Source organism: Varroa destructor, unplaced genomic scaffold (assembly GCF_002443255.2).
Source record: "Varroa destructor unplaced genomic scaffold, Vdes_3.0 BEIS01000004.1, whole genome shotgun sequence".
NCBI classification, from domain to species: Eukaryota; Metazoa; Arthropoda; class Arachnida; order Mesostigmata; family Varroidae; genus Varroa; species Varroa destructor.
In genome coordinates, this window is record NW_019211457.1 from 47,749,672 (window position 1) to 47,821,760 (window position 72,089).

A 72,089-nucleotide genomic window follows, 5' to 3' on the forward strand; every position below is an offset into this window, starting at 1 on the left:
GCTTACACAACACACATGCATTCACATAACGCGTTGCACAGTTGCTTGGAGCCAACGCATGAGCGTGGGCCAGGGGAGCAATTGGCAATACAGACATTAAAAGGAAAAAGAGCTCCGTTGAACATGATGACAATAGCTGAATAAAAGCGAAGTGCTGCTTCATCCTGCTGTTGTTCTCCGGAGCAAACCCTATCTTGATTCTTCATCCCCAAATTTTTCTCTATGGAATCCTCAATTTGTGGACTGTCTTACACTTTTGTTCCTTGTCTGACTTGTGCCACTGACTTGTTTGCTTTATTTCTCCGGCGCGAATCTCTTCAGGCACCTTGTTGTCGAAGTACTTGTTGTCCTTGATCTAACCGAATCGTTTCTCAGTCAGATCGCCATCACTCCATAATCATAACACTCCTGACTTACAGATCATAGCACGCTCGACAGTTACTAATAACTCCTATTGTAACTCGTGGCTCTACATTCGCTTCCCGTACTGCTGCTGCGGGCCGTCCGTTTCCACGCTCCTGGATCGGTTACACTAGCACTATGGTTGGGATACAACCTATATGAGGATCGATAACCTTTGTCTTGCATGATTACCAATAAAACTCTATTCAATAAAATCACCACATGATAATTTTAAAAACATTAGAGCTCCTTACGTTTTTTGTGCCTATTCCATTGCCCTATTATTACTATTTTTTGAAATGTGTGCCCAGTATTTTCTTCAAAGAAGTCCTACTCTGGTTTAAATAAAATAACATCATATAAAGGCCCGCAAAGCATTTTTATTTTTTTTACGGAGGAAAATGTATATTGAGATGCGGCGGAGCAGTATTTTATAAAATAAATGACTTCATCGGTATTTTTTTGTCCAGCGAAACGCGGATACTAGATTTCGTGGATTCGTATTAGGCTATACTTGGTTGTAAAGTGGAAAGAGTAAAATGAGAATTAAGTATAGCTGTACGTTGGCAAAAAAAAAATATAAAATCACGCTTTTAAGACAAAATAAGTCAATGAAGATAGTTTTCATGTCGTATGGCTTCTAGCAAAAATAACAGACAAACAAAGTAGAATTGATCTAAACAATTTAACTACATCACAAGGTCGAATGGGTAGCTGACAGTGAGGCATGTGCCCTATAGGTGAAGAGAGCTAAATCAAGCACAAGGGTGAAGGTTTAGACGGTAAAAGAGGCTGTACACGATGTCTATTGTGGGCCATCGAGGGCCTTCTCTAGGGACTTCACCAACGGTACAAACCCAGTTTCATTGAGTAAATTGTTAGAGAGCAGAAGATCGAGGAAAGGATGACCAGTAGAGCAAGAAAGAAAATCTCGTTATTCCGCTAAATAAACTCTCTTCACTTGATAATTTTTTTTCTGTTTCTTCCTTTGCTTTGATTGAAAGGTAGGTAGTAGGGAAACAAACAGAGGTAGTGACTAGGGATGGCAAGGAAAAGCTGAGCGCTGTGAGCGCAAGAACATCACCTTTCAAATAGACAAAAGAAAAAGCGTCGAAAATAAACACGAAAGAAGTAAAGAAGTCATCGTACTTAGTATTACTGGCAGCTATTCACTGGCCTGTACCGCGTCAAGCAAAAGGCGTGTTCATAAGTAAAGCAATAAAACTGTGCTGCGAACATCCGTATACCCTTTAGAATTCGCGGTTCGTTGCCCGCCAGTAGTGTGAGTACGAAAAAAGTCGTTTAGGTTTTCGGGCTACTTCGCATAACATTGTAAAAACATTGATGAACTACATAGATATTATACATAGATAAGAAAGCTATGTATGAAAAACTATAAGTAGCGCGTGATACAGAGTTGTCATAAACTCTTTAGAAAGGCGAAATAAGTTTTAAAGAGACAAACTAGAGAGCCAAGACAGCATATGTTAGGATGAATTGATGCAACAATTGCTCTTAAAAAGTGCCGCCGGTTATTCCAAAGAGGTTTACTTAAAAAAGCAGAATCTGGTTTTATCAGGTCGGCTTGAGAGCAGGAAGTAAGGAAGGCTGATTGTTCCGTTACAGCCTCAGGGGTTCCGACGGGCTGCTGCACCAGTCAAGCAAAGAATTCATCAAAAAATCCTTGCCGTCAGGAGGTGTGGGTGGTAGAAAGATTTTTGCGAATGTAGGATGCTATACGCTAAAACAGCTAATGTCAACCTCCGCATTAATTTGGGTATTTGGCTGTTTATTTGTCTCTTGCCTTCTTATTATGTAGTTTCGAGTCGAATTATCAATGATTTCTGCTTTTTGTTTAGATAAAACGTTTCCCCACTGGAGTTCCTTATGTCCCTATTGGTATTCCTTTTATCGTTGAGATCACTCTTGGGCTTTATATTTATGACAACACCTATACACCGCTCACCGCTCAGTAGAAAAATGGGTAATTATAGTAATGCATCACATGCTGTTGAAAATAGACAGTTTCCAGAAGCGCGCATTTAAGCATAGATTTTTTTCCGTGAAGCGTTTTGTACGACTTTCTCTATTTTTGTTTTCAATGCCCTGTGTTTCGTTGTGGTCATGGTGACTAGGCCAGCAACTATTGAAAGAGTAATTTAAAGGATAATTAATATAATCGGTAAGTTTGCACTGAGTAAGAAGATTCATTATCTCACATAGATAGATAAGATGCTTTGCTGACTTAACCTATTTTCTATTTTACATTTTTTCTACTAAGCCTGCTTATGACATATGGAAGTTACCGATCGGAGATACTAAGCCGATTATTTATATACCATAACCCTTGTAGGCGATGTAACTCGCTAGTAACACAATAAAAACGTACACCCTTACAGTAATACAATAGCGTTGCGCTATAAATAGGGTCTGCCGTTAAGAGAAGTGGATGTTTGAATGGAAACGGCTTATATACCGATTTACACGTGTACTTGTACGAGCGGTTTAAAGATGGGTCGGAAAGAACTCTGCCGTGTCGGACAAGGAGCTCAAGGAATAATCGTGGGTAATTATTTAGTGCACGTCAGCGAAGCAGGTACAACACACTTGGAGGCATTTTTGGCGGATGCAAACTTACTTATAATTACTAGAGATGATGGTTACGCGTTCGATAAGTGTTTCTTCATAAGAACAAATCAACCGGAGAGCATAGAATTGAGTTAGGAAAAAAAAGTGTAACTCCTCTGCTCCAAGAGCAACTACAAGAGGACAAAACCGCTTGTTAAGTTGAATCACCGACTCATTTAAAGAAGAACTCAGCTTCAATTAAACTAATTTGGTATTATCGCTGTTGAAACAAAAATAGCTGACAGATCTGTGTCTATTACATATCTTCACCACTTAATTAATCTATTTGTTTAAAACAACTTATTTTTTTTTATATTTGTGTTACCAGCAAGGAAAGCGGATCAGCGCGGACACAAAGACGATATCACTTATTACCCCAACGTGCGCTCGTCGATTTCACAAGAATATTGCTTTTGCGCAATATGGTTACATAGGCACTCAAAAGAACTGTTGTTGTATCATTCTCAGACTTCTTATAACTTTCACGTCTGTTTTAATATATTTGCAGTAGTTACTTATGAAAAGAGATAGGCTAGGCTACCAAAGTAAAATAAGATTAAGTAAGCACGTTACATACACTTCTGTAGATAGAACTCACCTTTAATGACAGTTTTAGAGCGCGTTTACAGAAATCTGTCGATTCTGATACAGTTTCGTTATATTCTTCTATTATTCAGCTTTCTGTAGTAGGTCTGCGTTGGGATAACAATGGTGATATTCCGAGCGACACCATCACTTTTGTGACTATGCAATTCTCTTTAGATATTCGAAACTGCACCAATCACAAAAGTGAGATATTCCTTCTCGGTGAGCGCAGAACTGCGCTGCACCGCTTTTCTTCCTTTTTGATGCCTCTTTGTTTCCAATGTTGGGGGCAGAACGTCGAACTGAGCTATAAGGGGCTGGTGGGGCTATGCTGTGCTAGACGTTTGTATTTTAAGGAGACTGAAATTGCGCAAACAGGTATGCAGGGAGGGGGAACCGACCATACGGACAAGTAGGGTAGAACGGAGTCTTGTGGACTCTTGCGAATTCTTGTGGAATAAAGAGAAAGAGCAGGCGAGAAAAAGGAAGAGGAACAATTGAACAGGATGACGAAGGCAGGCGAGAGACAAAACGGACAGACAACGAGGCAATCATGCGGAGAATCTCACGCGAAAAAGGGCGCACGGGACAAGGCAGAAACTCCAGGTATGAGGTAATCGTTGTTCCTTCGTCCTTCCTTTTGCTTACCTGCCCCTCGACTCTTTTTACCTTCGTGCCACGGAACCTCTAACCACGGATCTGTCTTTTTTCCCTCTCGCTTCCATTCGAACTTTTTTCTGTCCCTTGAGAATTGTTCTCCGCGTCCAAGTGCAAGGTGGCACCGTGGCACCACTCCCTTTCCGATTCGGCGTCTGCCTTTTTGTCTCTCTATTTTATCCTCCTCCCTAGTTTCTTAACTTTCAATCAGACCCCAGTTACTTTCTGGCATTTTGTGTTTTGTCGTTCGTCACTGTCAGCTCATATAGCCGTCTTTCGGTGTTGTCTACGATTTCGGCTGTTACTGCTATTGCTACTACTTCATATTCTGCCATCAACCACACGAACCTATCATACACGACCGACCACATCCTCACGTTCTGTTCGAATTTAAAAAAAAGATTTCAAAGACCTAATATTATTACAGGTGTCTCCATTGATGAACGATCCGAATGATTCCCTTCTCCAACCAGTGGCAGCGTTTCATCCGTTGGGTCTAGTACATTCTGTCGCTTAAGAATGCTTATTTTGTCATGTATAGTGCATAAATGCGAAGCTCAGCATTCAGCGTTTGTATCGGTGGCATCAACAACATTGGTTTCAATGATGGGCGTATGTGCAGAAATTTAATAGGCCCATGAGTTTCTTAAGTAAGAGCAATCTTTTAAAACCACGCATATTGCATAGATATTCTTTTAAGAGTATCTCAATGCTGTATTTTATTTTACAATGAATTGGACTGTCTTTGCGCTATCTTGGCTTTCCTTCATTTTATTCGGGTCGACAACCATAAAACTAACTCAACAGATGTATTTCTTTGACATAAACAGTGCATGAGTGCTCTTGTATTTACGGGCTTAAGTAAAAGCAGAAGGGTGCTCAAAATGCTTGGTATTTAATAAGATCTGAACAGAAAAGTATAGTAAAGTTTTATTAAGTTAAAACCCATCATAATGTTGACGATACTACTGGTTATTGTTCAGTAGGTTATATGGCGCCAAAAACTGCTGATCGTTCTTCATTTATACAAATTTGATAACCGCGTGACATTCTGCGACTCAAATGGTAGTAACTACCAGCATGGATTGGCAAAGGTACTATTATTAGAATTTCTTGCCTATTTCTCTGTTTTATGAACAAGCGCAGTAAACTCGCGGTGAAGTAAGGCATTTTGGTATAATAAAAGTGTAACGGAACACCGGATGCCACTGATTGCGCATGCCGACTGTCACAGATTAAAGATAAACATGAACATTAGGGAGTGATGAGTATTTGCTAAAGACAGTAGACGGTAACTAACAGAGAGGAAGGCTGTAAGTAGATAACTATAAAATTTGAGGTCTTTCTGAAGTATAGATCATCCAAAGCTGCTTGCTGTTCTATTTTCTGCACTTGATTTAATACAAACCTAAGGTTAAATAGGAGAACAGCCGCTGTCAATCATCGGGTAATACGGAAGCCCGCTAAGTTAGATAGACATTATTCCCATTTAGACAAACAATAGCAGCAATGCGTTCAAGATAGTATATATCAGATATATAATATGTGGGCAAGCCTGCGTTAAATCAATCAGACAAGAAGTCAATCTTTTCAGAGCGTTTAAATCCTTGGTTTTTTGTGGTAGTATATTGAAAAAAAAGCATCCTCTAATAATAATATGCATTTGTGGAAAGCCCTGCCAGGCTAGCAGTAGAGACTTAAGACACGAAACATTCCTCTAGGCATGAGTCAGCCTGTGCGCAGTCATAGTTGATGAACTTGGTACTTTATCGTTCCAAACATCTCTCAGTAACAATTGTGAAAATATGTATTTAAGCTAACAACATTTGGCATTATTGTTGGCAGCTTAAATATGGTCTCGACGGTAAGTACAAAAAAGAGCCAAAGCATTTGTGCACACATGCTAAAAAGTATTTCTTGTAAACTCGTCGATTTTAAACCCATAAAAAATAAAGAAGAGTTCTGGTTGGTCAATTTTACGCTAACTTGCGGTAAATTTGTGCGGAGCCGTGACCCTTTACTCTTGGTCAATGTTACTTTTAAAGGTGTATGACTGTATGAGGGTTTATGCTATGATTGGAAAAAAGAAAGAAAAAACATGCGCTTATAGAAAACATTCGAGCCTTCTGCTAGCGAAATAATTGTAGTTTTAAGAAAATTGTTGTTGATTTTCCATTGTTGTGACGCGGATGAGTGCATCATTAATATTTGAGAGCAAAGCGATTATTTAATTTGACTATCGGATTATGTTACAATAGATGTTTCGAAGTGTGGGTGTATCCGAATAATATTTAAGTAAAATTATTGTAATTCTAATTTTATCGTTTCCCTTCGCATGATCTATCTTTGCTACGAAGTTGATTTTGCTCTGTTTTCTTTGAAAGTAGTGAATAAACTGCGAAGCGAAGGTAATTTAATAAAATTAATAATATGAATAACTCTGGCTGTATTCTTGACGGAGATATGTGCTAGGGGTAACCCATACCATGCAAAGGATACAATAAGCTAAAGAGGCTGCAAGCTGAAGCGTCAGCCAATCCTAACTACTGGGACGTCCGCTCGTCCTCATTTCGGGAGCCACTGTAAGCTTTCAGCCGACTCCAAAGATTTGCCCATTTGAGAAGTTGGATGCAATATACGCGACCCTCTCAGCCACTTGAAAAACCAGCTAAGTCATGTTAGTAGGCGAGAAGAAAAAAACAAAAAGACGCAAGATGAAGGACCTTGAAACAGGGAAAGGAGGGAAATATATATATAAGTAAGGTATACAATTAGTAAGAGTACAAGCTACAGTGAGAGGTCGCTAAATACGTTATTGATTGATTATACATGTACTCTCGAGTTAGTGCTGTTCGTATTAATTTGCCGATGTTAAGGGTGGCTGTCCTTATTCTGTACGCTTTCTAGGTTGATTTTTGTTATGTGTTTAAAATGTCAGAATAAGTGTAGTATTTATTGTGTTTTGCAATGCATCTTTGAAAGATGATGTCGTATTTTTAATTAATGTGTTATACAAAAAACTGTATTAAATAGACTATTATTGACCAGAGACTCTTGGAAATTTTTGTATAATAAATTCCGCATCCAGAGTAGACTTCGTTCTTGCAATCCATATAAGAGTATTACATCAAGTATAACCTACCGACTTGCATGTCAGACATCGATGATTTTTTGCTTAGGACAGATTAATGTATTTAATTTTTACAGTAAGGAAGATGGCGCTAAATATGATTAAAACAGAGGAGAAATATTGCTGTAGTTGCGTTGTAACTCAAAGTCTCATCACAGGACGTTCTTTCCGTGGTTTGAGCTGCTAGCGTCTTACAAATATAAGGGGCGCCATGCCTTGTAGTGCACTTCCTGGATTTGGTACTGCCTGCAGGCGTTAACACTTAGGTCTGGACGACGAAGCGTATGATAAAGGGCATTTTCACTCAAAAATTTTGTGTGTTGGTACGTTCCAAAGCTAACCAGTTTTAGGCTGATACGTGGGTTGTTCACAGCCAATATCATATGCAACCGTCAGTGGCGAAATGCAGAGAGATTGGAAAGTTGCGTAGTGCGTTCCCTGCATGACATTGATGTTAATATCGTCATATCGTAGACATCATCATATATCTTATAGCCCCATTGTACCACTCACAAACAGCCGTCTTATCTCGTAGCCCTTTCCAACCTTCAGAATCCACTTTCCTAGTTGATCAACGCCTACTCAAAGAGCCACGCATCCGGGAAGCAGGCAGTCATTCTCGCACCAGCAGCAAGCCGTTCGTCTTCTGTTCTTAACATTACCACCGACATCCTTCGCTGTCGCGAACCGAGGAAGCTTGGTTTAATCTACTTGCAAATTTGCCAAATAAGGCTCGACGACCCATTTTTTCCACATTTTGTCCACAAGACACTGCGACAACAAAAAGCAGGAGGAAAGGCTCTTATTGTCCCGAGGAGAGCAGCGCTTCGACTGAGGGATGCTTCCGTTATCTAAAGGATTCATTGCACTACAGACATCACAAAGCTTTTTTCTGAGCGTTCTGTTATTTAAAAAAGAAGCCGAACACTACAAGAGAGCACTCGCCGTGATGTTTGCGAGGCGACAGAGGAAAAGTCTACCACTCGCCGAAGATTTTAGCTGTTTGGTGCATATAGTGGCGCGGAAACTAAGGGGTTGACGCGTCCCATTGCCCTATTTGCAGCTTTTGGAAAAAAAGAGTGACCTATTTCCGGATACCTTCTATTATAATTATCGATAACGCGAGTAATTTAGTTGGACCTACAGGCCTGACAATAAACTGCTCATTTCAGCGCTTGGGCCCCCTTTTTGTGAGGTAATGCATGCGTTACGGTATAATAAACTTATACTCTCAGTAAAATACAAAGTGCGTTTAATCCTTTAGAAAAGAGTCATAAAATTAACTTTTATGATAGAGTACATCTTAAGTAATTTTAAAAAGCTATTTTGTTATTAGTGTTTTCGTGGGCAAGCTTGTCACAGAATCCTAAAGGCATGAATATTTACGCTAGGGGATTATTCTTCTGGTAAGGAACGCTGATTGCTTGAAAAATAGAACCGCTTGCTATTATAAACGTGCCTTCATGTTTGACTCACGAATAATTATGACTGCGAGGCGGTCCAAAACCGCTATCACCTAGAAGCTGAGATCCCCCTATGATTTGCCGCACAAGTTTAAGACACAGCTTCAATCCATCAACCTTTTATTATTAAATAATTTTTTTTTATATATACTGAACTTAGCCCGCAAGGTCTTACTTGTCTTTGGTGTCTTTGCGGTCTTTGGGGAGCAAACACCCTAAACTATATTACAAAGAACCTTCCATTATATTGTCAAGTCTCCCTTGAGGCAAAGCACGTGAGAACCCTTTACGAAAAATTCAAGACATTCTGTACTAGAGGGGCATCACAAATGTGATGCGTGACAGCTCCTCCGGGTATGTATCAGTATAGACGACCATTGCAGTGCAGTTAACAAAGACGGAGAATGACCGGCTGTTGCCGAGATTGACAGAGGTTGTGGTCCGCCCTCGTGTCTTATCTTTGATTCTAACGCCAAAATGGATTTACTGTTTATAAAGCTTTAGTGAACAGGTGGCTCAAATATTTTGAACGCGCACAGGAACCTATCAAAGACGATCTTCATCGTAAAAGGCCTATGGCAACAATCATAGGCAAGAACATGGAGCTCCTTACGGTTTTCTTCCAACGTCAGGGAATCGTTCATCATAAGTTCATACAAGTACCAAGGAAAGCTATAAAGAAGTTTTAAAAAGCTTGCGTGACTCTGGCCGACGCAGAAGACTAGAACTGTGGCTCGACAAGGGTTGGGTCCTTCATCACGACAATACAAAGGCCCTCGCTTTACCACTCTTACAGAAGTTTTTGCGGAAAACTCGATGTGTATGTTGGTCCAACCCCGTATTCACCGAACCTAGTTCCCTTCGACTGAAGAAAAAACGTTTCGGAAAATAATAGAGAAATCTTTAAACAACCTGAAGGCTATACCGAAGCTAAATTTTGAAAAGTGTTTTAAAGATTGAAGATACAATTGGCATTCGATCCCTTCGAAGGAGCAACTTGAATTGGGATTAAATATATACTTATCAATCTGGATTAAACGACGCATTAATCTTTGAACAGGGGTTACATATATACACACACACACACATATTTATATATATACTTTCAGTTTTGTCTTTAACGTTTCCTTTTCTTTTTATATGTAAACGGTGTGCTACTATATACCATTCAAAAGTACTTTCTTTTCTCAGTCAGTATACTGCAGTTGTAGTGAAGGGAATTTTATGTCGGGTTTAGGCTCCAAAGGCGGAGGTTTTAGGTGAAAAAAATCCATATTCGACACGTACTCTGTTCTGTGTTTTCTCGATGTCAGATGGCTATTGAAGCAGCATTTATGCCATGCGCAGAGGCAACTCTATAACGGAAGGGACTGCTTAAAGCTGATTTGCAAAGTTCAAGACTCGCGCCCTGGAAGCAGAGGATGTACACCAATCGGTCATTTGAGATCAATGAAGACATACTGAAGGCATCTTTGAAGGAGGAGGAAAGATTCGTAAATTGGCAAAGAAATGAACTGCAGTCTTATGACTATAAATAAGCACCTCAAATCTAGGAGATTTACTTAAATATTAGAAGCTTAGGTGCTCTATGAGCTGAGTGTACGTTACAAAGAAATATGCCTTTTCACTGCTTTTTACGTCTAGCCTAGCATCGACCAACACGCAGTTACAGTGATAGGTTTCTATATGGAATTATAACCAGCGACAAGAAATGGTGTCTCCGCGCCGGAAGGAGCCGGTAACCACGGAAGGTACATCTAAGCCTATAGTTAACCCATCTAAAGGACACGATTATTTACATTAGTAAAGCCGAAAGTGTCTTATACACATAGAAATGTTCGAGGAGAAAGCGAACGAGGATTTGTATATTGCCCAGCTGCATTGCAATCCTATAGAAAATACTTGATAGATGGTTAAAAGTTATCCTTTTCCACGGCAGTGCCTGACCATGCATAACACAGATTGTGAAGGATGCCATGCAAGAGCCTATATGGGAGAATCTTTGTGTCCACTGTGCTACGGAAACCCCGCTTCGACGGATTAAGACCTTCTCCAGTCACTCGCAAACGAAACTAGTACCCGTACATTCGAGAATGAAGAAAGCCTCAAAACCTTGCTGTACGAGATCTTTAACACCTAACTTAAGAATTTCTGTCGAGAAAGGACGAATAAATTGATTAGCATATGAGAAGGGGTCATAAAGAGTAATGGTGCATACATAATAAATGAATTTATTGCTAGAATTTGAGTGCAACGCTGCATACTTGTAAGGTGAATGAAACGAAATTGTCTAATAAAAACTTTTATTCGTTTCAAAGGATGGGATAAAATATTGATCTGTAGAATATATTCTTCTACGCAAGTGTATCAACTTCCTTTGTTAAACGAACGGTGGCATCAGTCAGACACGTTTTGGGATGCTGAGTAAGACGGTCCAGATATTACCTCTTATGCAATTTTCTAAATATTCGATACTCTACATTTTCGCTCTTTTTTCTGCTCCTGAGAATGTTTTCGACATCACCTAGTACATTTCACTGTATTCCGAATCTACTTTCATGTTTGGAGATTAAATGACATGATTATATTTCTACAAAAATTTAGATAACGAAACAAGTAGGCAAGGTTTGTGCGTTGGCTTAATGACAAAATATTTATTCATGTATGTACAGTGATAAAAATGGCATCCTATGACCCTAAATTAGATGAAAATAATTGTTCGTCCTGTAACTACTTTTAAGGGGAAACTGAAATCTTCGTAACAGACATTTATTGCTTCGTGGCATTTGTTATTACCTATTAACCATTAGAATAACATGCAAGATGGCTCGCCAATGTATTTCCAGATCTTTAATTCTGAGCCATTCACCGTTCGACAAGTCATTGCGGAAAGCCCTTAGTAGGAGGCCCGAATTCGACTAAACAGGGGGGTCGTTCGGCTGTCAAATTTATTTTGGCTTAAGTGATATTTTGTAATGAGGCGTTTGTGCCCCTACGCGGTCTGGCATGACAGGCACTACCATAGATAGGTAAGATTTCTGCCGGCTGTCCTGAGGCTTTTTTGACGTGACCTGACAGAAGCAGATGAGGAGCAAACGGCAACGGGAAGATATAGCTGATCGACTGAAAAAGCTTGAAAAAAGGAGGGGATTAAGGGGCAAACTAATAGATAAAAATATACGCTTTTTTTAAAATAATGATTTTATGCTACAACAAACATTCGTAAAACGCAGGGCTTTAGATTCACCAATGTTTTTAGGTAAGATTAGCTGCAGGTGGGCAAACCCATAGGTTCGGGGGGCTAAGAGGCAAAATAGGCCACGAAATCACGTAGAAGATCGTTTGTCTTAGTCTTCAAACCACCGACGGGAGCAGGAGGCTGTTCGAGAGTGCTTTTTATAATTGACTCAGGTACAAGTAAACTCGGCCAAACCGTTTCCATCACCGATCCCTCTATGCATCGAGAAGAAAAAAAAATAGAAGCGATATGAGAAAAGCCGGATACGGCGTCGGAGACAGCGAACCAGCTACAAGAACCCGCTTAAGCTTCTCTGCAGTTGGAGCCGCAAACGGAAGCATGAGAAAAGATTCCACGTTAACGGCTAGAAAGAAGTAAGCCCTAGTAAAGTAAAAGCCTGTCGCACGGCTTGGCGAGCGTTCTTCTCATCTACGGTTCTCGTAAATCAGTTTTGGCGACCCCTACGTCGCCTTCGGTAACGCAACAAAGCAGAAGCATCTACAACTGCGTAAGGAGAACTTACAGAGGTTTGAAGCAATAAGAACGAATAGGCCAAGTTATGTATACATGGCCGGTCAGAAAGTAATGGCCATTTTAAACCTAACACGAAACACAGCGTGTTACTTAAATACCAGTAACAAGCTAATTTATTATGTATTTACCGTTACTATGTGACAATTTCTAATTCAGTTTTCAATCAGTTAATTCCGTTTCGCTAGAAATATTTGAACCTGGTATTAAGAAACCTGTCCGGTAGATTTTGAAACACTGTTCTTTGACAAATATCCTACTACGAATATAAGCTAGTGACTGAAAAAGATAGCAGTTTATCAGCATAAAATCTAAAGAATGGTAGGTACAAGAGAACCTCCTACTCAAATTCTTATTACCTCAAATGTGTGCGGTTTAGCATTGTTTTGAAGAAGGATCACCGTGCCTTATCCATAGATCCTTTTCTTTTTTTATCATTATTTCTCTAGTTTCATTTATTTGATACAACTAGTCCAAATACAAACCATTGTTTACTATTTTATTTTTCCCAGTGTAAAGCACTTGTAGTGCCACAAAACATAGACGATGTTCTTTTTGGATGTATACCTGATCTTCTGAGCTTAGGCCTCTAATCCAAAGTTATCCGTCTTTTTCTACGCTTCGAATCGATATAAAGTCACCACTTTTCGTCACTTACAATAATTCTATGTAGGACTTTGTCATTCTAGCTGTGTAGTGTTTGGTTTCGGATGAGAAACAATGAAATGTTGTCTTTCCTTGTGTATTTCACTAAGTACATCGAGCATTCAGATTTTTAATGTTTGACTACAGCCTATCAAATGAAGCTAGCTGGCGACAGTTGTATTAACGTAGCATACATTCTTTCGGCCAATTCGCGACTTATAGTGAAATACACTTCCCAAGTTTAATATACTACCTTTGAACTCACCAAACTATCTTTAGCAGTCCTCTTAGTTGCAGAGTTTTCGCTTTCCGCGTCACGGACATTCTGGGCTGCTCGGTAACCTTTTAACTACGGCAAACGATGAAACAAAGTAGTTGTTGAAGATGCATTTTTTTTCACCAAGGACATCTATTCTTGGAAACCGAATTCAAGGTAAAGTTTCTTTCACCAGATAACAGATAGGTTTATAACGGACTACAAAAAAGGAAAGAGCCCTTTTGAGTGGTATATATAAATAACAAATAGAAAAGAGGAAGTAACAAAAACTGACATTACCGTTCTAGCATCTAATATAACAAACTTGTTAACTCGTTCATATTTTTTTGGTTAATTTTAAACTTCAATTTATTTTCTATAATAGCTTTTTTAGTATTCTGTGTATATATTACTATATTTACACCTTTAGAACTATAAGGAAGTGTTAAACGCAATCTTTATGTTTTATATCTTCACTTCACAGTAGACCATGGATGACTAGAGTTTTTGTCCGGAACCTAATTATTCGCGCTGTGTAAATGTCTTGTAAACACATTTGTACATGAGATTGGTTAACTTTATTCTGCTAATGATTATTTCTAACAAGTTGATGCTGGTACCAACTTGGGTCAACAAAGCCTAATTTATATGAGCTAAATTTCAAGATGTCACGGTATTAAACTTCAGAGCTTATAACATATGTCAATACTACACAACCTGTGAAAACAAAAAAGTTATTTTTTTATACATAAAATACGTCAGCGAATATAACAGTAGAGGTAAACAGCTTCCCGTTTTATTACAGTTTTCCCAAGCACCCCGTGCACCATTTGCTGAACCTTGAGCTGCAATCTGTTATTTTGCGTACAATTCTTAATCGGAGGAGATTGATTTTATGACTTTCCTTGTGATCACGCACTAGCCGATTTTCCTCTACCCGATTTGCACGTACCAAAACGCCAAGTTCTTTTTGTTGATTAAGGTTGAGCATCATTCCACCTCATTGGAGTAATCGGTTAACAACAACTCAAAATGCGGAAATGCTTCGACCAACATGGTTCTCCATTAAATTGATTTGAAGATCCAACCGATTTTAATTTTGCTTAAGGCGCGCGGATCCTATGGGAAATTCAATTCTTAATCTCATAACTGTGTCACCCTTATTTATACACGTCCTATATAGCCCTGTTCCTTCAGAATAACTCTGCTGTAAGCAGCTCCAGCCAGAAATACTAGAGAACAGGCCACGAGTACAGCGTCGCCTTTTCCCTCTGATAACTAAGTCTTCAAATCTGTGGTCATACAGTGTATTTACGGATTAGATAATTTATCAAATTATCTGTTAAACTGTGATGATCCTAACATTATAAATTTATTACTTTATAATAACAAAACCACACCATTAAATTGGCATTACCGCTTCATCGACATATTACACTTCATGAAATTATAATTTAAATACGTTAAAGCCTGCACACAAAGAAGATTTTATACTCTACCTGTCAGCACAGCCCTCCACGGTTAGCTTTTACCTGTTAGTAATTTGCTGGCTTAGTTCTCACTGCTTTTTGAAGCTCAATCTAGAAAAACTCTTGTAGCAGCCCTATCAGGCTGTCCCATTGCAACATCAGATTTTGCAAGAACTGCGATATATATAAATTATGTTCCAGGGAATATAGACAAGGCACACATCGTTATATCGCAAACAGAATGACAGTAGATGTTGAATGCGGATTTTACGTGGGAAAGACATAAAAAATACCTGATGCTTTGTCTTTTGAATGTCTGAAGTTGTTACCCGATTATTATCTTAACAGTAATTTGCGTTGGTTTTAAGCCAAAAGATTCTGTATCACCCAAACAAGCTTTAATTTTTTAACTCAACTTAAGTGAACTGTATTCAAATATACAGGCTTTAAGGCCATATCGATTTGAATATGTATCGTCATTAGGATAACTGTATTTTGAGGTATCGTTATTTGTTAAGGTAAGTTGTTAAGGTAATTAAGGTGGCTATATTTGTCCGTGTGGCTGATTATTGTTAAAATGGTTTGATAAGGTCCAACAGAGGTCCAAAATAGCCAATATTTGAAGATTTACCCATTTTGGCATATGATTAAGCTATGTTTTTTGATAAGACCAGACTTTCGAGTGAATGCCCATAAATAATTAAACAACGCTCAAAGCACTCATTACCAAATGTAGTGAGGCCGTTTAGTAAACAAAAAATAGATAAACGTTTTATTTGCGGAAAAGCCCGTTATGTATTTGAGGCAACATTTCAACAAATTTAAGACAAACAATCGGTTGATTTGATGCCGATTAGGTGTATAAAATGGATTGTAGTGGCTATAGGATTCAGTTTAGAGAATAGTTTAAACGAAAATTAGTTGATACAGTATATGTGCATGAAGCAACAGTTAAACATTACAAAACAATACAATATTATTATTATTGCTAAGGCGATAATATGGCATACGCTGGATTTGCCTTGTTCATAGGTAATAAAAAATGAAGGTATCACCAATTTGTCCGTAAGAACGTAATAGCCATATAAAAGCAAAATATTTCTTCCGGTTTAAACTGAAAGCACCAAAAACATCAATTTACACGCCCGGATCCTAGACTGTATGAGCAATGTAGCGAAGATATCTTATTTGTCAATTAAATTCCCAGATTTTCCCCGGAAGCCCTTCGGTAACAGCTTGTTGTCCCAGGTGCCCTCAGGTGAGGTTTTTGAGAACACTGTATTTCTAAAGAAATACTTCCGTTCGACTAATCAAACGCTGAGTAGAAGCGTCATTTACTAAGTCTTAATGGTAAGTATATATTTTAACGAAAATTTTATACAGGATGCCGTTTACAGATGTGTGAGACATTCTCGTATCATCTAGAATAAACTCACTGACCTTAACTACGAAACTACTACAGATGTAATAAGTTTGATGATCACTTCACTATTAGGTTTGTTGTTATACTCTAAAAATGTTATAGTGTAATAATCAAAATAATCGAATCGAGCTTGGCAAGTCAAATTGTAGCGACAAACTTCTAAAGGTTACGCACCTATGTAGAACTTAGTAGTTCATCAGGCTGATACCATTACCTTTTCTTTATGACTTCGTATAGGCAGTTCTAGCTCACAGGGTAACAGTTTTCTGGTGACGAATGCTTCCTTTACTTATTAATAACCATCGCCCTCCATTTTTGAGGTCGTGAAGGCCCTATGGAGTAAGCAGAGCAAGGCTAAGTTTGTGATAACATTTTCAAGCGATGCCCTTGGGAATAATCCCAATGTCGTTTAGGTATGCGTCCCTTGGCGCATTACGTTCTGCGTTGCTTTGTTGAGTGGGATATGTATACAGGTTTCTTAAGATTGTAGTGATATATAGGCTTTATTAATCTTTTGACTGCCACGTGACCGTGATTTTTTGCCAGCTAATGCACTACTGCTTTGTTCCGATGGTACTCTATGATGGAAGATCGATGCGTTACTTGACGCATGACAAATTGACAGATTGACGTGTCTAGTATAATTAATAAAGTTAAAGTGGTAAGCAGTACAGTATTCTCTAGCAATGTATGATCTCGACGAAGTTTAATTGGGAGAGGAATAAGTGTTTGAGCTTAAGACTGTGAGTGAGGAAAATACAATTCTTAAATCTATACATCTGTACTTTATTTACGTTCCTTAGATTTCTAATATCATTGTTGGCGTTTGCAAGAATGTATGATCATTTTGACATTTCTTTTGATGTCATCACATAATAACAATTTCATCTGCCGGCTTCCGCAGATATTTAATTTCCTCCAAACTTACTTTCTTTCAAATAACAAGAAAACCAGCTTTAGTTTATTATAGTAGACCTCAAGTACATGCCTATGCGTGTAATAAGAACAATACAAACATTGAAGGGCACAGACTTAACGATTTTTTATTAATCTAAAAATATAATTACTATATTCATATTTCTTTAAGGATGCTGACAGGTGCCGCATTAACTTATATCATGGCATAGACGCCTAATCTACTGAGAAAAGAGTGAGTCTTTATTTACGTTTTGTCAAAAAACTACTACATTGTCTCGAACCGCTGTTAATACAGAATATAGGATCGTTAAGACTAACATAGGTAAACATTTGGGTGTTCAATAAGCGTTTAGAACGGTATCTAGCCTCACCGCTGAAAGAGGCAACTCTTGAGGATACAAGTAAACAGCTAAGTATATTTCGTGTTTGTTCGAGTTTAGACTGTAGACATGTTATGACAAATTGTAACAGTGGACCACTGAGATCCGTTCTTCAACAAAAATTTTGATTAGAAACGCTGCACTACGCGAAAATACAAGCTGAGCAGCTCGAAATTTAAAGGGTGCTTTTTTATAGTTAGCAGTTTTACATGACTGTACCAAAGTCTAAGGTGAACCAGGTCCAGAACGACCAAAACGGCTATAAGATGATATAATATAATCATATAAGGTGGACTCAAGATCTATGACATATTTTTGCCCAGGATAACAAATCAAGGCTAGCCGTAAAAGTCCCGGGCTAAATTCATGAGCATTATCTTCGCAAAACCTAAGGACGGCGTATTTTACTGCAACTAATTATTCTGAAAATAACCTGACTTGTGTTTTGAGTTCCGACCGAAACTTTAACCGGTTTGAGGAGAAATCGTTTTGTGTAGCTTTGTATCACCTCATCAAAGCTGAACTTGCTTCTACCAGACCTACACAACATTGAGGACTTGAGCACAATTGTAAGCGACGAAAGAACGCCCACTAAGATTAATATTGGTAATATTTGTTCACTACCTCCTACAGGTGCGCCATAAACTTTAGATCAACTATTTTGCTACAAATGTATCGGACGTAAAAGCTCAAAAAATTTATTTAGATGTAGGGACAACGAGCGATTACTATGCTGCTTTACGCTTCGTTTGATCTTTTCTTTGTATGAAAAAAGGTTCGACTATATAAAAGCTAATCTTAAGACGACAACGAATCCGCGCAGTTACCCCCATTCTCACGAAGAATAAATTAAGAAATTCGAACAACAGAGATATTAGCATAAGCTCAGTGACTAAAGTGAAAATTAAGAATTTTATATTGTACCTTATTTTCTGGAAACAACTCAAAAATACCATCGAAGTGATATAAGCTACAATACGGATTATAAGTCTAAAGATGCAACTTTTTATTTTAGCAATATCAACAAGTATATATTCCGTTCAGGTGCTAAGAGGCTATAATGTAAAATTGTATACCAAGAGTTTTTGTAGGCAATAATAGCATTTTCTGTTCATCTCTAAAGAAGCAGTGAATGATCTAATACATAGGTTTGCAATATTTTATTTCTGCGGTGACGGTTATTCTCACCGATCGTATGAAGTGGCACTTATCAAGTGTAGTCCTATACAGTTCTAATTTGTCTTTTTGGATTAAGGTATCTAACATAAATAGTAAGTATTATTAATAAAACACCATCCTCGAAAGCAGTTTACTGTCTGTTCAAGCACATTCAGATTTAAGCAAAATGGAATAGCTGATTTTCATAAGCAGGATTCATTGATTTCTCAGAAATTATATCTATGTCGTACGCATGTGTTTGCTGTACCAACGTGATCAGGAACAAGAATTTACGGGCGGACATTATCCAAGCAGATACTCACAGCCGAGGGCGTGTTTATTTTTGAGTTTTCAATTGGGCTTTCACTTTCTAAAGCTGCGTGTCCGAAGTTCCGGGACGCAAACCAACGACTACTCAACGGTCTTGTGTGAGGAATTCACTTTTATATAGAACCAGGAGTATTCGGCAAGATAGTCTAGGCCGGTAAGAATACCCAGTGGGGCTGGGCTAAATGGGCAGAGGTTGCCAGTGGTAAAACCTGGGGGAACAAGTAACGTCTCTCGTTAGTGTTCGTTCTCTTTCAGTCGTCAGTGTGTCCTCAATCGGACGCTATTTACTCGGCTAGCTGACGGTACGCAGTAATTGCTGCAGAGGAGATGAAGAGCGAAGACGCTATCATTATTTCGAGGGACGAAAAGGCAGTTGGGTGAGGGTTTCATGCCGTAGGGATGACGACGAAGACGAGGAGTTCACGCTGGCGATGGAAATAAACCGAAGAGCCCAGCGGGAACAAAATAGGGATCGGGAGAAGAGAATAACAAAATCCAGTTGGTTAAACAAGAGTATTTAGCTGTACTAGCGAGACAGCTTTCGTAGCCCAGACAGGGGGCGAATAAGTGCTCTAAGCTTCTCTAAAGCATCTCCTATACTGCATGCCTTCTTGTCTTGTCCTGGCACTCTTCCGGGGGGTTCGGGTTCCTGCTCCGATGTTGTCTCTACCCCTCTGATCGCTGAATGGATAAAACATCTTTGGTGTCCTCATCGTCACTATTTACAGCCTTGCACTTATTGCTAATGTTCCCGTAATTGGACCCGTGTTTCTTAGGTATGAAATTAGCCAGATAATCAAAAAGATCGCATAACGTACGTCGTATAGTAGTATATTAGCGTCATCAATTGCGACCAGAAAGAGTGCAGCAAATGAGACGCAAATAGTACGGTAGGTAACATAACGATTTGCTAACTCTCTATAAAGCTCTAATAAACATGAAGGTCAGGTGTAAACAGTAACAAAGGAGATGACCAAATCCTAAATGATCGATTTTTTAATGTGCTCTTAATTAGTTGAGCATAAATTAAATATCCTATTTCTTCCTAAGCGGGTGTGCCTAAAGATGTAAAGAAAGCCTGTACAGCGTGCTTAATGTATATGATTCGAGTGGAGAACATATGTAGAGATAGATTACATTGAGAGAAGGTCACGTGAAGTAAGGGATTCCTGATTGCTTTTTAGGTTAACTTAAGTTGGTTTTTAGCCCGGGAGGAATGAATTGTAATTTTATTAAGCTAAACGTCGTTATGGGTTTAGGAATAACACAGTAGAGAAAAAAATCACACGCTTGGCTAAATATATGAAACAAATTACTGTAGAATCGTAAACATATTAGGTATACTTCTGTTAGCTATGTTTCATTAATGAACGGTGAGCTATAAGAGAAAAGGTCTTTAATATTAATAACTAGTCATTTATTCCAACCGACTTACGTAAACTTAATGCAGCCTCGGTACTAGAGAAACTTTTAAGCGCTCTACTCAATGACTCAGGTACTTCGACGCCTGTCGCTGCCTCTGAGACATTGTCCCCAAAGCTACCTCGCGGCCATAGATATGGGTAAGTTTTCATCAGGCTGTGCCCGGCCCACTCTGGCCTTGCTTGTACCTTCCGAAGCTATATTAGCAGAGGTGCCGGGGGCAAGGATTAGTCTCAGGTTGCTGCTTGTCTAAATTATCTACAAACACCAACCTACTCAAAGCAGCATCACCAGAATCTCAATTCTTTGCAGCCTTTCGGGTTGGCTGACGCATCGCATCCATTTAAAGGCTAGCGAAGTGGACAAGACACATAATGAAGGTGATTATAAAAATGCATCACGAATCGCAAAACGGCAACACCAAACAGCCTTTTATTGGAAAATTGCTTTTCTTTTTATTTACTTGGCGTAATACATTATATCTACCGCTTGAATGTCATATCTTATTCGCCAGGCTTACACAAGAACAATTTGCATTTGATAATCGAGCCATAGGAAGCAAGTCTCCGACAATTAGTTTGAACTGTAGCTTTCTAAAAAACCGTTCATTAATAAGACATTCTTTATTTTGAAAATACTTTATGTTATAACATTTTGAAAAATATATACACATCAAGTATATAAGGTAGTTTAACGTGAGATGTAGCAAACGTTCATCTCATATTTCAAAATGGCGGTATTTTGTTATAGTGTGACATTTCGCTACACATTGGGTTCAAAGTACACTTGTATTCTTTAGAATCTGAGGCCGTTCACTCCGATGTAGTTATTTACCTTCCAAATTGCTTGTACTAAGTTGCCTACCCTGATATTCCCTTGAATCAATGACAAAACAACAATACAAACGCCTGCCGTTTAGGGAATAGCTAAAAGTCAGCTATGGGAAACGCTTTTTTTAAAACCTTTTAAAAAACTAGAGTAAAAGTAACTCAATAAAAATTTTACCTTAACCTGTACTCTTTGCAGTTGGCTTTTCAGCTTAATTGCTTTACTTCAATTAGTTAAGTCACTGAAGGCTTACATACAAGTATAATTATCCTAATGTTACACTTCCTAAACGAATCCCCAAGGCGCAGTTCTGAAAAATAATAAATCAACAACCGCATGGATATGCAGTCTGGTATTTCTGAACTCATATATGGTTTACAGTACGAAAAAAAGGTATCTTAAAACAATGACTAGAACCCACCTAGACATTTTATTTTTTAATATAAATAAATGAGTCTTCTTATATAAATTCGTTTTAATTGTGACTTACATTCCAGATTGTGGATATAAGAATTCTAAAAAAAACCGTCATTAAAGCTAAAGATTGTTGAAGGCTACTTATGGTCGATTCAGAGTAGACTGATTCATGTATTGCAACGCTCCGTAATTAACGTAATCGAAGTTTAAACAATTTCACTTCTCGAGTTTAGGGACTTGGGAATTCGTGAAAACGTAAAGCTTCGCTTCTCTCTTTATCAATCCCGGTCTTCAAGAATTGCTGTTTAGAAAAACCTTACTTCTTGATACTTTCTAGGTATTCTTTGGATCTTCATTTTACGAAGCAAGCCTTAATTTGAGCCAGAGTGAGAACTATATATTATAAGGGCAACAAAGAGTAAGGATTGTTACTAAATACTATAAAAGGGCAACAATTATTTCAACATGTTTTTTGACGAACACATTAATAAAGCTCATTGCTTGGCCGTACTTTTTGCATGACGAATACAATCATTATCTAACAGTTCGAACAACGGCATATAACACTCGTGTGAATCATTTATAGTCAGTAGTGTATGATAGATGCAGCCAGGGACCAAAAAGAAGCAGTATGCTTTGCATCATGGCGAGAATGTGGAATTTTGGCAGTGCGCCGAAATCAGTCGACGTTTTGGTATTCGCAATCCTTAGCATAAACAAAACGTATGCCGACCGGCGACGTGCTATTTTTCGGAGCGCGCGAGTTGTATTGTTCGCTATGTTCCAGTGGCTACCAAAGGTGGATACTGGAGCATATCAGAAGCTTTGAGCGCAGTCAAAGCGGTAGGTCTTAGTCGTAAATCAGGGAGGAGTATGGCCTAGGCGGAATGTGTGGTTTAGTCAGAGAATACGGTGTCGAAGCAGATGGACGGCAGCAGTATAAATACGTTTAATTGACGGAGCTTCCCTGACACGTATGGAACAAAAATATATTGGATTACAACGAAGTTGTCGTATTATACAGGAAAGATATTTAATTCTTAATGAGTGCGTGCATCACTGAGCTGTTTTAGTTCCTGAACGATTAGAAAAGGCTGTTCTTATGAATAGTAATGAGTGATTAGGGGTGGCCTGTTCGAGGGATTTCACAGTAATGCATTGTAAAGAAAGAGACCGCTGGGGTAAAGGCTATAAAACTTAGATGTGAAAATGGTTGTAGGGAGTCAAGGCTCGGGTGAAAATAACAAGTGGCAGCCGCAATGAGAATAAGTAGTCACGCGGAAAGACCCTGTGATTCACTAACGGGCAACGGGATGATATAATCGTTGGTTAAAGCATTTTACCGAAAAATATGGGCCTGCCGCAAGAAAGCCGTCGACAGTCTAAGTGTTTGCTGATTAAAAATAAAGAGGCATATTTGACATGGAGAGCTAGTGGCAAAGAAAATGACGCGATACTCAAAAATTTAAATGACTTCTAACTAGAGAAGAAATGTTCTTAGGTAGTAATATCCCACTAAGTGACTGCAGTCACTTAATAGAACTGTCGTTTATAGGAGGATAGTTGTGAATAAGGGGGTACAACAATGGTTATAACAATAGCGTTTCCTTAATGTTGAAAACAATGACTGAAAGATAAATATCGTGGCAACATTTTATGGAATATGTATCGGGTATAGCTAAGTATCAAATGCGGAAAATAATATTTAAATTATTTTCGTTTATAATTGGGATTGGTTAGTCCTATATAACTGAGTTAACTTAACCGATCCGAAACTGCATCGCTTAATTCACCGAGACATTTCACTATCTTTTTCTGTTCTTTTAAAAGCGCCGACGGTCTTGGGATTTATCTCGTGGGCTGCTCTATAACCTATTACGGTATATATATTTTACATACGGTTGGTGGACCGCATTTATCGATAAATCACTCTATTCCGCAGACCTTTATGTCTGATATAATAAATACAAACGTAGTGTAAATTCAAGGCTACGGACGCAATTTTTTTGCTTTACAAAGAATATGAAAGTTCTACTGCAAGCCAAGTGGATCTTCGTTTCAAGCCGATTGAATTGAAAAATCAACAACTGCGGTGTTCAATGCTAGGGCAAGCTGTGTGCTTTATATGATATGGCTACTCTGTAGTAAACAAGCATTGATTCTAAAAATACTGATACGTAGCGTGAGAAATACAAAGTTGCAACATTTATATATTTTTTAATTTATTGTCAGCTATACCCAATTACGATATTTTAATTTGTGCGTCTGGAGGACATTACCAAAGAGAATTAAAAGATCTTAGCAAGCATGCGATGAGATGTGATAACAGTATGTGTTTATATAGACATACCTTTTTACAAAGATCAATAAAAATTAATCTAACATTCTTTGAACTCGAGGTAAGCAGAAGAAGAACGGGCAATAAGCACTTTGTGCTTTTGAATCTTCCTACATCGAAATTGTTTTTAAGAGATAGCCAACAAAAATGGAGCCAAAAAGGAACCATTTGAATGGGGATAGCTTTATGGAAGCTCTCATTTTCGTTATAGTAGGATTTAATTTCGACATATAATTTCTAGAGAGCACATGACGTTTAAAATCCGTGATTCTTCATGGCCTTTAGTGCGCCTATCAATGATATGTTTGTCATATTACGCAATATATCTATATATTTAAATGCTTTACGATTGAAAGTAAATGTATATATTTAAAGTATATGTCGATACTAAAGCATAAATGCACACCGCATGTGCTAATTTATAAGCAAAAACTCATCAAGAATTAAATAAGGTAGAGTATATTCGGAAGACAATGAAAAGGCAAACTCACCCCGCTAGAAAAGCAAGCATCCAAAAAAGAAATAGTCCGACGAATTGATCATAGACAATGGGCCAGCAGAAGAAAGCGTGGAGATACATTCAATCTAATATGCTTGCAGTAAAGAACATTTCAGGAATCTGTGAGCATTGTCGGCACGCCAACCGTGTGTACTGTAACTTCTCCTTCGGGTGCTTCTGTTAAGTGGGAGCGGAGAGCACCGGCTGATCGGCCGACCATAGCTGGATGAGGGGGCGAAGGGGGGCACAGTTGGGAGTTCAGGATCGTTGCGCCCGAGGGAGCGAACAGCAGGCTGTTTCTCACGGCCGGAGCGGCAGAGCTGGTCAACAGTTCTATGGCCTGCAGAAACTGGTCTGCCGAGCAGGCTGTATAAGCTTGCCTAGCCGCAGGACATGCATCTTGGATAAACAAGCCACCATCGCTGTCAGGTCGGAACTACCGGGCGTCTCACAGCCGGACACCCATGCGGCCGTCCATCGCCGGTTGTATCCGTTCCATCGTGCAACTTCTCTATAGACGCCATCGTGCTTTCCACCCTCCACTAGCCATCCTCGACATCTCTAGTGTCCACTTGCAGTTACTCGCTTTCAGACCCAAGCGCTCTTCTCTAGAAATACACGAAACGTTGCTGTGAGAGTAAATGCGTGACGGATACTGTAATGCAGCCATAGGATGACCACAACAACCGTGTTAACTAGCAACAAATAGCCCGTCCGATCCAATTCCAAAGGAACCTGTAACATAATGTCATTTCGTAAGAATATGTTTGTATGTATAGTTTTACCCAGTTAAGGCTGAGTTCAAATATATGATTCTTGAGCTAATATTCTATTCTAATCATTGATATCAGAAAGACAAATTTACATATAGGTAAATATTCGTCGTAATAAAATAGATTTTAAAAGTATATTTTATTATCCAACGTACTAACAAACTCGTACAAACAAAAAGAACAAGAAACATTTAGTCATTTAGAAGAACTGAAATCGTGCGAAATAAGAACGTCTATTACCACTTCATAAATAAAATCTGAAATAAAAATTATGTGACAGCTGAAACCTTTAGAAAAAGTTAGCTTCGAAAACCATTTGGATTAACTGAGTGTTATTTTCGGTTTATGAATCCACTACGGGAAAAGGCTTTGGAATACTGAGCTACCAAAGGCTTAGAACCGCTGGTACGAAATATTAAAAATGTTTACTAATACATGCTTATGCAGACATCTAGATATAAAAATTTACTGAATGCGCTTGGCAAAGAAATTTCGCCGTTTTCTAGAATTCTAGAATTCAGTACCAGGAATCTGCCTTTTTTATTTACACAAATACAGAGAGCAGTGCCGCAAAGGGAAGAAAGCTAGAAGAAATTTATGCCCGAACAATCACATACTCTATAGAATAAATCATAACAAATGGTTGCCTTCATTATTAGATCACCATATATTTAGGAAACCTAAATTTAGTCATGCCAAAATTATTTAGGTTTAGAAACAGGTTTAGAAAACTAGCATTAGCTTGTTTACAGTAATTTGAATTGATTAACTATTTTCTATGGTCAAAAAAACAGTGGTCCGATTGTAGACAAACAGAATTATAAATTAAAAGGAGTTATAAACGACTAGACTTTATCTAAAGGCTATTTATAAACTTTAATGGCTTGAGCGGCTAAACCTATGGGTAAGAAAGCGAAGGCCTACGGGTTCAAGCCTCGCCAACCATATATATCACATGATATATTTGACTAAGCAGCATATCTTGTTACATATTTTATCTACTGGAATCAGGTATAAGCGATGATTGTCTATCCGTCCACAACTTACTCCAAATACTTTTTCAGACAAATGGTATGCGCTCCTTTTCCGTTTCAACTGATTGTTTTTAATAAGAACTGACTTTTGTAATCAATCTATTATATATATACATACTACTCGCCACACCTTTTTTTGTTTACGTTTTAAATACGAAGCTTCTGATTTTGAATCTTGTTCTTTATTGAATTTTGATTTCTAACTTTTCATATCGATATGATTCAATACTTACATCTTAACACACAAAGAGATTTACTTTTTAACATGAAAGCCTTTGATCCTAGCTGACCTCAAAAACGCCTTAGTAGACAAGTACGCTAGATGAGCATCCAAATAGTCTCAAAAAAGGTTTCTCATAATACAGAACAAATAAAATAATACACTTTTCTAAATTCTATGTTAATGCCCTCATGATACTTTTGTCAATAAAACGCTCGCTTTCTATTCTACCGCCTGTCGTTCGTTACGATCTTCCAAACCTTATTTAAAGTCTTGCACGCGTACTTTCTTAGATGCTAATGTTAAACTTTTTCGTTTGCCTACACAGGCGTATTGTTGTTGAATGTTTTGTGTGATTTAATTTGCATAAAATTATACATTTATTTAAATCTTTGTCCGGTACCTTATATATAGACAACAGAGAAGCGTTTTTAAAATAGGATAGGAATGTTAAAAATAGTAAAAATAACACAGCACAGAGCATTGCAACTCCTCTGTTTTCCTTTGCGCCGTATTATTCAAAGAAGGCATCTTTGAACATAAGCCTGCCTGGTATCGCCCACAATGGCCTCCGCATTGGTCACAGATGCAGCTTTGGCTTGACTTGTGGTACGATTAATTACCACACACAGCATGGTGTAACCAAGGCGCTGCGAAGCGGACCACTAGATGTCGGTTCTTTCTGCGCAAATCTTTCCATGTTGCGTTCACCGCAGCATCAGTGGTAGGGAATTCTGTGTCAATCTCAGTCCTCCGTTCCTTCTGTTGTCGAATAAATTCCAGGTCAGCGGGTGTTTTTGTAAGTCAAACTAGGGTTGTAGACCCTAAGCAAATAGAGGCGTATCTGCTAGCAAATGCACGCAGCAATTATGGCAGGATATACGCAAACCCAAAGCTCCCTTAAGGAAAGCCGGCTTTATCAGGTCCAGCCTACACAACTGGGCTATGTTGAGGTTTTCCTACATGAGTTTGATGCCATAGGAGGTAGTAGCTTGACACTGAAGAAGCCTATGGCCGTATTTAGAACGAGCAGTGACGACCTTGCTACGGCAGCGCTTACCACTAATATTTCTCTAACGGTTTCTGTTACATGTGTGGTATAATAAGTTTTGGATAAATTCAGATATAAATCGCAAAAGTGTTTTATACATTCCAGAGGCGTAGAGTGTAACTGAAAAATATCATTTGCTGCACTTCGGAACTTAATGGCTTTAGTTTGGTTTTAGTTGGCTTTCATTCGTTATGTGCTACTGAAGGCAGGTCAATGTTTGCTAAACGTCAAAGGGACTTGTTCCGTGGATTCCAAAATCATTAGAGTACAGTAGAACATCTGCTTTCACGAACTACCGCTTTCCGATTGTTCTACGTGGGAGGTCATTTGGGACAACTGAGAGAAGTAAGGAGCTAAACTTATCGTTTTAACCCACTTCTGTCGCCTGTTGGAAAAGATCCAGTTTCGCCATCTTGTATCGAAATGGGGTTCTTCTGCTGAGTCAAAACGATGAGCTGAGTGAGCTTGTATGGCTGACTGGTTAGGCGAGTTTGAACAAAATGGGTTCTTCGGGAGATTCGTTTTATCGAATGCTGCTTTGCAATCGATGAATACAGCATAGGTGAACTCTCTGGTGCTCCTCGTGCCTATGACGGATCTTACCTTGGTAAGTAGCGATTCTTGACTGTCCTCTACGGAAGCCGCGTTGTTCATTCGGGATTATGCCTCGAGTTTCTTGAAAATCGGAAAGGCGAGTGATCAGTATGGCCGAAAGTAATTCGTAGCAACAGCTCTTTTTTGCGATTCCCCTACATGAGCTTGGTTTTCAAAGATCGCATTTGTTATTCGGGCAAACAATAAAGAGTTTCTTTTGCCGATTTGTCGCATAGACAGGCGTTGTAAAGGGCACTTCAGCGTACATCTGCCGGTTATGAGCAACAGGGGTATTTGATCTGATGAAACAGAGAGAACATCTAGAGTATCGTAAACATCTATAGAAATGCTGCTTCGCCTACAACAAAAGCGCAGCTTTCTGCGTATCGAAGTGTTTTCTTCATTATGTCCAATAAATCTCTTTGCACCATCTTTGTAAAATAATAAACGAGAAACGCATCTTTGGGCAGGTTATAACCAGGCGGGTTGGCGGGCGCCCACTATGTCTGGAAAGCGCTCCTGCGTGTATCATTGAACTATGAGCTATTACGACAAAATCTGTGCTCATTAGCATCTTAGAGTTTCTCGAAAGGCGGCGCTGTATTTGTTGACGTTGAATCGGTTTGGGATTGGAAAGTGTTCACTGGGATACTCCTGTTTTTCTGTGTCCAGCTATCTTGTTAAACCTGTCCATTTTGGAACTACTGTATCTTGCTTGGCAGGGAAATGCGCATTAACACGGCTATGTGCCATGTAATAGATGCCCAACGTGTAAAATTTTTTGGTTTAAGGTACGCAACTTGGGAGACAGCCAGGTTGGTCGCGAGCTTGTTGATAATGAAGAACCGTGTCGCGCTAGCAAATGTCATTTCTTCTTTATCGGTTACGATCCAGCAGCCAGAGTCGCTAAGCAGTTAATAAACAGCTTTGTTCAAGTCTCCCTTGGCTTATCTACTTTTGAACTGAAATCGCCTGCTACAATTACTAGTGATCCGTTAAACATAGCGTTGGAACATCGCGTCAATTTCTCTAGCAATACTGTTGATCATTCGACAGTATTTAATCGGATGTATCATGTTGTTATGTTGTGTATGTAAAAACAACAATGTTGGTTTTTAAAGTAGGTACTCCCGCATTGCCCAGGCACTGATTCTAGCATGCCGTGAGGTCATTGCTAGGTCTCTTTCTGCTTTCTGGTCTGGTTACCGGTAAGTGTAAAATACTTGCATAAAATCAAATTCCATATGTCGGTTTTAAAATCCAACTTCTGATTAAATGCAACAAGTAAACTTATTTTGCGTTCCTTCCGTTCCCTTTTCGGTAGACAGCTAATAGGTCTTTACCCACTTTTAAGTCATTCTCGGCTACTGTTGTTTATAGAACTGCAGTACATTGGTATCCACAAGAGCGCAAAGCATTACCAAAAAGTCCTAAATTTATAACCTCACACACCTTTGCCTATCTGATCAGGTTGCTTTTTTAAATTTCAAAAGATTCACGACGTTTCTGTTCAAAAAATTAATTTTCCCAGTAGAGGTAGGTAGACAATGTTTCCATATCACGTATTGATTATTCAAAATAGATTGTCCACACAAGGCCACAAGGACCGCATTGTTTGCTCTTACATTTGTCTCACCCACGCCAACACCTACCAGAATATATCAATTTTATCCGCCTTATCTGTGGTTCCGACAGTTCGTTAGTTAGATTCTTTTCATCATTTTGTCTGTCCTACAGTACCATATTGCTCTTGTTGTGCTATTTGCTGACAACAAAGTTCCGTCATTTGAAAAAAAGGATGAATTTCTCTTTAAATAAGGGGTCCTTACGCATACACAAAATTAATTTCCAAAAATGTATAAACATATATACAAATCGCGCGGAATAAAAACTACATATACATTTTTCCTTTACTGTCTGTGCGGACGTCTCCTACTGAATCGCTTTCAGTGAACTATTGCCTTTTTTGGCAGTTCAACAGGGTTTTGGTTTACCTGTATATTTAACTTTCGCCAACGTACACCACTACGTGTAATGTAAAAATACTCGAATATTTATAGTATTGTTATTGTTTTTACGTAAATGTAACCCGGATCGTTATATTCAATTCAATCAAAGTTTATTGACACCTTGGCCATGTTGATTGAAGATTATGTAATAAAGACGATAGTGATAAAGAATTCTTTGATCACAACTGAGACGTCAATATGTCTGTCTGATGCCAAATAAATAGCAGCAAGCCAGTCACAGCTTTCTTATCGCTAATCTTTGGTAGCAGCAGTGGGATATAGCCCTTATGAAGCTCAAGTCCAAGCTAAGACCAGTGAATACCAATGGTTACATACATAGCGCGTCGCTCAGCTCATGGGAAGCGGTGAAACCCAGACAACGAGTAAGCGGTTAAAACAGGTACCGTCTTTAAGGCTCTTTAGGTGTCTGCCGAAATAATCGGGCAATCTTATTTATACCAATTTCGCCAGACACACGATAGCGACTGGTCATTTACTGCCGATATACACACAGCAACGACGTGTGTTAGAAAGTCACACCATAGAAGACGAGGTCCAGGCCATTTTGTGCAACGGCAACCTTGGATTCCCATTCAGTCTGTAGTTGCTTATTGTCTTCATGAAGAAAAAGCGATTTCGCGTTGGCTATTGCTAATTAAGTACTACTGCTTCAGTATCCTGGACGTGATAAGAGGATAATAACGAATTAGCTTTTAAATAAACGTCGAGAAAAAACGGCGTTATACACGCAAGCGGGATTCTGCTTGTTTTAACGCATGCCATTCAGTCTCATGGATGTAGCCGCAACATTCTTGAAACTGATCAACTAAGTCGTTGGGCCTTCAAGTAAATGGATGGTTCTAGTTTATCTCAATGATATCGTAACTTATATACGTATAAAATATCGTAACAACGATATCAACTCCACATGATGCAATTGTAAAAAGTGCTGGGGACCATCCGGTGAGAAATGTGTGTCCGCTACTCAGAATATCGTATATCTGAACCGCAAAATCATGGTTGGTGGTATCTCCCGAGATTCTGAGAGGTTCTGAGCAGTACAACCCTCACTTACTCCTACGCCGGCCAAGAAGTTAAAGGCAAAGTTTTGGGTCTTGCTTTTTACTTCCGACAGTTTATGCAAGATTTCGTGGGCATCGCGAGTCCACTGGCAAAATCGACTTAGGCAAGGTGCCAGTTTATGCCAGAGAGGACCGACACATACGCTAGTCGCCGTTTGACCGAAGTTGGATACTCCTCCAAGACTAAGTGGATGACGCTAGTATAGCCTGTCGGCCGTATTTGTATGAATATTACTTCAAACCAGCGACCGACAGAGCTGCATTGCCTGAAAAGTAAAAGAAAATTGTGTACAATATTTCGCCTGCTACGTTCTGCCCTTACAGAACTATGGTTTAATCGTTCATAGAAAAGTTATTGCCAATACCATGACGCTTTGTCACTAGTGACCGTGCACAGTACAAAGTAGGTTCGAAGAGCGCAAAAAAAGAACTCTCGACTGCGCAAGTTAGTTCCAAACTTGAAGAGGGGTTAATGTCCCGGCCTACGCGTTTAAAGATGGGTTGGTGCACATGGTTCAGCTTGTGTCAGTTTGGAAGGCGATATTTGGTACTATAGTGCGGGCGCTAAAAACTCCCAGAAACAAGAAATGCTTCGAAGAAGTCGTGATGGACAGTTCGATCTGTTTCGCATTGCGGAAGCCAGCGGAGTACCTCCGATGAAATCACACTGGGACGCATGAAGCCCACTACCAGCCCCGGAATCGGCAGCGGAAGAGGAAACCACGTTTCGGGCAAGGGAAGTCTGTCTTGCGAGTGTTTGAGGATGGTGTGAGAATGCTTGTAAAGGTCGAACGGGCGATGTCGAGGTTTTCTGAGAATCGGCCCTTTACTATCGTGAGCAGAGTTGCACTACAGAGAAAGGTTGTCATATGCCTAGGATATCAGATAACTGTGAACGCGAAAAATATACGGCCGTATGTTGCTCGTTGGTAACATCGTTAGATATAAAGATACATTGAATATTAATAATATTATAATTTCTAGATAAATTGAGTCTAGACACGTATAGAAAGGGATGCCGAAACATCTTTCAATAAACTAGTTGCATTGTTGTTGTTAGCCACAATGCTTATCTTTTTTAAGAACCTTTTTTGTTATGCCCACCACAAGCAGGCGCAATCGGTATAGCAAAAAAGTATAAACGCGCCAGAACACACTAGACATAGATGAATATATCGACCATGGGTAAAAAATACCAACAATTTATGGAAACTTGGCCAGTTAAGATTGCGAATATTTTAGCACTTTTCTAGGTTCACCCAAGGTATATTCAAGGCTAACTAATTCTTTCGCTTTTCTCAAGTAGAGTTTCTCTGGACAACCGTACACTAAAGATTTCCATTACTCAACCACCGGTTTCTTTACTTCGTTTTACACCGCACCAACCTTCACACTTAATATGAAACACACGATTTCTAGCCAGTCCAGTGGTACGATCTATTCAAGTAGATTGACCGATTTTAATCTCATTTTTAATCGTTACAAGAATTTGCTTTTTCAGGTTGTTGGCTGGATAGGTATCACCAACTGCATTTTTTGAAGCATCTAATAAGTCTTAATTTTACAATGGCTTAAGATGGCCATTATGAAAGAAGTTGCATTATACGAGCCCGTAATTGCTTTTCTCTACAATACAATAATATAAAACTATATGACTTATAGGTACATTGCTTTTGATGTACATCACGTCGACGTACGATATATAAATGTATAACGAATGGCCTGGTCTTCAGGAAATGATGTTAGGTACTGCTGAAAGGCATAAAATAGTCTGCATGAAGAAAAAAATGTAAATGATTCGGACAGAAAAGTATCTACGTATTTTCATTCACATTTGATTGTTGTCTACTCTGAGCCTGTTTCGCGGCTGTAAATTCTCATGACAGCTGTAAGAGGAACTATATCGAAAACTCAGAATTTAGCGAAAGTGATATGCGCGCGTGGTTTGCAAGCAGTGTGGGCCTTAACCAAAATAAATTCAAAAAATAGGCTAAAAAACCGTATATTATTATCCTATCGAAATAACCAGTGGAACGTTCCTTAAAGCTGTGTCATGTATAATTGCAAATGATGGCCTAGGTCATATGCATGTTTAATTTATAATAATTGCCTTGTTAGATTCCTCATTTCTTCATTTTTCACACCTTAGGACTCATTCCGATCGGAACATAAAAACTCGGAAGACTTTGTGTTAGCACTTACAATATATCTCAAATATAACGCCATCGAACTGGTGGCTGCGTAACGTAAAAAGATAGAGCATGTGACAGGCAATAAGCTTTTCACTTTAAACACCAATTAGAAGTAGAACTGATCTTCTCTATATATTCCGGCTCCATGTTTTTAGTCTTCGATACCAATTTCACATTTTTTTTAGTTCCTTCTTTTCCGTCCTCCTCTGTTTTCTTCGTATAATTTTCTTGTATTCGTTTTTCCCATTTTTCTTTACAGATCTACTCTCACGCGATCTGTTTCGCACAAATTACTTCGTGGCACCTATTGTTATTTTATTAATTGGTCATCACGCCACTCGCAATAAGGACCTTCAAGAAGGAAGAGAGCCTTCTTCTGTTCGAGACGCAAAGCTCGAGTAACGGATACTGGATTTTCCAGTTTTCTGTTGCTCATCGTTTGTTGCCGTGGCCTCTCAGACTGCACACCCTAACGGGGACCATAAAGAAAACGCCACCTTTGTTGGCAAAAGAGAGTTGCGCAAGAAAAGTTGAAAAGTAGTTGCATGAGATAAGCTGTAAAATAGGAAAGAAGTGACATCATGAAGGATGCGAAACGGAACGAAGAGAAAAACTAGAGCGAATGAGGAGACGAAGGATCGATGTTCCAGTCAACGGGAGCAAGAAAACCAAAGGAAACGTAACAACGTGTCCTATCTGTGCTTCTTCGCCTGATTCTGTGGCATCGAAGAAATAGCGAGCTCCATACTCTAAAAGTCAAAACCCGATATCTCCCCATTCCCAACTTTTTCCGACTATACAGTCCCATACTCAGCACCCTTCTTTCTGATCGCTTAATATCTTTTGATGTCGACAAGGATTTGCTCTTTGGCGTAGCTCCAAAGACGAAACGGCAAAATACTAAAACAGCGACAGCCCTCAGACTGTCGAAATCAACGGATACGTGATGCGCCGGAATGTGCAGGCCAGTATCGTTGTCAGTTCACCACACAAGCCCTATAAATAGAATTTGGTTGCTAGGGCTCTGTCAATTGATAAACTCAACGACGCATAATATTGGTTCCAGTAAAGTGTTTTTATCGATCCTGTAAACATAGCTTTTTGCATACTTGGGAAAGGCACGTTTATTTTAGTAATAAAACAGACAAGTATTTTAGAACACTTTTTTTTTTTTTACAGATCCTTGCATACGTATATGATTAGCGAATAGACTAAAGAAAGCGAGCACTGACGCTATTTGAAGAAGTTAAAAGCAAATACTGATTCAAACTCAACCACGCTTTTTAGAAGCACTCTACATTGTTACTACGCCAAAAATTATATTTTCTAGATGTGTTATACGTCAGAATAATAATAATATAAACAGTAACAAGAACGGAACTGCCTGTAAGACAATCTGTCAAGTTAAGGGCCTAAGATATGATGCTTATTTGCCGATCTGTTGGCGAAAGCATTGCTATGAGCTGCAAAGGAGACAAATCGTTGCTTTATTCTACGCAAGCATAAAACAAATTTGTTCTCAAAAACAAAAAATGCTTTGTTTTTCGGATATGCGTTTCTCTTTTTGGTCCCTTTCCTAGATCTAGTAGCAGCATTCCTAATATAAGAATACATTTGGCAGTGTTTAGGCAGGGGTCGGTGAACAAAACTGAAAGATCTGAGGATTCAGGCGTTGAAAAGATAATTCTTTAGGAAGGGTATAAAGAGTCATTGACTTTATTTATGTCCACTTCATGTAGTTGACTAGCCTCTCGCCTTTGCAACGAATTTTTTCCACTCTTTTTCCTGTAATTTCGCAAGCCTATTAGACCACGTCATGCATTGCTATGAAGAAATGAAAAAAAAAGCTTGAAGCATTTTAGTCTGTATTTCTTTGATTTGATTTTTCTTGCACATATTGCAGATTTAGTAATCATATATGGCTTGCTACACAACGTCGGCCTTCCTTTCAGCAATTCTCACTACATCTGTTTTAACCGAAATTTAATATACCAAATTCATAGGCAAGACGCGTGTCTCGAGAACAGTTAAAGGTCCAATACAGCCTTTTGCACAGTCATTCTTACTAATGTCGGGAGATAAAAAAAAAAGATACATTTTTTTTATTCAAATGCGTTCATGTCTCAAATACGCATAACAGTTTCGGGTACACTAAAATGTCTTTACCAATTTTATAAAGTTCTGGTTCACAAGATATCTACAAAAGATATCACGTTAGACTATATTTTGGGTTATCTGCCATGTTAGAGGATTCCTTTTTATTTAAGGGTCAAAACTAGTCGTCAGCTGAGCAAGCCTTGACTTATGTCATGTCATATTTTATCAAGTTTGTATCCATACCAGACGATTCGAGCAACACACCTGCCTTCTACATCGTTGAGCTATTGTAGTGCTTTAAACCATCAGCGGACAAGCGTGTATATTTAATCATATAAATATGCTACCATCGCACTATGAGCGCATACATGCGTTATTATCATGCTTATCGTTTTATGCTTAATTTACACAAGTTTTTATTAACTGTTACTATTACTAAAACTATTACTTTCTATTTGTTTACTACATGTTTTACCTATCTAATGGGGTTCTTATCGCTCATTTCATATTTTTGGTAGCAAATTCTGGTTAGTGATAGTTTTCATAAATTAGAATCCAAATTTCTTCTGAATAATCAGAATAATTCAGAATTCTTCTGAATAGTCAGAATTACGCGGTTATAAAACCGCGTAATTTTTAGTAAATTACTACTCTTATTGCGCCAAGAATTGTGTTTGAGCCTAACACCATGTACAATTTACAACTGTATTAGTTTGACTAACAGATGTCAAGTCCTATTTGGCAATACATGTCGAGTTAGATTCTACTTTGTACAAAGGCAGTATCATTCGTTACACATTAATAGATCAATCCCGGTCATATAAAAACAAGATTTTCTTATATTTTTTAAATAGGAGTATGATTGAAGTCTCTGTTGAAACAAATGTAAATTACTGCATCGCATAATAGATACTGATACCAAGAAGTTTTAATTATTAAAAAAAATGTAATCTCGCGGAAATAGATAAGAACCGTTGCTGCAGTAGCTGTCCAAAGCAGGGTTGCAGATAACAACTACAAAACGAGCAAAGAAAATGTTTTATTTAATGCCGTTTTCTTCACTCACTTATCAACTTGGTAGATAGTACTTCCATACCAAAGCGTATCCTTGCCTTTTTTTAAATAGAAGGCCAAACTAGATGTTGTCATAAAGTATTAGTAGTGGTGTTGTATGACTCGTGCGCGCATCGCATAAACTTTGGTGCTTTTAGCGATACGATGATGGTCTGTAGACTCGAACAACGTGAAAAAAAGCTTTTATCTACGTGAAATGTGATCAGATAAGATGTCATCATTGTACAAGCCAAACATGTATAATATCAGCCATATTCTGCTGATAGCGTCAACGTTGTCGTGCAGTCTAAGAGGAACGCGAAGCCCTACAGGTCTTGGTACACTTGTTCGATGATATAGCACACCAAACCTCGTGCGGTAACGTTCACTTAAATGTAAAGGAGAACGAGAAGGATGAGTAAATGAAGCCAGATTTACCGGCTTGTGGGCTTTTCTCTCGTTGTGCGACCTCGTAGCTAACTGCTATTGTCTACCACTATAGGATCTCCCTTTGGGGAGCTACAGCTATTTCGGTTTAACAGAATGCTGTCTGAATTGTCTCGCATGATAGCAAAGTCAATCTCGCTGTCACGGTAGCATTTCATCTCATGAAGCCTAAATAGCTAATTTAGTCTATACAAAGCCTAGAGCGAATTGGCAGTCTACAAAGGATCCTTAATAGCCAAATATTCACATAAGTTATGGAGGTCTTCTAGCAGAGCAACAAAAGCTTCAATTTAGCCGTAATTAATTAACTTTAACCAACCTTAATATGGAGCTTAATACTGTTCTTGAAGAGATAGTGGGCTTATGCCCACCTGCATATCTGTTGTGTCTAGTAAATGTTCTTCTCATTAGCTGCTCTGCACGGTTTCGGGCTGATTAATAAGTCTTACGTAAGAAACCATCACGTACATAATTTAGCCATTGTCAGCATCGGTGGCTATTTTGCTAAACCTCTTTGGTTTTTGTCGAATGTTTGTTTGTTTTGTGAGCAAGAGTTGCTTAAGCTGTTGTTCGAGAGTCTGACGTTAGGAAAGATGATGAAGAAGGGCGTTAGTTAGGACGCAGAGTGGCCTTTTGCGTCCACTTTTGCTTGCAGTTAGTACGAGTCAATTTGGTATTGCGCTGCTTCTGGCAGCTATATGTTCAGTCTTATGTCATTTTCTCTAGTTTAGTAGTCGATGAGTGAATGCTTTCCTTAAATCTCCAGTAGATCGTCTTAGCTCAGTGCCGAACTTGTGGGGAACTTTACGACCAAAGATCGTCTTGTGAAGTTGGACCACTTGTTTGATACTACCATTGTTTTAGTATTTTTTTCGACTTCTGCATAGACTGTAGTTTATTTGTCCAATTTAACATATTGTTAGTTTGGCTCGATTACAATGCTTACTAAAGGTGTTCTTCGGGTACTTTTAAATAAATTAAAAACTTCCAACTAAGTTCAGTTGCTACAGATTTTCAACAAGATAGGTTTCTTATAGAATTAGACCGCAAAGTTAGACAAGCCTAAATTCACTGGTTCCCGCCTTAAAGCAACTTATACATACATCCTATATATAAAGTAAAGAAAGTTTCCTTTAATGTAAATAAACAGCAATCTAACTTCGTAATTTTATAATTCGACTCTGTTAATAGTCTCGTTTTCGGCGTTGCTAAGTATTTACAGGTATTGTAAATTTGGTTCTTTATACGACTATACTATATGCAGTCATAAGACTAGTATAAAAATATATATAATTTATATAACTTATTTGATTGTAGTCTATAGGATACTATTACTTTTTGGCGTACTATCCAGTTAGAGGACTGTGGAAAGGGGAGACTTGAAATGTTATTATATATATATAATATATATATATAAATATTGCGTTCGAATTAGTCTTTTGTGTGATTCAATGTGCCTTTTATATGCAGTGAGATTATGAAGTATTAGGTTCTTCAGTATGAAAGGTAACGTAGTAAATTCTTTTTTTTACCCATTTTTTCATGTAAAAACTTTTAGACTTTTTTTACATGCATCGATTCTCTTATTTTCGATAGGGATTCATTATTAGTATTATGTGTGACCTTCTGCTATTCAGGGGGTAACTTATTTATATCTCTGCCGTACAATTTTATGATACGAGAACCTATGAGGTCTCGAAAGGCAATTTTGATATCATATTGAGAGTTAAATAATTTTCCTATTAACAACTTGTTTTAATGGGAGCACTTGGTGGCGTGTGTAGTAAATGTCCAAAAGGATTCCAATTGTGATTCTTGAATTTTCAAGACCGTGATTCTTGCGGTGTGAGATCAAGCGTTGTCGTACAATAGGAATTGTTCACCAGTGTTCATTAATATTGGCTGCTTAACACGGATTTATTATTTCCTGTAATTAGTGACGATACATTTCAGCCACAATCGACGAAACAAAACTAATCGAGCTGTAGTGAGTAACACCTGAGTTGAACCACCAACCAAACACTGTAAGTTTTTGCAGCTTTGCCTTTTTTTATCACAAGAGAATGGCTCACTGCTGTAACGTGAAAGCAAAGGGAAGCAAGGCTCTCTACGTCTCTGTTTTTGATTTTCGCTCAAATTATGCGGCATTTAGTTGTCAGTTTTTTTCTTCTATTAATTCCTGTTTTTAGGTGCACTAAATCTGAGTGCTAACAGCTGTGGACTTTGAGATAAGTCAGCTTTCACCACAGTTGTTAACTCTTCGTTATTCGTCTTCGCTGGGATCTTCCATGAGATTCATTTTCAAGTTTAAAACTTCCTTTCTTTATTTGGGCCAACGGTTCATGGTGTTCCTTGTAGTAGGACCCTTACTGAATACAAGGTTTATGCGGCAAGCTGTCTCCACCGCTCTAGTTTCAAGATGGAATTCACACTCGTAAACCAGTCAAATATTCTGATATTCTATGACTCACTACGAGTCGCCTGCTAAAAGTCCGAACGATGATATCCGAGTAAACGTTTATTTATACGTGGATTTATATTTTCCCAATCAAATTTAAAAATGAAATTTACTCCCAATGTGGTTTATATTGATAACGGTAAGTCTTCCATAACCGTTAAAGTAATTTAACAAATTCTTTTCTATTGCGCTACGCCATCACGTAACAGGGTAGTCACAAACAGTATTTTCGAGTATACAGTCCTGTACCTAATATAGCAATTCCTAAGATAATGCAGAAACACCTTATCTATAGTCAAGCTTGTTCTGGTAATCTCCAAAATGAGCAAACCGAACTATTACGACTTAAGATAGAACGTCAATGTCAAAATACTGCTATACGTGATTGGTAAGTTTTCAGTGAGCCGAAAGGTATCTAGGTATTCTCAAGGTGCGAGGCTAGTAATACATAGGTAAAGAGACTGACAAGGACTGGAATGTAAATGCACAGGGTCTCAAAGAAAGAGGACTGTTTGCGACAGCCGCTCTTCTTGGCTCGCGGTTAAGAGAGGAATTAAGCTCTCGTTGGATTCAGTCTTCCATCTCGAATCGCTTCTGAATGACTCTCTTCGTTCCTGGCCATTCTTGCATCGTTGCGCGTCGCGTTCCGCCTTACCAAACTATACAGTTTCTTCTTTTCTCACAGTGTGGCACTGTACAGCGGCAACTACACGGTGCCGCTTTGCTTAGAACGAAAGTAATTGAAAAGAGGGAATGAGGATGTCCAAGAGGAGCAGTGCTCCCATTTCAGTCTCTCTCCCTCTCGCTGTTTGAGTCTGTCCTACCCCAATCCTCTTTCCCCAGCCATCACCATCTTGAGTAGCCAAACCAGTCTTTGCCAGGCACCCGTTTCGCCCTTCCATAGTTCGCTCATTTTCCTCTCTTTCGTACATACAGTTTCATCTTCAAGCATTTCCTCTGCTCATGAACTGTACTTCGTCATCGTCGTCGGTGACAGCAGGGGCGTTCAACGGCAGTTTCTTTTGGTAGTTTCAACTACGAGTCTGCAGTGCCTGTTTGTCGGTCCAGGCAGGACTGACTCACTAGCTCGCTCCCTCTTATACAGGCAGTCTCTTCGCCTTGTTGGCGCTTCTGTGTTCACCAACTACCTCGCGTACAGGAGTGTCCCCATGGTCCTTAATTCCAAGCCATATTCTTTCCCAAAGCTCTCGCTCATCTATACCACCTATTCACACTTCATGCTCTTCTCATCGCTTCATATTCTCGCTTCCGTCGATGCGCTCAGCGAACCGGTGCTTCCTCCTCTCGTTGGCAGGTGAGCAGACGATCTGGCCGAGGGATCTCGGGCTCTAGGTACTCCCAGGCCAGTTACACTTATACATATATACTCTGTACCCAGATATCCAACGAGATCTGCATCTCCCAGTTACCAGCTCACTCCAACATAACTGGGATAGCTAACCGATAACTGGGATAGAAGAATAGAGAAATAAAGAGCTAAAGGGGAATACAAGGCAACGTCAAGTGCAAAACGCTCGATACTTAGTTTCAGTTTTTCGGTCGCTTTGCAATCTAGCTAGCTTGCACCTTTATCGTTTTGTCAACATTATCGCTCGTCATTTGCGGCGCTCTAGCATAGAACTCATTGAGATTTGTTCTCAAAGGGGACACCGCTTGGGTAGTCTGCTGTTCCCTGCGTATCATCATAAGATATATAGGTCCATCTATATGAATAAGATGGTCTTTTTACACGGAAAGAAGAGCTAGAAGAGATATGTGAGGATACATGTGGGTGTACCATAAACACCTAGATTTCATTCGTATAAACATGCGATGCCCTTCGTGCATAGCTGCTTACGCCAGTACAGTCTCATCCGCTACCTCATCAGCTGGTTGCAAAGAGCTTGTTTACGTTGCTGGCACACTTTCTGGCAAACTTGCACCCTTGCTATATAGCTAGCGAAGCTGCTCTAGAGAGCGTAAAAGGCGAAAGACTCCAAACGGAGCCTCTGTTACATGATCATAGTCAAGCGACTTTCAATAATGGTTCCGCTGTGCCTATTCCAAACGGATGTGAACTTGGGTGAAACATGTTTTTTTTTTATTAACGGAAACGTGCTTATCCCGACAGCAACATAAAAGCGAAAAGAGTGTTCTGTTCGCCAGATTGCAAGCTTTATTGTAGTTAACTAGGGTCGACTCAACGAGAACAAGCAAATCGGACAACGTCGTTCTCATAAAAGCCATAATATAGCGAGGTAGCTGTGCCATGCTTCAACAAACCAGTCATCGGCGACTCAACTCCAAACGGGTAAGGAGGAATGTTGTGCTGTTCAGTACTGGAACGCGGCGGATTAAAAGTCTACAGTTCGTAACTATAAATACATAAAAAGCGAAAAAGCTGTAGGGGCCCCAGTAGTAAGTACGGTTTGGATCAAACCCAGACGTTCGTTGTAATCGAATGGACTGATTGAGCATGTTTTTGCAACATGGACGGTACTTCGACATTCAATTTATTGTTTATTTATTCAAATAGAGTATTAAAAAGTGCTATTCTAATAGCAACATTTTTGAAGCCTCATTGACGCCAATAAGTAGGTACAAAACATTGAAAAAAAAGCATTATTGCATCTTAGCTGTAGTGATCGGGGTACAAAACACTTTTCTGTTTGTTTGTAACTATCCGCATGATTTTCTTGATACTCATGAACTGGCAAACCAACTAATATACGTTATCACATATTTTTGTCTTTAAATGATTCTTATGACTGTCCGACCAGAAACTCTTTTTTTGAGTACAGATGCCGCTATTTACTTTACAAAAAAAGAAGAGTAAGCAGGGTAAAAGGTTCACACTGCATTTAATGCAAAAAATTCTGATCCTACTTTCTGAATATAATGAAATATTCGAAGCTTTATACCGCATAATGTTGATGCACATATATTGGTCGTCCTCGGGTGTTACTGTAAACTTGGACTTCAAATAGGGTATCGTTAAAAACTTAAAAGCAGAACGTTTGCAAAAAGTTCCCAACGGCTGCGCAGTGGTTCAGACTGATCGGAACGATTTAGTACCAGATCGATCACAAAAACGTTGGAACTTTTTTGCTCTGGCAACAAAAATTCGCTTCCATCTTTGCATGCTTTGTGTGTAATCAGCAATCAATTTGACTTAATTACTTGATAATTACTAACACCGCCCATTCTACTATATCAGCCTGCCTGAACAACTCCTAGAAGTTTTCTGTAGCGAATGGAAGCGTTTGCCGGTGAAGTGGTTAAGGAAAACTTCAATGCGTCGATTGAGAACCACGCGCTTCAATATCAATTAAGCTGCCAATGCCCGAAGTGCTAGGACTCAGAATTGTATCCCAGACAACGGTCACAGCTTAGAGAAAGGGGATATAGGCTCTGTTCAACGTGATCGAGACGGGCCTCACCTTGTCAGCTTGAGTAGCCGAGCAAGTAGCCCGCTGTGAGAAAATGGCGGACGTCTGATTATAAACCTTTTTGGGGTGGCCGATCGTAACATAGAAGATAAAGGAGAGGCGAAATGTAAGGCCCTACTCTAGGCCTTGAGCTGGTAGCATCGCAGAAATACACCCACCACATATTGAAATTCTTCTGAGTATTACAAGCCAGCTTACCAACTCACTGACAACATGTCTGAAATAGGCGATCCCAACAAGCTCTAGCAGACATTTGCTCAGTAGTATACCGCTGCTATGTTCAACGAACTAACTCCCACACTTAAGAGCACTCTAAAACCCTCTGTTCGCCCAAACTGCAGCTTTCCAGTTCGTTTTTTTTCTAACTGCCTTCGTGTATACGTGTCTAAATGTACGTCGGACTACGAAACGACGCTCATAAATTGACAAGGCAAGCAAGGAAGTTCGTCTTTATTTATTGTTGCAAGCATTTTTCTAAATTAGGAAAACACATCGGATACTGTTCTTTTTATTTAACTTTTGCTAGTAGTTTTGTAGGTTTATTGAGTTACTGGTCAGAGATTCGTCGCGGTATTCTACTGTTATAAAAGTAGTAATGCATTGTATGTATTAAGGTCTAGTGTTTCCTCACAATGAATGGCATAATTCCACTTCATTCTATTGATATGTTGGTATCCCAGCTGCTTTCCATTGAATGATATCAAAACCGAAGTATGTCAGCTGGGAACAGGACAACCTCAAGCACGGCCCTATTTTTTGAATAGCATCCTTTCTGAAGGCAGTTAATTAAAAAAGCCTTGTAACGACGGTAGTACCAAGGAAGCACCAGCTCGCGTTTCTGGGTCAGGCTGCCGGATAGGAACTCAAGCCCTCTGGCGTGTATTCTATGGTAGCTGCCGCCAACGACCAGGATGAGCTTTGAAAACGCTGTTGATGAGAGTGAAAGCAAGTTAGAGAGCTGGGGCGGTTTCGAGTTTCATTCAACGCACAGACTCTCCAGGAGCATGCCGTTTCGTCGTCCGCTCTGCTCTTATCCGCAGAAACTCCTTTCCATTCTCATCTCTCCTGTTGAGCTTGCCAAAGAGAGATCCGCTTGCCTCGCCGCTCATATTCTGTCTCCCTTCCCTGCTCCCAACTCCCCTGTCTTCTGCGTCTCCCCTTCCCCAAGTCCCTCAACTTGGCTCGTTTCATGTGGCGCCTCTCGTGTGTCTTCCAACACATAGTCACTGTCCATCGTTCGGTCCGAGTTTAAGTTCTAAACCCTAGGAACGAATTCAACGGAAACCCGGATGTATACCATTATTCAAGAAATACTCATCTAATTCAAAACACTTGTCAGCCAAACTTCCCTGCTTTGCCGAACAAATAACATCACATGGTATAGATTATTACCGCAGGTATATACAATTCTCATGATAGACTGACAGTGCATCCACACGGTTCAACTTCTGTCCTTAAACATGGGTTTAGGGTAAAAAAACCAATCTCCTTTTGCAAACTTTGAGATGCCGCTAATTTCACTGTACTCCTGTTACAAATTGATTCTCTGTTAAGGTTTATAATCTGCTAAGAACATCTAAGATAGCCCTGCCTATTTTTGAAAGAGAAAGCAAAGGTGGAAGTGCAATCGCAACATCTAAAAAGAAGTTATAAAGAAGAGTTCCACATGGATTAATAATGAACTGATATTACAGCAATTAGAGCACACTATGACATCGTGTATAAAGGTATGACAAGGAAAATATGAAAATGATTCGTTAGCTATTTTTGTAGATCAAGTTTACACTTTATGCAAGAAACATATGGTCGTGTTTAACAGAAGATAACTGCCTCTCATAAAATAAAAAGATACAACACAAAAACTGAACAAATCAGCCAACTAGCCTTGTGGTTCAATAAACATAGGTAACCGGCAGCGAATAGTAGCAAAAAACTAGATACGCACAGATATATGCACGTACTACTAACGTGTGATAATAAAAAGCAATTATTGCATTAGAGCAGCCATTAATAGACTTTCCTCAGGGCTAGAGATTGGGGTTATCTATATATAGAAAGCTAACTTCAGACTATGCATGAATGACTGCAAGGTTATTATTTGATATGGTTAGGTTATAACTGCGAGTGCATTGCCGAAATATAAAGCACATAGGTAACTAACTGCATTTTAATACTTCTGTTTTAAGCTCATGCTTTCGTGTGAGAAGAGAGCCTTATGAGGTCAGGAGATAGCCAGTAAGAAAACACAAGGCGAATTCCTTTTATTGCAGAAGAAAAATCATGAAGCGTTGCGTATTTCATATAATTCTTGCTTTTTTTATGTTTTGTTACTGGAAGATTTGCCTGCCATACGCCTGTGTGTAAAATTCTACTGCTCCAACAAAGTTGGTTCAGCCGACTTTGCTTGCATAGACGACAGTGGGCAAAAAACAAAAGCCAGACGGAAAGGCAGAGAACTGTATTCTCCGTACAAATTTTTGAACCGTATTTGACCATAATATGAACCTGGTCGATACCCACATAATACTAATTGATTCAAGTGATCAGGAATAGAATCTACCTTTAAAGCTAAAGAAGGAGTAGTTCATGGATGAACTACACCTATTAATCTAACTATTAATCGAATACCAATCTTATGAGGTAAAATTGCATTCACGCTTGCTACTCCTTTGCTAGGATGGTAATACGGGAAGGAACGAATACCAAAGAATGGAGAGGAGTATAACACTGATGATCTATACGCGGCATACAATGAACCAGAGACGAGTGAACTATGCGTAGCTACCGCCAAAACTGGGGCCACCATGAATTCGTTGCTGTTAAGTTGCGCTTTTAGGTGAGCAGGCGACCTGCGAATCCATAATACAACCATAGGCCAGACGCACCAGCAGCTTTCATACTCATTCCTCCCCCCAGGCTCTGGATCGCATAACCTTTCTGTCCCACGCCCCCGCTGTACGACCACATATAGTTCAGAGCCTCTTTATTAGCACAACGAGCGTCAACAGTAGAATAAAAGAGTAAATTCCGTGTTACCCTATCACTCGAGAGAGAGAAGGGAGGTTGGCGTGACGGATAGAGGGATACAACGCCGGTTCACTCCTAAACGGCATGTCGCTTTAACAGAACATGCAGCTTCACACCGAATACTTTTTTCTATTGCATATACGAAGAGCCAACTATAATACAGCTCGTATACATACACCGTTTTCCCAGTTGAATAACTGCAAGAACCTATACGCCGCGTTTTAGTATCATCTTATATCTAGCCTCTGTCGATCGAAGTTCAAATGGTTACTTGCTGATTTATCAATTACTTTTGTTTCGCTTCACCTGTCTTTTTTGCCACCTGTGTCAGCAACTGTAAGTGTATGTCGTTGTCAAATAATAGTAGCTCGTGACAGAAGCTGTTTTTTGATAGAAGTCGTAGCTATTGGCTGTCGGTCGGGAAATTCTCGCAAAGGGACATCATGTTGAAAGGTCTGTTGTTGTCTCGGAGAGAAAGAAGAGAAAACAGAAAGAGACGATCGGCGGCGGCGGCGATGTGGTCGCGTCGGCCAAAAAGCACCGGAAAGCCACCGGGTCCCCGACCACTAGAGAGTGAACAATAAGAAGAACATACGAGAAGAGAATGTTGTAGGACTATCGGTATAGACACCACGATACGATAAAAGCTTATAGGGCAAAAAACTAATTTCCTGTTACAAAGGATCTATGCTAGAGGAGTAGTTGTGTCAGGAAAAGCGCATGAGCAAAAGTAAGCAAGAGACACATTCGATAAAGTAAGCTAAGGTCGAGCTGAGCCGGTTCCGATTTTGTTATCGTAGTTTTTAGTAACTAGAAGAGGTAACTACAATAGAGTTCGATTCAAAAACATCTGATTTGTCTAACACGTTGTAATGAAAACTGCAAGAGCAGTTACGTATTCTCTTCGGGGAAGTTTTACGGAAAATTCTGAACCCGCAAGGCATTTTGTATCATCGGCACGCGAAAATACTAAGAAGACAAAAGTGATCGTGTGTCATCATCTTTCTATATATATATATATATATATATATATATATATAGAAACGATATAAATAAAGTGTCATAGAATACTGGTGACAGCTATAGCTGAAGGCTGACACTCATGAATGAGGAACTCACCTGAGTAACAACAACGTTTGTACAGCAGCTACTGCGCTGACGAAGCAGGTGATTATAAATATGAACGCACAAATCCTGGCGTCGGAGTACTGCAATAATTTAGTGGCTAGAGCCGTTACGCATTTAGTAATCAACTGTAGTCAGTCTAAAACACCGCGACAGCGCTTACTTGCTTCTTGCGAGATCCAAATAGTGTGCTTCTGCTTGACGTAAAAATGATGCTACAGTTGACACGCACGCCGTCATTAAGTAGGCATTCGAACCTTTGGATTGAAATTTGACAATAACACTGATCGGCACGTCAGTGGCCTCCCAAAAGAAGAACAGAGAGTCTCTGAAACCAACCCGATCGTCCAGGCGGGGGCTAACGACCCACCGGGGGAAGAGCAAGGTGAGGGACTCAAAAGGAGGGAGGGAAATTGCCTCTTTCCGCGGACCCTCGTGAGGCTCCCCATGATTTCCTTCGTTCGCTACTCGCGTCCTCTGTCAACGAAGCACACAGGCGCACACAGTCACCCATCCACGCACCCGTGCACCGTGCTTTCTTGAAAGTCTGCGTTGCCTGTTGCGTCCCTGTCGCTCCTTACTCCTTCTGAGTGGAGTGGAGAGGGTCGGAACGGGGAAAGGTGAAGATAGTGTATTATAGCATAGGGATATATACCCCTGCCAGGTATGAGTTGCTACAATTGCACGCAGGAGGGAGGAAGAAGAGAGGGTGCACGGCTCAGTCAAAGCCCACGCTTCTTCGATAATGCAAGCAGAGGTAACCTGTTTATGAGATGGAATTATTATTATATGCATTATTGTCATTCGATATCTATTGTGTCATTACATCCAGCTTCCCAACTCTCTTTTAATACACGTCTTTTGTCGCAGACTCGGGCGGATGGCGGACAGCAAAGCAAGCATAGGAAGATGAGGCTAACGAATGAGTCCCCTGGCCGACAGCGAGAATGCTAGTTGTCCGTCTATACTAACTACTTTCTACCTGCTGTCTGAATTGAGAAGTACCTCACAAAGCAACCTTGCGTTTAACAAAACATAGATTGAGAGACGTAAACTACGAGCTAATCAACTAGATTAACGTATGTCGCGATCATAACGGTCTTTTTACTACTGCACTTTTTGCCTTAAGACATTATGTATTAATCTCGGTTTTCCATTCCTAGCCATTCCAGTTGTAAAGAAGTGCACCGTGTTCCGGAAGCATATTGAACTCGTTCTGCTAATTCGGCTATACGAACCATAAGGTGATGCATCTAGTTCCAATAATGTTGACTCGATGTGGCAACCATTATGTTATAAAACACTTCTAACACATAACAGATTTTTGCCGAGGAGGGCATGCAGAATCCAGACTCATGATCTACTGAGTCAGTTGCAGTAAACCATCGCAGGAAAATGACTCATTTTAAAAAATTATTTTATTAAGAATATCCTCAGAAATAAAAAATATTTCAAAAGGTTTATCTAAGAGCTGAGCTAATCTGAAAATTGTTTAATGTGGCTCAAGCAATGGAAGGCTTACTATAAGCATAAAATATAGATAAATTGACTCTCTGTTTAAGTACTTATTAAGTAGCTTAGAAACCTTTCTAGACAAATTCACTAGCGTATTATCCCAACAACAGTTTGCCATCTTCTACAGTCACAAGAATCTACGGCAGACACGAGTTTACTATAAATAGAAAACAACAGTTGATAACCCATTTTTGACTTCGATAATTTTATTACCTTTGTATCAGGTTCAATTATCATTGTAATGGAATATTAGACATAGTGAACTTCTAGCAATATCACTATACATTTACGTAATACATAATAGCGTCAGTTACCAAAATCGCAGAAACGCACGTTATATTTTTAAAATATATATGTTTTAAATCGAGCACGCCCTGTTACTTCAATCTATATATATTTGCTGCATGAATACCAATCATACACAAGTATATCGCAATAACAAAGCTCTTATGTAATTTAAGTTTGTATACAACTAATAATTTCTTTCATAGAATTGTTGGTGAGACCATAACGCATGAGACCTATATGGGGTTATTCCTGGGTTGATATTTTCGAATACTCCTAAATAACGACTGACCTACCAAATGAATGATGCAAGGCAACCAAAAATTCAATCTAAGTTCGGAGAATAAGGCTGATGTCATACACAATAGGCCTTGCGCAAAGAAACTGGCTTTACTATATGGGGTGAGGTTATACAGCCCAAAATTTATTAGACGTTACAGTTGAGAAACTTCCACGGGGCAAGATAAAAATACCACTGCCACGGGTAGAGAAAAAGTAGGGCTTTATTTACCAACAACTCTTTTATTTCGCGGCCTAAAACGGAGAAGAAATAAGCAGTTTATTTTCGAAAATTAATACATTTTAAACACCTATGTCTTTGGCCCATATAGCCTCACCTGCTAGGGTTCTGGCACCACTATTGATTCTCTGTGAAGAAGCCAATTAAAGTAATCAAGGCGGTCAGATACTTTTCTTATAACCTTAGTTCCTTTCCTAAATATTTAATTAGCTTTTTAAAGAAAACAAATACTGACAGATAAAAAAACAGCATATTTATTTGAGCAACATAGCTAAATTAATTCTATCCGACAGCTTAAGTGAACGAGCTATTATTTTTTTAAAAACAATGCTACTAATATTGTGCTGCAAGAATAACAGACGATTTACGGGTTTTGCCTGCTGCTTTTTTTTCAGTAAGGTGGCAGTCGGCAACAGAGCTCCCTGCAACGAAAATTTCCGTAGAGTGGACGCCTGTTCCGCTAAAATGACATTCTGCGAAGGCCCAAGAGCTCCCCCTCATTATCAGCCTATGTTATTAAAGTAAGAAAATCATCTTCTGTGAATACCTTTTCATTCATCGGAAAAATACCTGTTTTCTGAAATCTTTTTAACGACATTTGCTATCATAAATATTTCTTCATAAGCACCTGTTACCAATCTGGGTATAAATCATGAGTTGTTATCCTTCGAACGTATGTTATAACAAAGTTCTGTTGAGCTGTATTGAGTCTGTCTGTGAATAGCCTAGCAACTGTCGCGCCCAGGGGTTGTACCTTGTTCGAACAAAATGTTTTCCTAAGTTAACTTGATCGTACTTAAATTTCGGAGTTAGCCATGATTAGCAGACATAACTTTCCTAAGAAACAGCGAATAATCGTGATGAACTGTTTAAGACAGTCTTTAAACACTTCCCTTGTGCTCCACCTAGACGGGTTTGTAACACCTTGACTTTCAACGAGTGACCTCACTAACGTACGCTCCGTGAAGTGCACTTTAAGAGGCATAAAATCCAGTGAAACTGTATTTTGACTTGCGGGCATAACGGCGAACATTGTAAAAAGGATTCCCCGTTTTGGTAATGCCATTTGAACAAATAGTTTCGTTCCCCTGAGCGGAATCACTTAGTGATTGCGCTTAAAGGAACGAAACCATAAAAAGCTACGTCTCGTCTAGACTAAAAATATTTTGATGCACATTTTTGCTTTTGATGCACGCCATCAGTTTCAACATTTTTGAAGCAAACTTTAACCGCTTGCTTATTAAAGCTTAGTGCTCGTGCAAAAGACATCCTTTGGCGTTGCCGCAAGGAAAGCTGATTGTCGTGCCAAAAAAGCCATCATCCAGTTCCTCCCTACTCTCTGGTCACAATGGTTGCTTTCCGTTAGCTTCACGTTCATTTGCTTAGCAAACTCGTACGCAACTGACCTCACTTTAAGCATGGTACAACCTTTAGCTTTGGGTAAAGTATGCTGCTAATACAGCCTTTTGACATGCCTCAAACCCACGAATGGACGAATATGAATAAAGTTCATTTAAGCTGTACTTTGTCAGCAGCTCTTTGCAAGATGCTCGCTTAACGGACAATTACCGTAGCTGCTTTTTTTGATTTCGGTATGATCTCGGTTAATCCTGCACAAGTAATGAAAATAAGGAGTACCTGCTTGTCGTTTTAAATGATTATTTGATGCATAGCGTAAAAATACCAGGCATTTAAGAGTTCGATACATTTGGCGCTAACATTTGTGTTCTTGACGATGCTATATTAAAACACTGATGTTTCACTATAAAACAAACATTTTTCTTAAGTGATGTATTTAACAAGGACTTTAAAGACACTTGACAAGTATAATATCTTAAACGCTAGCGGATTGAGAATCTTAAGAACTAATCGTCCTATACGCAGAATTTACCACTGATCAAAAGAATAACTGATTTGAGTCATATCGGCGAAGTATTTTACATAGATGGTGCCCCATGAGAATTCTGATGTCAATTTCCTTCAAACATAACCTTAAATGTGGGGCACATAAGCACAGTAATATGGTAAGTTAGTTTAGTTTGACATATATACACATATGACATTACAATATCCAAAGGCAACTTAGGTTTCTTAATTTCTTTGTATAATGAGTAATCGACGACATTATTTCATATATGCTCAAAATTATACTCGCCTCCACAGCTTCCAAGGCAATATATATATATATATAATCTGACATTGATCAGCACCTGATTTCCGCTGCCACCGCTGCACCAGTTAGTCAGTCATCTGAATCATCCTATTCAAGCTATTGATGCTCTTGGTATACTACTTGACAAGTAAACCTTGACATGCAAAGCCATTATCTGTAGAACCGTTTCATTAAGTCTCATTTGACCATGCTGAAAGTCGGCGTGTAACTGAGTTTGTCGCTGAATCGTCTTCTGATATCAGCGATTGCAGAGCAGCGGCAGTAACGTTTCCCGTGAACAAAAGGTGAACAAAAGAAAAAGTAGAAAGGTACCTGACAAGAAAGTAATTCGGCGTGTCATTGAAGCGCCGGCCTTCATAAACCGTTACACATACTGCTGTCCGGTTTTCTACATTAACAACGATTAGCAGCCATGAAAAGCAACAGCATACTAAGGGCATGTGTAAGTTACCACTTTATTGCAGATCATCAAAGACCGCTAGCAAACTGACACCGTATAGAAAATATTGAGCCACCGTTATAGCAGTAGCTGAGAGTGGCCTTGAAATTTAGCCACGCCTATTCTGTATAATGCCATTGTGTTGACTGTTGGGCTGCCATACCAAAAGCGTTGCCAAAAAATTTTCCTTAGTAGCACTCAGGCGACGAGGCATGCTCAGGACCTTACGTGTAAATAACAGAGTGCACTTTTATATTCCGGTGCACTTTTTAAGCGCTTGTTTACCAACCGGCCTCAGTCTCAACCCGGATTCAAGGCATTTTTTAATCGATCTCGAGCTGCATCGCGTCATCGTTTCTGCTAATATTGCTTGGACCTGATGGTCCTTTCTTGTGCTTCCTATCGTAAGAGTCCGAAAATATTGAAGTCCACTGCTTCTAAATGAAGAAGGTAACCTGAAAGTTAGCATTTAATGGCTTTTTATTGGCAGTGCCACTTCGAGATATCTTCAAACTTGTCGACTTCAAGTCTGTTAACTGCTTGGGCGAGTTATGTTGATAAAATGCCACGTAATTTTGGGGTCGTAAAATGAGTTCATTCAGTTTATAACTGATTCATCCTTTGACCTAAGACCCGCGACCATGAGTAGAAGACGAATTCGGCAATAACAATTCATTTGGATAATACTACTGAGGGTTCATCAATTTACCCTTTTGATATTACTGTTTTTGAAATATCTGACCTTTCGTGATCACTAATCCAGGATCGTTTCTGCTTTCAGGTGACCTGACTTCTCAACGACGTCGGCAATTGTAGTAGATGTCAGAAAGAGTAGCTCTGATTTTTGATCCTGCTAAGTTGCGGCTTCCCTTATCCAGTAGCTCTAGCCTCAAGCTTTGCGGTAGGATGATTAAGTTTCTGGTCTATTTTTGAGGACTTCCCATAAATTTTACTACTAACAAAGAAATACGAATTGACTCGAAACATGGCCACGGCATATCTTCGTCGGAATTAAGATACGCTACAACTGCCTTTTTAGAATACAACAGAAAAACAGTGCTTATAGTTAGTAATGCTACCACACTTCGAACTTCTGTCGATTGTGATACGTTAAAATGAAGCTCGTCACGTTTTTTTACCAGTTCAACAGTTGCATGCTATAAATGCATGGATGAGCAGCCAAGTCGATAAACGGCATTCGCCTACAACTGTATCAGGAACAAACAGCGGTCAGCGTTCGACGACTGATGACTTTTTTCAGATTATGCACCGCCAAGAGCGTCAGCCATCCTGGTGGTCGCTTGCCAAAATCCCCGTAGCTTGCTCTGTCTTAAAAAGATCGCCCCGCGGTTAAGCCACGTGATTTCAAACCAGGAAATATCAGTTCATTAAACGACAAGCTTCGCATGACCGTTATATATATTCGACCTATGTTGTAGTAACAGTTGAGGAGCAGCCATTTATCATGATATTCTTACATTCTTGCGCTCTACATTTAGCTGCAGAAGTTCGCCGATTCCGTCAATGTTGAAGAGTCGATGGTTCCTGCTGATGATCGTCTACCGCATGGATGCAAATACGCCTCGTTCTTACTGGTCATTGACAATGAAAGATTTTGATGAGTTAAGATTCGCCTCCGTCAACTACCGCACTTTAGTTTGGATGGCATACGTTATTTTTCCGTACATTAATTTTCCTTTTAAATTTTCCGGGTTGATCTCGCCTAGCAATCCAGCTTACTATTCATAATCACTGTGTCAATGCGTACTTCGGGATGAGCACAGTACTTTGGATTTACCTAAATGCTTCTAAATAAGACGCGCAGAAGTCATGGAAACCGCTTTTCACCGATATTTGACGCGCTACGACGCTTGGCAACGACTGGCTTGGGGATTTGCAGTTCGTTCTACAATCATATCTTAAAAAAGGAATCTCAGAATTGTATTGCGGTGTATATTCGCACAAGAATAATGGCGATTCATTTTAAACTGGTTTCCAGTGGCATTTGTTAGGCTTTTACGTGACCTCGTGCTGCTTGGAGTGATGGATTCTTTGATGGGATTGTGGCCACAATGAAGGAGGTGTTAAATGCGTAGGAAAACGCCGAATTGAACCATCGTTTATTTGGAAAAGCTATGCACAGTAGTCTGAGTTTAGAGGGGTTATCAACGAGATACCACTGCTATACGTCAACGGTGAATTTAGTTAAACCCCGTCCGCTAACCTCAGCTCGTTTTTTAAGAGGCTGATGTTTCAAGACAGATGAGAAAGAAGTCCCTCCATTTCTCTTGATAATTGTGACAGACGAAAGATTGCGTTATGGCCTAGAGGAAAGACCAAGTTATTTCATACTCTTATTAACGCATTGGTACAGAGAATACATTCGGTTAACGTATAGTGCTGTCGCAGTTGTTTAGGTCATAAGTAAGCACACAATGTATACTGTCAAATGAAAACGGCAGAATGGAGCTTTTTGGCTTATATATATATATATATATATATATATATATATATATATATATATACGCTGGTCGTATATGACTGCGTCTGCCTACCTCAAGATAAGTGTCCGTGAATGATTCCTCTCTCTCATCAGCTAATCCGCCCATGCAGATTTCGTCAATAATGTGAGACCGCACCAGATGTTTCGCTGCTTTGGCGTCGACTTTGAAGGCATAGTATCATCTACTTTGCCGCCAATTTGGACAAAGAGCAACCTTGACTAACTTCTATTATTAACATCTATCTACTGATACGTCGTGCTGTTCCCCTCGTCGAGTGCAAGTTGGTCCACGTAACTGGGTATCATCCTTGGATTACTTCCAGCTTTTACTCTTTGGATATTGAATCATACTGGATCTTAATAGTGAAGTATTACTGCAGCGATCATCTAAAAAGGGGCCCACGGTAAAACTGGGTCGACTGCAGTTTTCTCCCGAAACGCGCGAAAGGCAGGCTTACTTTGCGAAGTGTGAGGCACTTCGCAATGTGAAGTACTATATACCATGTTATTTCCTTTGCTTTTTGACTTCTAGCCGGGGAATTAGTTACCTAATCCTAGTCATCATATTTATACGCTAGGCCGTTCGCTACAAAACGTGACAAACACTGCTTTAATCTCAAGATAGTATAAAATTTCGTGACACTTTTTGTTGTATTCATGATGTGCCTTTACTCTAAGATCTCGGAATATTCACTGGACTTGTCATTCGGGCTCTTAACAGTCGAGCTGTAGTGAGCCATGAAAACTTTGACAATTTGGGTGGTTTTGAATTCCATTTTAAAACTACAGCAGTGAAGAAAACCTTGTATTCAGTAAATATACTTCTAGAGACACTGAGCCCTTGGTTCAAAAAATTCCAGAAAAAGAAATTAAACTCGAAAATGAGTCTTGTCAAAAACTCTCCGGAAAGGTTGAGAACTGTGGTTGTGGCTAACCCATCCCAAAATGCACTGAAGTTAGCATTGAGGTTTAGCGTATATGAAGGTACCATATTGGTTTACCTCAGTCAAATTATTATGGGAAAAAATAATGGGGTGCCGTGTAATTCGAGCGAGGATCATAAATAGAAGCAGGGGCGCTTACTCCTCATTGCTCTCACCTTACAACAGTAACTCATTCTTTGAGTTCTGATTCATCGATTTCGGTTGAGGTTTACTGTCAGTAGTTGAAAATGGTAATGAAAAAAATCCGCACTAAGCCGTCAAGATTAGTGGAAAGAGCTAAATGAGATCTATTGCATGACGACACTCGATCTCGCACTGCGACAGTTACAGTGGCAAAAATACAGGTGTTATAATTGGAGACTTTTTGTCGTCCATTGTACTTGCCAGAAACTGATCCCACAGATAGCTATTTTCAAAATCCCAGTAATTTTCTTATAGGAAAATTATTAGAGTTTCAATATGATGTCAAAATTCCCTTTCAAGAGGATTAGACTTTCGTACCCCAAACTTCTATAGCAGCAAAAGCTTACAAATAATAATGGCACGTACATCGACTAAAATTAAAGGAGATGTGCCTGTGAATGAAAATTAAAAAAAAAGTTCAATATGCCACGTTACATACTAAACAACCCAATATATTGTACATTGAACCGATTATAATATAAGATGGGTCATTCAAATTCCGGGGAATTTTAGTGGTCTATTTCTCATAGCCCATAAGTATTTATTTGCTTGCTATTATTAAAACCGCAAAGAAGCTAGTTCTTCCTAGAATAAAATATCAAACCCACCATATTGAAAAGCGGTGCGGTGTTTTCAGTATTTGAGCGAGATAAACCTCAACAAAAATTGTAAACTTTTTTTTTGTCTGCAACCGATACTCTTCATTAACAACGGTTTTCATGCGGCTTCTAAAAAATCCGACAACGATTTCTAGGAAGCAAATCGAAAGGTTCCCAATAGAGTTTAAATTAAAAAGGCTCGAATTTTTTCATTTTATTTTATATTATATAGGATTTTATTAAATAACTTGAATAGTAATTTTTGATACCTTTGAATTTTTTATATAGGAATTTTCGACTTAATTTTTGCGGCTTTAGAATCTGCGATTATTTCGAAGAGCAGGATATCAATAGCCGATTGAACCTTTAACGCTTAGTGACTAATTTTAAATTTTCTGCGCTTTTTTGCATTTTTTATACTTAGCTGTTTTAGATACCTGTATTTTGTAAAATATTTGTTCGTGCTTAGATCCATTCAAATAGCTCATAAGAAAAATCCTATATGTATATATGTAAGCTAGTAGTCGAAAGCTAGTAATTAATTTATCGGTTAGCCGCTAGGGCTTTACCGCGTCCGCTGCTAGCCTTTAAACTACTCACATAAATTCTGCATATCAACAACCGGGATTCTGTATGCATTTTATTTATTTAATCAGCTATCGCAGAGATTACAGGTACAATGCCACAAAAGTCTAACATCTTATTCTGGAGAAACATGAGTATCGTACCGGTTGGATTTGTGATTGTCACCGCTAAATTGCTAACTCGCCACTACTTTTTTTACACATTTGTTACCTAAAAGCTGTCAATGCTTCCATACATTTTTTTCTAGCTTGGCATATCTTAAGATAATCGAGAGTTACTTGATCCGTTATATAACTGATTGACTTTTCATGCCGCATATTGTTACTAACTCATGGCGTACGCATAAATCCAGACTATGTGCAACATGATCGTAAATCACGATCATAAGTAAGCAACATCTAGCAATCCAAAGACCAAGTTACTTCTGTTCATGGTGAATTGCTTGCGGCATCTGCCTGCTCGTGATAGAATCGCGGAGCGCATGCTTATTTTTACGCCGTCGACCTGCAGCATTGTTTTCTTAGGGGAGATTAAATAAATGAGGATAGTCCGAAGCATAGGGAACGACCCCGCTATATCCAGCGTTAGTAGCTGAAAACTTACGGCATCGATACATTCTGAGTAGAACTTCCTCAGCCATGGTGGCTCACAATTCTGCGATTATGGCACATTGAGTTTGCAAGACAAGGCAAGTTTAAAATCGCAATTTGATTATTGATTAAGTGTCCGATGACATTATGCTGGCTAATGCTATCTATAGATCGTTGAGCGCTTAAAAGACAGAGAAGACCTAAAAGCTAAAGAGGCGACACCTCCGGATTGTGCCTTGCTGTAATATATCGCTAATTAACGTGGTGACTATATCTGCTGGTTTAAGGAAAACGACTATTCGAACGTAGCATAGAGTGGATCAAGACAGTTAATGATGGGACCTACCCAACGTCTTTAAACCGGATGTCTGATATTTGAGTCAACCAACCTTGTTTATAATGCGTCTGCATAGGCGCTCTTCTCCTCGGCGTTTGCCCTAAAACACTAGCAACACTATACTGTGATATGTGATACTAAAGAAATGTTCGGATTTAGCGCTCTTAGTTTTAAAATATTATTTCAAGAATTGTTTAATCCCTTTATACTTTGTTCTTAAGAATAATTCACGAGAATATCAACTACATAGCTTAGAACAAATGTTAAATCAACTTTATTTTACTGGATAGGACAGACAGTCGTCTGTCTGACCCTGTTTATTTTCTGACCTTCATCTAGCTTATTAATAGTTGGAGCAATTTTATTCGATTGTTTTAGGCCATATAGTAAGCGTATAAGTCGCAGGACCTTTCCAGGCCTGAAAGTGTACGTGCCCGGCGATTTAATATACAGTCTTTCTTATAATGATACTGTTAAAAATCCGTTTTAACTTGTTTTAGAGGCAGATAATGTGCTGCTGTAATAATTAAAAGAGCCCTTAGTAACCCATAGGTAGACACAGAAACAAATGTATTTAAATATCTTGCACCGGTTTTCTAAGTTTAGCTGTAGGCAACTCATCATATTTTGAATAGATATGTTGCGACTTTTGTAACTTGGAGGTCCGCTTTGTCTTGGCAACTTTTTTACTTAGTGACAACTTTGCCAAACTCCATTTTAATTTTGCTCCATCGACTCTATTTGAGATCTATGGCTTTGTACCACTCATTGACCTTTGGGAACTTATGGCATATTGTACAAGCCTATTTGTGGCTTAGCAACTTTATTCCCCAACTTCCATCAATCTGTGATTCATACCGGCAGTCTCACCCACCTGACGGCCCGCATTGCTTTATCCTTGTTTGTCTCATTTACTTAAAGATTTAGGCCGTACACGTTTTCGTTTGATTAAGTGTTAATGCCCTACCGTGTTGTCAAGTTACTTTGGTGAACATTATTTTACTGAATGAAACTTGAGTTGCATCAGTTGGTCGCTACGCTCATGTTCTGAATTGTTAAATGGTCTTAGATTCAATGGCAGTCAAGTAGAAAAACTACATCAGTAGTTGTTAAGGGGATACCAACGTCGTCCAACGTTTTTCTAGGTTTGGAGTTTTTTCATTTTTCTTCTATTTGCTTTAAATGGCTGTAAATAGTTGACGTGAGGTTCTTAACCGTAAAGTACCTCAAACGGTGATTTAGCAATACCGGGATGTAAGATCGGTTTGTATTTGAGGATGGTAATTTTCCAAGTTCACTATCTCTGTTCAGAGGCATACCAATAAATCTACAGCAATCCGGCTCGTATCAAATTAAAAATTGCTTCACTGATTCGTTTTCTGATTCTGTTTTGTAGCGGTGCATAGGGAGGTGTAATAATAATATTAGCATCTATCTCACTCCGTTTTGTGACGATTTGTGCTTCAGATCTGCCGCACTGGATCATAAGCAATTTTGTGGTTTTCCTTCGCGACTCGAATAATTATGTCATATTTACTAATGGTATTAGCTGTTGCTTCGCATCTCATCTTCCAGCATGATGCGAGGGATCAAAATGAAATAATTTCTCATTCATAACGCGTATTGTACGCCGTTCCTACTTTTTATGCGCAAAGTAAGCTTTTCGACGCCATTTTCTGATAGCCATTAGTTACCATAAATTGTATGTGATCTGTGCTTGGGCACTTAATGTTTAATTTTTTCACAATATCCTAAACCCATTACCCATTTTGAGGGCAATTCTTTAGTTTCTCAGTTAGAGATGCTTCAAAGATCTCAATGTTGAGTCTGTTTCGCGTTTATCGCTGGCATATAACATGTAACTTTCATAGGGGAATTAACAGTGACGGGTTTTTTTTGCGATGAAAAAAGATATGTTTTACTTTTTCCTTAGGATACTTCTTGGTGTCTCGTTCGGTCTTTGTTTTCAAATTCTAGTTGGCATCTGTTAGTTTTAGCTTCAAGTATTTTTCATTTCTCGAAATCGTCATTTGGTAAAAAAATCACGCGCTCATTTCTGAGATATTGTCTTAATACTTCTAGGGTGTCTGACCTAAAGAGCGATCGCCAGCCTAATAAACTAAATGCAGGTATCGATTTCTTGAATGGGTCCTAGCTGTTAAAGAGTCCTTTTGGCATTACGCTTACGATAAAATCGTTTGGGAATTCCATATTTAACAAGATCACGTTGTCGACTGTTACCTCGAATCATTTCGATCGAAAGATCAAAAACGTAAGTATAGTTTACTAGATAGTCGTGTGTAGTTTGTGCTAATCCACCTGTTTTAGTTAAGCTCTAGAACTTGATCTTCTCTCAAGTTCTTTGATGAATGGCTCATCAAAATCTGTGTCCTCGTCCACCGTTTGGATAATTGTGGTTACTGGTAATTGAGCCTACCGACCTCTTCTGTGAATTTCTCGGTCTGTTTTTTCTGTTCTGCTGTCAATGTTTGGCCCTTAAGAACGACTTATTTCATCAGTTTGCCTATAAGTATTTTATAAACGTAGAACAGAGTTACCATTATTTTCTTCTATGGAATGTATTATGGTTTCGACCATTTGGCTTAAGTGCAGCAATACAACTGTACCGACCTGTTTGTTACGTGACTTTGTCACTCGGTATCTCTGTCCTGCTGTGTTCCTTGAATAAGCTCGATTGTAGAAGCAATGTCGTTGTACTGAAGGGTAGATTAAACTTGTTGGCGGATGGTCGTAGGCTTAGTTGACTGTTCTACCTCTGATCTTCGCAAAGTCTTTAAACTGATCGGCAGTACTCTAAATGATAACAGAAAGGTGTGCGGTCGGAACCAATAAAAACAACGACTATGCTCTACTAGGTAGGAGTTATATATAAATGGACTGAACAACAGTTTATTGTTTTTGTGAGCTCTTGCTGTCTTTTTTGTTTCACCTTTTTTTCTGCTTGTTCAACGCTCATGTGTGTTTTTCGTGTCTTCGGACATGTCTCCTGCCACGTCACCGGTTGCTTTTTTTTTGACCTTAACGGTTCACGTAGTTAATTCAACGCACTCAATTGTCGTGAGCTCATAATGGTAGATGGCAAGAAATAGCAAGTAGCAGAAAAAAGTGAGAATATGTAAATAGGGTTAAACCAATGTGTAAACGCAAAAAATAAGTATCAAGCAAAATAAATATCTTGGCATAATTGTCACCCGGCACCATTATATGTTAGCACACTCTGCACACAAGTAAATTATCAGAAAGGGTTTTTCACCTGTACGGATATCCATAAATATTTACGCAATTCGAAATAATATAAGTTGTAGCGTAATAGTGGAACAGAATACATACCGCCTTATAAATAAATAAAAGAATATAATGTTAAATTAATTTTAATGATTTGCGTCTGCTTATCCCTTTCGTGCGTAATTTTGTTTAAACCTACTTGCTTGCCACTTCTGCGTCAGTTCAGTAAGTTAGCACCTATTTAAAAAAGTCGATTTCTTCCCTTTTCAACTTCAACAATAAGCCTACTCCTTCAAAACCTTAAATGAAAAACCTTAAACTATTTTAGCTTTTACCTCCATGTCTATTTGGCTAGGTCTAGATCTGACAGATTCTAATTCAAAGGCTGGAGCATTTAGTAGCTAAAAAAGGGCCATTAGCAACACAAGTGTTAGCATAGAAGCGCAAAAATCTAACCAGGCAGGTAGAATAAAATCACGTCACAACTACTTTCACAATATTAAACAATAATCAAAATACTTATTCATTTTTTGACACAGTCAGGATCGGAATGAGATCTACAATCTGAGTCAAAAACTGCACATTATTAAGGTATAAACTTATTTCGCGGCGACAGTGGGCGTACAAAAGCAAACAATCTACGGTAGACCGCCTTCGTGATTTTTTGAATGTGATTCCACGTACCATAAATGATAATTTTTCCTTCGGTCTGGTACACACGGATTTCAAGAGTGTTTAAAGCTATGCAGCATAAAACCTTTTTCTCGGTTCTCTTCGATAAGCGTTGGTCCCAAGTTGTAAATTAGATTTTCAACTTCCTTAATAAAAGAGTTTTTAAATTAAAAGTCGACTGATCACTTTCCAATACAACGTTAATAAATTCGGTGTCAACAGGGCAGAGGGCCGATCTATGTTCTTTTAGCTATAAAAATCAGTAATATAACAGAGGGACGAATGCAGTTTGGATAAGCTTATGCTAAATTGGTTAGAATTCCCAAAAACATCACGAATAGCTGCATTCAGTTTGAAATCTTTTTAATAAAATTGCATAAAACCTACATATATAGCTGCTTCTTTATGTATGCGTAATTTGAAATTATTTCTAGTAACTTGCATTTACTCAAAAAAATGTGACAATGGCTTCCCTAAAAGGTTGTACATAGATGTCGTATCGATGGTTATAGGCTTAAAATTGCCCATCTCATAAAAAACGAAGAAAATTTTAAAGAGTTTTTCGAACAATCTTGTGCAAACACACGAAAGGAGTTTAGATCTTACCCTAAACTTGTGATCACGTCAAAATGACCAACCGGTTTTTTATGTGGCGAGCTGTATGTGATAAGGATCAAGGTGAATCGATAATCTCTGCCGACAACTTTCGTGAAAAGTAATAGAACGAGAATATTTGGAAGTTGAGTGACGCGGTAAACTTTCTCACTAACCTGACAAGGGTGTTATTCCAAAGCACGAGCCCTATAGAAAATGTGACATTTGTTCCTGGGAATCTTACCTTATACAAGAATTCTTTCCAAGCTCTTTTACCTTATCCGATTGTTAAGCGAATCGGAGGAGTACAGTAGCTTGTGAAAGAGCGCTGATAATATTTACATACTCATTAGCCGTGACTATCTCAGGGAAAGTAGGATACGTCATTTCATTAATCTGACAGGCAATGTAGAAGCGTTCTCCACTGTATTTGTCCTCTACTTGAGAAGCCTGTTGGAGTTGTCCAGGTCAACCCTCAAGAAGAAACATCTCTAGGTTGAAAAGCGGTCCGTTCATACGCACCTACAATTAGTTCAATTCGGGTTTGTCCGATTCTAACTGATGAATTCTAACGACAGAGTGTTTAAAAAAGGAGGGAAAGTCATAACGAAGTTTTAAGCTTGGCAAGAATATAACATGGAGCAAATTGCCGATAGGATATACTGTGCGTAAAAGCTCTCAGTAGTTTAAACGTATTGTTAGAACGTAGTTCACACTCTTCAAAAAAACAGACTGAGGCCCAATACCAGCTACTGCTCAAGAGACTTGAAATTACCTAAACGACAATACAAGTGGTGCTTGCGAATGGGAAACCACATCATCAACAAAAGTAAGTCGAAGGTATTTTCGGTGTATACTCACTGGAACATTTCAGATTCATTTGCATTTAGAAGAATACACTAAATTTTTTAATGTTCAAATATTTTAGAAATAATTTAAAGCACTATGTACTGATGAATGATCCGTTTTTGATGAATGAGCGTAGAGTAGTCAAATTCTTTGCACGCTGTTGCAACTGAATGCCCAAGATGCTATAAAAGCATAAGCCAAAGAACATTACAGGTAGCGCTTTGCAAGCAATTACAAAATGTATCTCATGAGAATTCTTGCATAATACTACCTGTTTTGTTCTTTGCTGAGTCTATTTGATGAAGAAACATTCAGCTGTTTTTAGGCTCCATTAATATGTATGTAAATCGACATATTGGGATCATGGACAACCTTTTCTAAACAAATAATATTACAAACTTGCATAAACATTGACCACAGGTGACCAGAAATTACAAACAACACATTATTCGATAAATGCTCTTGATTGAAAAGTTCCAAAAACATGCGAAAAATAAAAAAAGGTTTCCACCCGTATAGTTATAACAAAGTACCTCATAGCTTCTTGCTCTTAAGACTTTTAGGATCCTTCTAAGGAAGCTATGGGATGCACGCGTTCAATGCAGATATTCGCGCATCCACCACATGTGGCTCTTTAGCATTGTTGGCATATTGGTAATATCTTCTTCTCCTAACAGACATCTCTTCTTTTTTCTTCAGTCTTGTAACGACTTATATTTTAGGCCGAGCACATAATTTTTCGTAAATACATTGCTCTGAAAAATGTTACATCTAGAAGTAAAAATCTTGAGATACCATTCAGTGGATAAAGCAGATGACTTATGGGATTTTTGTGTTTTCTCAAACACGTCGGCCCTAACTTGCGGGATTGCTAGGTTATATTGGATTTCAGTATGAAAAACCAATTATAAAAATCTCGCGGTTAATTAGATTAATTAGATCAATAGACATGGAAAACATAATGTGTTAAACCCAGTGATGAGGTAAAAGGCTAACTGAACAAATGGACATCCTGGTAAAATGCCCTTTTCTAAAGCAAACTTGTAGCTTATGAAGAAAACGTAGGATTTAAAGAATCAGTCTTAGTATGTTTTGAAGCTACCGAGGTCTTGGCAGCTTTAAGGCATCTCAAAAATAAAATTCACTCGCCTTAGTCTATGCGAAAGGGCTAAACGCGCTATGAGTATAGTACTGTGAGAGGCTTCAGGTGGCCGATTCCGTTGCACTTAACATACTGTAAAAGGATTGAGTTCTATAATACGCTCACAACAGCATGCTAACCACGGACGACAGTGACGATTGGTTACCAAGAGCAATTTCTGACACGTTGTTGTTAATTACTTGATTCGAGAGGCCCATTATCAAGGAACGCATGGAAGAGTTTCACCTGCCCTTAGTCGGTCAAGGATAGAAGACATCACATAATTTGAGTGCTTGACCAAGCTCAAGCCTATTAAGGAAACAATCCGCAATCCTCTTCTACGAAACTAAATTAGCCCATCCGAACCCTTTGAAGCTCCCGCAGTAGATTTTATAGAATAGATAATCTACATTGTCATCAGGAGCTCAAGCATGAAATGTTGGAAATTACTCAACATCCGTGCTGTCTCACGCGCTGTTCGCTTCGGACAACTAGCTTATCAAGACTTGTTGCCTTTATGATATTGCTGGTTTATCTTTAAGTAAGGAAAGGAAACTGCCGGGTTATAGAATCCAACTTGTGTTTTACATTACCCTGGGCCCCGAGTTATAAAAAGTCCTGAAAAAGATTTACGTGTGGTATAAGTAATTGGAATTGCCAAGATTAAGTAGGAGGATTTATTTGGTGCTCATATTGGGATCGAAGGTAGTGATAGAGGCTCAAGGAGCTTGCAATGTCCCTGCTAACTCCAGCTAGAACTTCCGTATGTAGGTAGATACGTTGGCTGGAGAAATTGTTTTAAGCTATTCAGTAAGTTAGTATTCTCAAATATATTGGCAAGGTGAGCAACTTAAAGACACCTCTTTAACCAGGGAATGATGAAAAACTTACGATTCTTGCTTGAACTTTAAGATTCAACTGTTTGGAAAACCAGGCAGGCTCCGCCGCCTGACAGATGAGACTGCACACAGTTCGCATTAATACGTCTCCAGTAACCCATAACTCCGCAGTCTTGGTCAACTTTGCTCTTAACATAGGTAGCTTCGCAATCATACCTCAGACAAACAACAAATTATATTATCGTTGGATTTAGAATCACTAGAATGTAACTGATTACCTAATAAACTAGGAGATTTATCTTCAGTGAAATATGGATGCGCCCCTAAGATTCAGAGCGGGAAACCCGTTTTCAAATCTATTTTTCACTAATGTATGCATGCTCAGATTTCAGGTTTACCAATCTCAATGCGATCTTTGTAAACTTATGAGTGCGCCCGATCATTCTTCTAATCTCCGTGTGGAAGAGTAGAAAATAAATAAGTTAAAAACCGTCATTTAATTCGAACCAATTCACATCAACTGCGTTCAGCTTAACGTAATCGAAGCTCAGCCTTGTCTATTTGTCAAGAGAACTTCATGTAATTCAATCAATCACACTTTTTTTTTTAGTTTTTTCCTTAGCCCCAAACAGTTCCTGTATTGCTGACATATAGGTCACTCGACTACGCTCGTTATTGGCATATTTAAAAGATGATACATATACATATCACCTTCATGCAAATTGCTATGGATATCGACCCCACAGGTGTGCTGTATTCTTTTCTCTGCTTCTGTTGCATTAATAATCTTAGAAGAAAAGCGTCAGCCGTGTCTGAAGCACTAGCACCAGTCTAAGAAAAGCCATGTCAAATTAGGACAACTTGGTAAAGCGAGTGTTATCATTCAACGTTGAATTCAAATAATGTTGAATGTGTGCGTGACTGAGTAGTGCCTGACAGATTACCTGAATTAGGGTGTATATCAGTCTCGTGTTTAGTACTTCCTGGCTCCCTCTTAATTTTACTTTCGGAGAGTAAAATCCTAACGGGAGCTCTTCCGTTGATGATTCTCACCCCCTTTAAATCCCATACAACCTTGTATATTTACTCATTTTTAGTGGATTAGCTGACAACAACAATGGATATGCGAATGTTTGAAAGGTCTACTCCAATTTAAAAGAAACGTCAAAGCAATAGCCATACCTTCAGATAGCAATCGACGAATGGTGACTACTTATAATAAATAAAATAGATAGGATTTCTTTGATGTTGATTAAAAAACATGTCGTCATTCACCAACATTAAGTTTTCTTCTATTTGTGTGGAAGCCGACCATCAGACGGAATGCCTAATGGCGATACCAAACATAAAACTCAAAACATAGAGGTCATCAAACCTATTAATGTTTACTACTAGATTGCTTAAATAACTTATTATTGCCGAAACAAAAGCACTACCAGTCTGCGATGAACGAACAAGATAGGCCGTGCTGACGTTGATTGTTTACTTGCTCATAGCGCTGGCAGGTATTCCTGTTGCTCTAATCATGCGACCTGGTTTTGAGCTAAATGCTGATCAACTTTCCGAGGCAAAAGTGATTTTTTTCACTTTTACGCGACGTACCGTTGTTTGCATGATGAAGTTTGCCATTGGCTACTTACGTATTTTTGGCATGCCCCTATCTCTTGGCAATTTAGATTAAATCGACAACGGCTCTTTGAGAGTCCACACTAACTTTTTTGCTAATTCTGTACAGCCAGAACCTTGCGGTGTCATCTGTGCCTGAAATATACCTGCCGCCGTTTCAGTGCAGATCGGCGAAAAATCGAATCTCTTTGGGTTTTGCAAGTCCAGTAACGGCAAGAGGCACAGTTATCAAAATAGCGTTTTAGAATATTTTCTGTCTAAGAAGAAAAGTAGTCAAAAATTAAAAATGAAATTACAGAATCCTTACCGTATTCCTCACTAAATTTGTCAAAAATATATCGATGGCCGATTATCCTGCATGTCTTAGAAAAGTCGGTTTCAAAGTGAAGTTGATTAACCTGTAGCCGCATTCGCGAGCTTGTATGGAAAAGCCCTAGTGCAACTTTTGGTGGTCGGGATTTTCTTGGTTAAAAAAAGGCTTTATCCATTGTTTGAAAATTGGTTACAACACTACTGTATTGTAGGGAATTTTAACGCTTATAGCTGTATCGCCCTTTCTTGACAACCGGATGGGATGATATAAGGAACGAGAGAGCCAAAAATTTCGTATTTTTTTGGCTTGCTTTCTTCGGAGTATTATCATTTATCACTTTGTAGTCTTTGTCGAAGAAGTGGGCGGAAAACACATGGACGTTTGACTCGAAACACGAGATGATTAACGCCTCCGAAAAATTCCCGGCCTTGAGAATGTCTTTTTCAAATTTCATGCATTTATGATAACCCACCTGTAAAAACACCGAAATTGAGCCATCAGTACTATTAATATACTTATCTGCTTCGCACACGAAATTGTCAATGTCCATTTTCGACGCTGCATGAATAGTCTTGATGTTTTTTCTAGGAAGAATCTCTTTCAGCCTGAAGCTAAGCGAATGCTACTACTGTCAACCGTTAGCGCTGTCTTTCGTGACGATCCGTGCGAAGGTCTTTCGGAAATGTCTTGCATTTGACGGTCAGCCGCCGTCATTGGCTCCACATCTCTCTAACACTGAAAATGGTCAGCGCTGGCTGGAGTCCTCGTACCTGGCACATATGTGATCTATTTTGTGTAAAAGCAATGAAGTCGTACAGGTGTCAAGGTCAGAGAAACGAACCCAGTACATTAAACTAAATGAAAGGACTTAGTAGTCCAACTACATATTTTTATCTGTGAAGCGAATTATGGTTGGTATTTACGGACCTAAGTATAAGAGTTTTGGTCTAGTCGACTTAATTTTTTAGAAAGCTTAAAATTACAACTTTACCACAAAGGAAAATCTATATTTTTGTTGCTTGGACTTGTTTTCACCAAGACCACTATCCACTAATTTTCAATCTTTTTGGTCCGTTACTCATTTAATAGTACTATGGGTTGGAGGGAGGATGTGGTTAATGGCCCCCAGTCACTGACCGGGACTACCTTCTTCGGGTTTCCCGTGTTATCAGACAAGAACTTAGTCTTCGATGGAGGGTGTTGCCCGCTTACCCCTTTCATATACCCGACTTTTCAAATCATCTTCTTGTTTAAGTCTTATTATCTCTAAGCTCCTCATCTCCTTCTCATAATTCCATCCTTTTCTCTTAGTATCTGTATTGCAATTTTGCTTTTCCAATTCGTATTTTTCTTCAATCGGCATATGTAGCGAACAAAGTTTTTAATATCTCTCCGAAAGCCTCCTTTGAGTTTCTCGTCGAGCTGAATGAGCTCTATTTGTGTATATGACGCGGCACTTCATAACTAACATAATCCGCACAGCACTGCTGAACGGTACACGGCCCTATTAAGTACAACGCACGTACGCGGTTCGTGCACACTTCGTAAACGCTCACAATATGTTTCTGTTTCAAATGAAAAGAACCTATCTGCTTCGCAACGCTTCTCCCGACTCGTAAAGTGTGCACGTCTCTACTCGCCTTCTGGTTTTATTTTTAACATACTGAACAGAAGGACCTCCTAGGCCCTTCTGTTCAGTATGTTAAAAATCGAAGTTGTCTGCCGGTCTACCTATCTGTTCTTGTGTGTACCCGTACAGCTGTGCGGCGTGTAAATGTTTATTATCGAAGTTAGCTATCGGAATCTTCGTGCATTGTGAAATTATAAAGGCAGAAAAGAACATTTTAGTTGTCGCTTCTTTTCTTAAATATATTCTGTGTGACAATATCCAAAACGCCTCCTGTCTGCTCGTCGTACACAGATCACTGCCATCATCATCAACGGCATCCCTGTACAGCGTACACTGTCCATACTGTCCGCTGGGTCCTGCTCCTGTCGGCTCGTCGACCCGCAATAATTTGTTCATTCCCACCATAGTCTTTCAGTTATACGTAGCTCTTGTTCACTCCAAAACATTTCAAGTTCGTAATATCGATACGTAAGTATCCTAAGTGCTATTCACTAAGCTACTACACTGCTGATTTTGGCTAGCAGCGAACGAATCCTTGAATGTGTGATGTGTGAACTGCTGCCGAGCTATGTCATTGAACAGACAGACCAAAAAGACGTCTCGCAGCAGCCTTAGATGTTCAGGCGCAAAAGTCGCAACAACATTAGCAATGGCTGCTACTGTGTCGACGACGGCAGCAAGCCGACTCAACCGTCGCGACTCTTCGGTGCTTCTATCCGCCAAAACGATGTTTGGCCCCGGTGTCGACTTTGCAGTCTCACTTCGCCTCGGAACCTGCTGCTGCTCCGTACCCTCTGGCAATGTGTACCCAATGAGGCCCTATCGCTTCGTTCTTTGAGAAGAGGTGTGAAATTACCTTCATTGTAACGCAGTGTTCATTGGTCTGCGCTATGCGACGACCCCCTAGTCCCCACTGTGCCTTCTCCATCTATACTCTGCATATTACCTTAGTTCGTTACTCTTAGCGCTAACCATGCAATAGCTGTAAAGAAATCGTCAAGATCGCACGCAGGAACACATACGCTGATATCTGCTTGTACAGACACGAAAACATAAAAAAAGATTGACGTGAAGTGGGGCAACCAATAGAATCTGTTACGCACGTCCCCCATGAGGACAAACAAAAGTAAACATCTCATTACTAAGGCCAGGAAAAATAGCATCAGGCGTTTGACTTAATAGAGGCGAACAATTAGCTGAGTGTATATAACTGGCTTAAACGACAAGAAATGCGCATGGACCACCTATAGGAATGAGAGTAGGTTGTGCACGTCCACGGACTTTTAGGGAAAGTTATGTTAAGGCAGCCATCAAGAACCATTTCATGCGAGAATGTGAATCGTCTGGTATCTAGGACCCTTGACGTTTTATCTTCATCAGTCTTATGATTCAGCAACCAGTGGGGAATTCTATTCAAACACGAAGCAACTATTGAATACCCTTCGAGGATGTCAGTAGGTGAGTGAAAAGAGAGTCTGCTCTCTTTGAACCTGTTGGGCAGGTGAACTGTGTGGATGAACATGAGAGTCAGCCATATGTTTTACGAAGTTGAATAGGCAAACGGGCGGCAGAAGGACATGTTTAATTAGCAAAAGCTTTCTGATGGCCATTTTATTCTCTTCGATGAGAGCTCTTCAAATTTTGCCTTACCGTTTAACCCGCGTCTAATGGAGCTCTTCTGCCGGACATTCTTATGTTTTCGGTGATTTCACAAATTCGGCTAGCTGTCAATTGTGCTTCGTCAGATTTGTCGCTTAACACCTAAGAATCCAATAAAAACTGGAAATATTTATATGAAATGTCTGAAGTTAAACTAGTGATAACGGTCAGTTCATACAATAGCTTAATATAGGTATATAAGCTTTATGCGAGAAGGCTATACTCTCAGAGTGTAGTGTTTTGACGGGACATTAACTTTTTATTTGTTCCCAATGCGTGATATTGCAGTGTTGCAAAAGGACAAATTTATTTATATAAAGATTTAGATACTTATAAAAGGTGGATAGACAAAAAAGTGTTAGTAAAATCTTGCAACCCTATAGTGTTCAAAAGACGGACTAGAACCATACGAAAATAATAATTGAAAAGACGCAACCTTACTCACACCCTCAAAACTTTCCGGGTTGCAGAGCCCAGTAACTGAAAAGTAGTTCAAGCAGCATCTTATCTAGGCTTTCGCTTTTAGTTGCATAAAGGGAAAAGCCACTCTGAGCAACAGCTCTTGCGAATATTAGTGAGTGTCCGGATCATTGTTTGGTCAGGCCGTTGCGCCGGCACTACCCGAAAGCCATTCTGAAAGTGTTCGATGTGATTCTGCCTCGAGTTGTTCATCATCTCCCACGATGCACAGCAGATCACATTGTCGATGGCGGTAAAACTCCCGATGCTTCTTTCAGCGCACGAGCGACAAATTCGAACATCATTTTTCGGATTGGAATGAGTGGGACAAGATGCGTGCAATAATTGATTATCAGGAGGGCGTAGAGAGCCCTTCGATCCATTTTCAAAAAAACCTATATGGTCTATGCCAATTTGGGAGGAACGTTCCTACGTCTGCATCGGGTGTAGCACGCTGTGCCCTTCTAAGCTTCGATGCCATAGTTGACAGAGCTCACACTGAACATCACCTTTCGAACCTGCGACGTCAGCCCGCCCCTAACAAAAAAGCTCAAGCATGCGTTCTCTGGAAGCCGATGTTCCCAGCCATTTCCCTTTTCAACTACACAGAGTGATGGTTTCTTTTGCTTAGCCTAAATGATAACCACCATGCGTAAGCGAATATCCTCATCTGCTTACTTTGTCCAAATCAAAACCACCGTTCCATGCCAACTGTGCAGTTGGCCGCAACCGGGGGTCCGCGTTGACGTTGGCCATGGCTTTCCTGTGAAGGATTTCGAAGACGCACTTCTGCAGCTATAGGGCCCACCGCTCCAGTTTTTGGGCATAGAATTCTGTAACTTTGTGAACACGTTTAAGAAATCAACCAATATATGGCTAAATACACTTCTAAATGCATTACAAAAATCACGCGAGCCCATAGGATTGCGTAGCTTTTATGTTGAATGTATTATATTAAAAAATCACGCAACCCATTTTGCGTTTTGCCTTAAGCATCCCTTAATATAATATCGCACGGTGCGCAATTTCAATTGCCATATGTTAGGCGCAATCTTCGAAA

General features: G+C 39.2%; 1 long non-coding RNA gene across 3 annotated transcripts; it reads right to left on the bottom strand.

The window, feature by feature from the left end:
- Positions 1 to 11,364: 11,364 nt before the first annotated feature.
- On the bottom strand, positions 11,365 to 47,811 carry LOC111249752 (uncharacterized). Of its 3 annotated transcripts, XR_015326458.1 has the most exons (4): positions 47,323 to 47,811; positions 24,710 to 25,452; positions 13,545 to 13,628; positions 11,374 to 11,997 (listed from the first exon to the last, which is right to left on the bottom strand). It is a non-coding gene; the product is annotated as an uncharacterized LOC111249752 (long non-coding RNA). The 3 variants fall into 3 exon arrangements; XR_002673079.2 differs by having other exon boundaries at positions 11,365 to 13,628; XR_015326457.1 differs by lacking the exons at positions 11,374 to 11,997; positions 13,545 to 13,628 and adding an exon at positions 13,657 to 14,654 and having other exon boundaries at positions 15,035 to 25,452.
- Between the last annotated feature and the right edge of the window lie 24,278 nt (positions 47,812 to 72,089).